Source organism: Tachyglossus aculeatus, chromosome 7, assembly GCF_015852505.1.
Source record: "Tachyglossus aculeatus isolate mTacAcu1 chromosome 7, mTacAcu1.pri, whole genome shotgun sequence".
Lineage (NCBI taxonomy): Eukaryota > Metazoa > Chordata > Mammalia > Monotremata > Tachyglossidae > Tachyglossus > Tachyglossus aculeatus.
The window spans coordinates 25485107-25546054 of NC_052072.1; the positions used below are offsets into that span (position 1 = coordinate 25485107).

The following is a 60948-nucleotide window of genomic DNA, read 5'->3' on the forward strand; positions in this document are numbered from 1 at the left end:
TTGGATCCCAGCTCTGCCAGCTGCTTGCTGTATAACCTTGGGCAAGTCACTTAACTGCTCTGTGCCTCAGTTTCCTCACCTGTAAAATGGGGATTCGATATCTGATCTACCCCCTACTTAGACTTTGAGCCCCATGTGAGCCAGTGACTGTGTCCAACCTAATAAACGTGTATCTACCCCAGCACTTAGAACTGTGCATGACACACAGTAAGGGCTTAACACACACTATAAACAAGATTTCTTCGATAAATGGAACTCTAAGGAGATACCACAGGATCTCAGGGATGTTCACATCATTACCATCTTTGGTAAGAAGGATGAAGGATCACACTGCAGCAACTACTAAAGTATCACACTACTTTCCCACTCCGATGAGATCCTAGCCAGAGTTATTCCAGGCAGGCTATTGAAGGATGTCATTGATTGCACACTCTTGGAATTGTAATGTGGCTTCAACCCACAGCTTGGCACGGCCAATGTGATCTTCGCAGTTTGTCTGGTACAGGAGAAAGATAAGGAACAATTCTGAGACTTTTCCACAAATTTCCACAGCCTTGCAAAATCAGATGACACCACCAAGAGACCCAAACTCTGAAAATGGCTTAGGAAATTTGGCTGCCCTGAGATACTCACTAAAAATCTGAGACTACTTCGAGACCCCATGCCTGGTCTTGTCAGAACTGAGGATTCCAAGTCTGAGTCATTCCCTATGAATTATGAGGTAAAACTGGGCTGTGTAGAAGGCTCTGTCCTGCTTGATTTATTCTAGGCAGCCGAGCTGGAAGATGCAACAGGGGACCTGGATGCTAGTGTTAGAATAGCCTTTTGATCCTACGAGAACTCTCCCAAGTCCTAAAGCTATGAATGACACCCCCAAAGAAGCACCCATCCAAGAAGGCATCCATTAATTGTAATTACTAGAGGGCATAGACCATGAATTCTATTTCTATTGTATGTTTCCAAGCGCCTAGTACATATCACTATAATAATAATAATAATAATGGCATTTGTTAAGCGCTTACTATGTGCCAAGCAAAGTAGGTGCTCAATAAATATTGGTGATGATGATGATAATGATACAAATGATTGTAGACTGTTTAACAGGGTCAGAGAGGAACTATGGATTGATGATTAGCTGGAAAAAACTGTCTCGTTGTGGGCAGGGACTGTGGTTACCAACTCTATTGTTCTGTACTCTCCCAAGCACTTAATACAGTGCTCTGCATGGAGTAAATGCTCAATAAATACCATTGATTGATTGATTGATCTACCTGAACCAGAGAAATAATAATAATGATAATAATACTGGTGGTATTTGTTAAGTACTTACTATGTGCCAAGCATTGTTTTAAGTACTGGTATTGGACAAGTCACTTAATTTCTCTGTGTCTCAGTTCCCTCAACTGTAAAATGGGGATTAAGACTGTGAGCCCCACGTGGGACAACCTTATCACCTTGTATCCTCCCCAGTGCTTAGAACAGTGCTTTGCACATAGTAAGTGCTTAACAAATGCCATTATTATTATTATTATTATTAAACATATATACTAGTAAGGTATTTTTTATGGTATATGTTTATGTGTCAGGCACTGTGCTAAGAGCTGGGGTAGATACAAGCTAATCATCATCATCATCAATCATATTTATTGAGCGCTTACTATGTGCAGAGCACTGTACTAAGCGCTTGGGAAGTACAAATTGGCAACATATAGAGACAGTCCCTACCCAACTGTGGGCTCACAGTCTAAAAGGGGGAGACAGAGAACAAAACCAAACATACTAACAAAATAAAATAAATAGAATATATATGTACAAATAAATTAAATAAATAAATAAATAGAGTAAAAAAAAAAATATGTACAAACATATATACATATCAGGTTGGATACAGTCCCAGTCCCACATGGGGCTCACAATCTTAATCCCCATTTTACAGATGAGAAAACTGAGACACATAGAATTTAAGTGACGTGTAAGGTCACCTAGCAGAGAATAATAATAATAATAATGATGATGATGACATTTATTAAGCGCTTACTATGTGCAAAGTACTGTTCTAAGCACTGGGGAGGTTACAAGGTGATCAGGTTGTCCCATGGGGGGCTCACAGTCTTAATCCCCATTTTAAAGATGAGGTAACTGAGGCAAAGAGAAGTTAAGTAGCTTGCCCAAGGTCACACAGCAGACAAGTGGTCAAGCTGGAATTAGAACCCATGACCTCGGACTCCCTGACCCATCTCTTTCCACTAAGCCACACTGCTTCTCATAAGAAGACCATCTCTACATGAGTGTGATGTGGTTGGAAATGAGTATTCTGCATTGGCTTTTTCAGCGTGGCGCAGTGGAAAGAGCCCAGGCTTGGGAGTCAGAGTTCATGGGTTCAAATCCTGGCTCCGCCACTTGTCAGCTGTGTGACTTTGGGCAAGTCACTCAACTTCTCTGTGCCTCAGTTCCCTCAACTGTAAAATGGGGATTAAGACTGTGAGCCCCCACGTGGAACAACCTGATCACCTTGTATCCTCCCCAGTGCCTAGAGCAGTGCTTTGCACATAGTAAGTGCTTAACAAATGCCATTATTATTATTATTATTATTAAACGTATACACTAGAATGGTATTTTTATGGTATATGTTAAGCACTTACTATGTGTCAGGCACTGTGCTGGTGGGGTAGATACAAACTAATCAGGTTGGATACAGTCCCAGTCCCACATGGGGCTCACAATCTTAATCCCCATATTACAGATGAGAAAATTGAGACATATAGAAGTTAAGTGACATGTGTAAGGTCACCTAGCAGAGAATAATAATAATAATGATGATGATGACATTTATTAAGCGCTTACTATGTGTAAAGCACTGTTCTAAGCACTGGGGAGGTTACAAGGTGATCAGGTTGTCCCACGGGGGGCTCACAGTCTTAATCCCCATTTTACAGATGAGGGAACTGAGGCACAGAGAAGTGAAGTGACTTGCCCAAAGTCACACAGCTGGCAAGTGGCAGAGCTGGGATTAGAACCCATAACCTCTGATTCCCGGGCCCATGCTCTTTCCATAGACCATGCTTCTTTTCAGTAGGTCATGCTGCTTCTCATGTAGCTTCTATTTCACCACCAGAACCACTGTTTTTTAGTGTGACCCACAGCTGGAGCTCTATAGCAAGAACCCTAACTGGTATTGTAACTGGTAGCAGAGTTATACGGGTGGATCAAGTATAATCCAGAAGGCACAGAAGACCCACTTCTTGTTTTCAAGGGCTGAGATGGTAAATGACAAGGTCAGCAGGAATTCCCTCTTGGGTCCTTCCTTAGAGGATGCAGTGTTAGTCATAGAGGCATTTGGAGCCTGCTGGGAAGGATGGCTGATGAAAGACTCTCCATTTTGCTCCAGGGGAAGATCCGCTCAAAGAAAACCATTTTTGCCCTCCCAAATGTCCTTCTCTTTCCCCTTTCCCTACCCTAGACTCTCTAGAGTTCCCTCAGTGAACTCAACCTTGGCCACTTTGGGCTTTGGGAAGAAGGGACATAGGGCAAGAGAAATAACCCCATCCAGGGTTGGGAAGCACCGTGGCCTAGTGGAACGAGCACAGGCCCGAAAGTCAGAAGGAACTGAGTTCTAATTCCCACTCGGCCACGCGTCTGCTCTGTGACCTGGAGTAAGTCACTTTACTTCTCTGTGCCCCAGTTCCCTCATCTGGGGATAGAGACTGTGAGCCATATGTGGGACACTGACTGTGTCCAACCTGATTAGCTTTTATGTACCCCACATAGTACAGTGCTTGGCACATAATAAGCAATTAAATACCATAAGAAAGATAAGTCAACTCCAACCTGTCACTAAGATGTGGAAAACATTAATGAATGAAAACATAGATTTTTGTTCAGGTTAGTAACAGCCCACCCTGCCACCACCCAAACACCCATTACCACCTCAACCTTAATTTGGGCTAAGGATTTTTAGCAGCATAAAATGAGACAGAGTTTTAGAAGCCTTGGTTCAAAGCCCAGTTTTGCTCCTGATTTACTGAGTGACTTTGAGTGAGTCATTGCTTCTCTATTGGGCTTCTGTTCCTCTATCTATAAATGGGGAAACTCCTCCTCCTCCTCTTCCTCCCCCCCATTCTGCCCCTAAAGGTCACCACAAACATCTACTAAATTTTGCTGATGAAGAGAGATGCTAGATAATGGAAAAGGGGTAGTATAAGCACTTTATGGGTAGAGATAATAATTATTATTATTATTATGGTGTTTACTAAGTGCTTACTATGTGCCAAGCATTGCTCTAAGCACTGGGGTAGATACAAGGTAATCAGGTTGTCCCATGTGGGGCTCACAGTCTATAAATCCCCATTTTACAGTTGAGGGAACTGAGGCACAGAGAAGTGAAGTGGCTTGCCCAGGGTCACACAGCAGATAAGTGGTGGAGCCAAGATCATGGGTATCAACTCTATTGAATCCTCTCAAGTGTTTAACAGAGAAGCAGTGTGGCTCAATGGAAAGAGCAGAGGCTTGGGAGTGGGAGTCAGAGGTCATGGGTTCAAATCCCAGCTCTGCCAACTGTCAGCTGTGTGACTTTGGGCAAGTCACTTAACTTCTCTGTGCCTCAGTTACCTCATCTGTAAAATGGGGATTAAGACTGTGAGCCCCACGTGGGACAACCTGATCACTTTATATCCTCTTCAGCACTTAGAACAGTGCTTTGCACATAGTAAGTGCTTAACAAATGCCATTATTATTATTCTCTGCACACAGTAAGTTCTCAGTAAATACCACTGATTAATTGTTTGATTGGTATGACCATAGCAACCTTGCAAATAGTCACAGACCCGCTGGCTTAAGGCGAGTAGCAACTGATTCTGGGTAAATGGTAAAGAAAGCTCCTTGGAGGGAGAAGTCTTGGCCAAGACTATTGGCAGGAAGATAAGTTCTTGCTACTTAGTTGAAATCAATCAATCATATTTATTGACCGCTCACTGTGTTCAGGGCACTATACTAAACGCTTGGGAGAGTACACTATAACAGAGTTGGTACACATGTTCCCTGCCCACAACAAGCTTACAATGTAGAGGAGGAGACAGACATTAATATAAATAAACTGTGGATATGTACCCAGTGATTTGGTGCTGAGGGAGGGGTGAACACAGGAAGCAAATCTAAGAACAAGGTTGCTGCAGAAAGAGAGTGGGAGAAGAGGAAATGAGAACTTAGTCAGGGAAGGCCTCTTGGAGATGTGCCTTCGATAAGGTTTTGAAGGTGGGGAGAGCGACTGTCCAAATTAAAGGGAGAGGGAGGAGAAAAGCTGAAGGGAAAGAAATGGAGTTGGGTCTCTGCCCTCCAGAACCGGTTGGTTTGGGGATGCATTCTGGGGGAATAGTTTTATGGAAATATTAACTGTGGTTCTGTCTTCTCTCTTTCTTGCTCTCCCCCTCCCCACCACCCAATCTTTTCTTCCTGCAGACCACATGTGACAGTTCTTGAATTGCTGTAGGGCATGCCCCAGTTCACCTTTGCCTGCTTCTGTGGACTTCATGGCTTCTGCAACATGAAGAAGAAGAAAGAGGAGGAACATAGAGAAGAACAGGAGACGGCAGTGTGAGCGGAAGCAGAGTTTGCCCTCCCAGCAAGCCCAGGGCACCTTCTTGGGTCATCCTGGAGCTGGCTGCCCTTCTTCACCCGCCAACTCCCCTTTGGTGCAAGGCACGAAGAACCTGGAACTAGGAGATTTGGCCTGTGGCCCACTCGGTTCCTCAGCTCACTGGTCTCTGGGGAATCTCCAAAAGAAGGGACTGGAGATCCTAGAGATGATATATCCTGAAAGGAGGCTGACTCCTAACCCCTTCCCCTCTAAGCCTCGGGAACTCTTTAGGCACGACTCTTGGGTGAATCCACTTCTGCACAGAGGCCCTGTGAGGGGAAGGCCTCATTCTACTCAAAGCCATGACCTGTTCTTGAGGGGAAACTAGATTTGAACAAATGGCAAAGGAAGGGCACTTGTGCTAGGGATGAACTGATCCCCAGACTGAGTCTAAGCTCACTGTAGCTTAATGGAGTTGGGTATTTAGGAGGGAATTCCTCAATTGCATACAATAGAGGTTCTCAGATTTTGGGCCTCAAACCTTGGGTAAGGGTCTCCTAAGTGAGAAGGGTAACAAGGGTGCCTAATCTTGACCCTCTTCCTTTCTCCTCCTGGGATAGGTGGCCCCTATCCCTCATGCCAGGATCTTTGTAGGAGACTAAAGCCGGGCCAGTGATGGAAAGTAGGAGTAAGATAGATCATGTAGAGACCTTTCTCTGGAGGTCTGCATATGATCACCCAGCCCAGTAACACCATTTCTTCCCCCTAGGAGACATCCTTGATGATTCTTCCTCAATCTTTGGTCTCCTGCAGAATTCTCAGCTTTTTTTTGCAGACAGCAAAAGGAGGTATTGTCTTTCCAGCCAATGTCAGCCTTAGATGGAGTCAGACAACCTAGACTTCCATATTTCTATGCTTCCTTGGAACAGGGTGGGGTCTGGAGTCCCAGCCTGGTAATGACTCATCCCACTGAACTCCTTTCCCCCTTGAACTCCTTCCCTTTCTAAGCCACGGGGAAGCACCCAGGGTGTTGTGCCTTTGGAGGAAACAGCAGCAGCAGAAGCCTCTGAGAACTCACACCCAGATCTAAGGCTCAACATACCAGAATGTAGAAGGCAAAGGAATATGAAGTTCCTCCCTTCTTTGTACTGTTTCATTGTGAAAAATATCCTCTGTCTGTCCTCGGTCCTCAGATCCCCTCAGACAGGTGTTAGAGAGAGGGTTTGATTGACCAATAGGCAAGGTATTGCTGTTTCACAGAGGGTGTTGGAGTCCATGCCAGAGAAACAGCCTCTGAAACAAGTCAATCAATCAATCAGGGCATTTAATGAACCCTTGCTACGTGCAGAGCACTTTACTAAATGCTTGGGAGAGTACAATCCAATAGAATTGGTAGACATGATCCCTGCCCTCAAGGAGCTTACAGTCTAGAGGACTACTCCAGGGATGATCCTGAGGAAAGAGCCATCCACCTAGGTCCTGAGCCAATCTTAGAATCTGAGGGCAGAGGCCAGTCTCCAACCCAGGTATCAGGAAAAGAAATTGACACCTCTCCTTTGGCCTGAGGTGAGCCCATCACCCCGAGTAAGGGGACCCAGCCTTGAACAAGAAGAGTGGCTAGTTCACAGGACATGGTTTCCTGTCCCTTGGATGTGGCATCCCAGTTGGCCAATTGCAAGGCCAAAGAGGCCTTTGTAGCATGAGTGAAAGGTGGGGAGAGGAACAGAAATCAAACTGTTAGCCTTCTGCAGCTACAAGTTCCCTCCCCCTGGGCCTCCAGCATTCTGTTTTGGCTCTCTGCCTGTTTGCAGGAGGCACAGGTTCCCTTGGTGAGGTTGGATGACTACCAATGCAGCTTTGACCTCCTTCCCTACCCCCACCCCCACCTCCACCCACCAATTCTTTTCCCTCAGAGCCAAAGAGTTAAGAAGGAGCTGATCCCCAAGGAAACGGCAAGGATAAGCAATAAAAACAGACCTCTGAGGTCATCTGGGGAGGGGATAGGAGTGGGAGAGAAACTTTAGTACTTCTGCTTGCGACGGGGAAAGGCTAAAGTCACTAGAGCAGATCTGCCTATTTGGGGGCTTGGATAAGTGTGTTGGGTTCTGTTGCAGGAAGGCCTGTCTGTCTAAACTGTGTGGGGGGGATGTGTGTGTGTGTGTGTGTGTGTGTGTGTGTATGCTTGCCCCTGTGTGTGTCTAGGTAAAGGGCAGCCCTGTCAACTTTGCTTACTGCAGCAATCTGAAAGGCTCCTACTCCAGAAATCCCTGCTGTGAACACAGCTTGAAATTGGATCCCAGGAGCCACAGAAGTGTTGGGTGTCAGTCATTGTCCTGCCAGGAATCAGCTGGGGGTAAAGGTCAAAGATTGGAGAGTGAAGAGCAGCCAGAGGGTAGTCTGGGGAGCATGAAAGGGCAAGAATCTTGATCCTACTTATTAGTTAAGGTGCAGCTAGGTCAAAGGGGAGCCGGGTTTTACCATTTCCGGTTACAGGAGACCCTGTGTAGTTCTGGAAAGATATGGAAAGTTTCTCAAATGACACAGGAAGAGGGGTTGAAGGGTTGGAGGGATTGTACCCAACAGACCTTTTGAGGGGAACCTCAGCCAGGTAGGGACAGATTAATCTGTTCCTTTTCCTGCAGGCCCTCAACTCTGTGACTCCCCACTGGGAGACCTTTGCCATCCCACCATATTGCTGTTGGACCTTGGCCTCTTTCTCTCTCTGCACCTCTCTTGGATCCTCTGGAAAGTAGGGAGTATTCAGCTTTGACCCCCCCACCCTCACAATGGAAGGAGGAGATCAAAACTGCAGCCAAGTGACCACCCCCAGGATTTCTGGAGAGCCCAGCTTTAAGGACTAAGGATCTCACTGACAGAAGTGGTTCAGGAGGGCTGACGGTCTCTGAGGAAGGAAGTGAGGGCCATAACTTCCTTAAACTAGTCCTAAGCGGGGTCCCATCCTAAGAGGAATTCCTTCCCATTTGTCCTTTTTCTGGGCAGGATCTTTGACTTTCTCACTACTTGAGGAGAGGGGAGGCAGAAATGGGATGGGGTCAGATTATTTTCCTTTACTAAGCTTTTGTCCTGAATTGTCACCCCTTGGGATGTAAGTGGTCCAGAGAAGCTGCTAAAGCTGCCTCCTGCATGCCTCCATGCTGAAGTCCAAGACTAGCTGGATCAGATTCAGATCCCCCCAGTCTGAATGCTCCCCTGTCTCTGGCTATGTGTCTCAGATCGTGGATTCCTTCCCCTTTGATCATGAACAACGGTTGAAGTGGGTAGCACCACGGGTGGACAGTGAAGCCTCCAGGATTCTTGTCTTTTCCTTCTGCTGTTAACTGGGGCCAGCCCCTTCAACCCTCTTTGCCTCAGTTTCTGCATCAGTAAAATGGGAGGACTCATTCCTGTCCTCAGAGACTGTTATCAGGAGCTTTGAGCTCCTTCTGTGTAAATGTTGTCCCCTTGTCCTGACCTGGGGTACTGAGAGAAAATGAGTTGGTACCAGACTCATTTCCCTCTCAGACTGTGATTGTTGTCTCACGTTTCGAATGTAGCTTTCTCTTTCCTTGATTTTCCAAAATAGGAATTTCTGAATGTAGACAAGGAAGGCAGAAGAAATGAATGTTTTATTTTCAGATGCTAATGCAATAATATGACCAAGCGCAAGCAAGCTATAAATGGGGCGGAGTCTAAGTGGCAGCTGAATTCAGGGTAGCCAGCTGAAGGGTTCCTGGGTCCCGGCCCCTCAAAAGGAGTTTGAGGGTAGCCCTGGCAGCTTTAAGGATTCAACCCCATGAATCCTTTCCACTGGGATGACCCACTGCTCCCTACCACCAAGCCGCAGGCCAGACGGGGAAAGGTGGGAGCCCAGGAATGAAATTTCCCAGGCACAATGTCTGTCTCCCTGGCCTTGCTTAAGGCACCACAAACATGCGCCCACATATATACTGCTTAGACGCTCACACTGTCATTTGCCCACAACCTCATTCATATGCACTCTCACTTTAAGACACACATATTCTCCCGTTCATAAACACAGTCACATCCATCCACAGAAACACACTCACACATCTCTGAACTTTCCAGATTGTTCTCTCAGAGACTGAATTTCTTAAGAAACAGGACCTGCAGTCCCAATTGGCTGATTGGTATATCCACTAAAATGGAGCTGCCTGCTGAATCTGGGAAATGAGTCATGGGGGAAGTGGCCAAAGTTTTAGCACCCAGCGTGCAAACCCTTAATCCCCAAAGCATCTCCCAGGGCCCAAACCTGAGTTAAAATGGACTTCCCATTAGGGTCCACATGAGAGCCAGAGCATCTTAGACCCTTTCCTAGAACTGAGTGAGGGACTCTGGGCCCAGGACTCCTTATTCTTGAGGTCAAACCGTTTCTACTGTTTGATGTGACTAAGAGAAAATCTTGCCCCTTCTTCCAGGCACACTCCTCCAAGTCCCCAAGGACAAAAAGCAGTGCCATTATTGGGTTGGGTTAGATCAATGGCCCAGCCAGCCAGGATTCTGTATCTAAGGTGGCAACTGGATACCTAGAGGAAGCATAAAACAGAAAGACCTGGAGATAACCAGGAGACCAAACCCTCAACTTCATGTCTGGGGTACTGTCCTACTCCTGAACTCAGCTCATGTCCATCCCTTTGTGATTCAATGCCCTCTGATTTCAGCCCCAGAAAAGAAACTCTTGGCTCTATTCTGAAGATGCTAATGAAAATCAGGAAAAAGTTGTCCTCCCCTTCCCCACAGCTGTGTGAGCAGCTGGGAAATCTCTGGAATCCCTGAGCATATCTGCCAGGGAGTCCCTCTCCTAAAATACCTGCATTCCCTTCTCCTTGTCTTCCAGAGATCTGTCCTGTTTACTAACTAAAAAATATGCATTTGCACAGCGAATCAGGACTATGCATGAAATTGCCCACAATATATTCTTGCTCAATTGTGTGGCTGGGCTCTTGGGTTTCAGGGCCAGTACTGTTACTGGAGACTGTGTGGCCTTGGGCAAATCTGGACCTCAGTTTCCCTACCTGTAAAATGAGGAGAATCATCCCTGCTCCCCACAACCTCATAGAGGGTTGCATTGGTGAGATCAGGTCTGAGAAGCTCTTTGAATTGTAGAAGAAGAAGGATTCCCTAATTATAACCCCTGCTAACGACCCCCTCACATATCTGCCTTGAGCGGCAGTAACGAACCCCAGACTGAAAGAATACCGGTTCCGCTGACATTATTCCTTGTGTTTTTCCTGGAGAGAGGTTGGCTGGTAAGAAAACATGGGCAGACAAGTTCCCTTTTGAGCCTATTTGCAAAAGTGTAATACGAAGTGTTGCTTTATGTTTTCAGATTGGTTATTTCTGTAGCAGGGTCCACACGCCTGCCCACGGGTGTGTGGTGACTGAGGGAATCTAGCCAAGCGGGGGAGTGTCCAGAGGCTCAGAGCTCCGGTGAGTCACCCAAGAGGAGGGCCCTCCCCCACCCCAAGCTCTCTGGGTTGGGTAATTGGGTCTGGGTGGCTCCTTTCCTTTCTTGGAGAAACCAGTTTACTGTCCAGGACTACCCAGCTCAAACCACGAGGGAGGGTCTCAGGTCTACCCCAATTGCAGCTCCTTCCCATTCTGAGGCTGGTTCTGATGCCTGAGAAGGGTGGGGTAAGGGGAGGTGAAAAGCAGAGTCCTAGAAGGATCCCAGGTTTGAGTTGTTGTGTGTGAGATAAACTGGAATCAAGGTCTCACTGTGACCATTTCCAAAGGATTTGGTTTGGTTCTGTCCAGCCAGGAAAGGGCCAGTGGCTGGAGTAAATGCTGTTTTCCTGAAAAGGAAAACCGTGACAGACTGTGATCTATGATCCCGTGGGACTCTCCTCATCCTGCAGAAATTTTTTCCTTGGTTTGCAAGTTTTCCTGGCCTTCCGGGAGCAAGACCCCAACTCAGCCCTCCCCTTCATGCCAGTCACAACAAGACTTCTTCCTTACCAGATGCCAACCGAGGGGAGGATGGGGCGAGGGGGTGGGGTGGGGGATAGCAGGACCCAGGCACGATCTCCAGGACTCGACTAGCCATGGTTGCCATGGCAACGCCGCTATTTTTAGCTCGTGGCTCACAGTGCCGGGAGGTAGCGACTTTCTCCATTCTGGAGCGTTAGAGAGGCCCAGCTGGCCTCCTGCCCCCACCCACCCTTGCCACGGCCAGATGCCCCCTTCAGAAGTACTGTACCTTTTCACCACAGCTCTGGGGGAGAGAAGGGGAGATGAGAGCTCCACTCCCCCCCTCCCCAACCAAATATACCCCGCTCACGATTTCCTTTTGACATTGAGAGGGAATATTTCTAGGGGCTTTTAGTCCATGTGCTTTAAAGCATTTGATTTTCTGGCTATCTTGGGACCCTAGATTGCATTTTTATAGACAATAAAAGATCTTACTCTCTTCCCAGCTGGTTCCTCCAGATAAAGAGATAGAGCTGTGGCCAGGGTTGTTCGCCTGAACCCTTTCCCACCTCAGAACACAGTTAGACCTGGCTTTCCAGCGGCCATGGTCCTCACGGGCCTCAGGCCTTTCAGGGAATCAAGAAATTAACGAGGGCAATTATTCCCAGGTGTGTTATGCTTGTAAACCCTTGTTTAAAGATGCCCAGAGCCAGAGTCAGATAGAGGAACCCAGCACATTACCATTTTGTGTTGGGCTTTTTCCTGCCCAAAGCTGGTATACTATGGTCACAGGTGCATTAGAGAAGCAGCGTGGCTTAATGGAAAGGGCCCAGGCTTTGGAGTCAGAGGTTGTGAATCCTAATCCCAACTCTGCCACTTGTCAGCTGGGTGACTTTGGGCATGTCACTTAACTTCACTGGGCCTCAGTTACCTCATTTGTAAAATGGGGATTTAGACTGTGAGCCCCATGTGGGACAACCTGATCACCTTGTATGTCCCCCAGTGCTTAGAACAGTGTTTGGCACATAGTAAGCACATAACAAATACAATTATTAGTAGTAGTAGTAGTAGTAGTAGTATTAGAGGTGATGGTGAACCCCCTCAATTCCCCCATCATGGCTCAGAAGCTGGACTAGCTGTGGCTGGCTTGTCCTAGATTTCCCCTTCTCTGCCATAGGTGAACAGAACAGGGAAGCCACATAGTCTAGTGGAAAGAGCACGGGTTTGGGAGTCAGAAGACCTGGGATCTGATCCTGACTCTGCCACTTGTCTGCTGAGTGACCTTGGGCATCACTTAACTTCTCTGGGCCTCAGTTACTTCATCTGTAAAATGGAGATTAAGACTGTGACCCCTATGTAGTACGGGGACTGTTTCCAACCCAATTATCTTGCATCTACCCCAGTGCTTAGTACAGTGCCTGGCAAATAGTAAGTGCTTAAAACTACCAAAAAACTCCCCCAAACCCCAAAATGCAGTACTTGGGTCACTGGAGGATGGGTTTCAAGGGACAATTTCCAGAGCTACTCATCTCCTCTCTTCTCCTTCCCAAGCTTTCTTCTGTCCCTCAACCCCAGCCTGAGTGTTAAAGAGATCTTGGGGTAACAATGGTGCTAACTGTCCGCCCCCCCACCCCCCCAACAACCTACAGGGTCAATTCCTCAAGAGCTCTAAGTGCCAGCTCCTGGGACAGGTCTGGTATTATAATGTAGCAACTGCTTCTACTAAACTGCCTCCTCTCTTGTTCATTTTCCCCATGGCTGGGACCCATTTTCTAAGCATATAATTGGCTTCATTTCTGCTCAAGTTGTCTGTTTCTCGAATCTATGCACCTGGAGTAAGCACTTTTCTTGTTCTTGCTGAAAAGCATGCCTGCAAAAGCCGCTCTGCTAATTGCTGTAATAAACAGACTTTATTATATCCCTTTGCAGTAAATGAATTACACTGTCAGTGTGGATGGGACCTCCGGGTTTACCGCCATTGGCGATTCACTGCAGCCAGTGAAGGAAAATATTTGTTTCTGCCAACGCTGCTTCAGGGACTGAAATAAAGGGAGCCGAAGAGGACCAGGAGAGCTGAGAGGGAAGAGCCTGAGGGTGGGAAGGAGCCAAGAGACTTAGGGTCTGATCCAACCTTGCTTCAGGGCCTGGGACTTCAAGGACCTCTGTTAGTCCAAACCCCTGATTACCTAATATATTGAAGTCTAGGGTTGATATCGCCTAATATTAAAGCTGCTATTACTCTATCCAGAAAGGAAAATAATAATAATAATTATGGTATTTGTTAAGCACTTAACAGAGAAGCAGTGTGGTTCAGTGGAAAGAGCCCGGGCTTGGGAGTCAGAGGTCATGGGATCTAACCCGGCTCTGCCACTTAGCTGTGTGACTTTGGGCAAGTCACTTAACTTCTCTGGGCCTCAGTTACCTCATCTGTAAAATGGGGATTAAGACTGTGAGCCTCATGTGGGACAACCTGATCACCTCGTATCCCCCCAGTGCTTAGAACAGTGTTTTGCACATAGTAAGCGCTTAACAAATACCATCATCATCATCATCACTTACTATGTGCCAAACACAGTCCTAAACACTGGGGTAGATACATGAAAATCAGGTTGTCCCACGTGGGGTTCACAGTCTTAATCCCCATTTTACAAATGAGGTAACTGAGGCACAGAGAAATTAAGTGACTTGCCCAAGGTCACACAGCAGACAAATGGCAGAGTTGGGATTAGAACCTATGTCCTCTCACTCCCAAGCCCATGTTGATTCTCTTTTGGTTCACTATAGCTCTTTTATTACTGAAGCGCTGTTGTATTAATTAGTTAATTTCAAACGTCACAACAGCCCTATTAGGTATGGACACAAGGTAGATATTATCCCCATTTTACAGATGGGGAAACTAGGGAAAATAATGGTCCTGGGTTAGGATATTTAAGGTTCTAAGGGTTTATAGAATCAATCAATGGTATTTATTGAGGGCTTACTATGTGCAGAGCACTGTAATAATAATTATGGTATTTGAGCACTTACTATATGCTAGGCACTGTTCTAAATGTTGGGGTAGAATGGTATGGTGGACACTGGTCTGGGTATTAGGAGATTTAGCTTCCAAATCTGGCTCTGCCCCTGCCATTCTGTATGACCCTCGGTAACTCAATTTGCTCTAGGCTTCTGTTTTTCTGTTTTTCTAAAAGGGGAAGAATCATCCCTGCCCTTCTCTGTCTCTCAGATTTAACAATAAAATGATAAAATAAGTCTTCCCCAGGGTGCCGCACAGACTGAAATCCTGTCACCCCCTCCCCCCCCCCCCCCCCCCCCCCACCCAATCCAAACACATTAACTCAGGGAATAGTCCCCAGGCTTTGGGGAGCAAACAATTTCCCATCTAGATTTCCCATCTCAATTTCCCATCAGAGAAGCAGCATGGCTCAGTGGAAAGAGCACAAGCTTTGGAGTCAGAGGTCACGGGTTCAAATCCCGGCTCCGCCAAGTCACTTAACTTCTCTGTGCCTCAGTTACCTCCTCTGTAAAATGGGGATTAAGACTGTGAGCCCCACGTGGGACAACCTAATCACTTTGTAGCCCCCCAGTGCTTAGAACGGTGCTATGCGCATAGTAAGTACTTAATAAATGCCATTATTATTAGTATTATTAGTATTATTAGTATGGATAAGAAGGGGAGACCAATGAATGCAGTTTGGTGAGTGTCCTGAAGATGGCAAACTCTACCACAGACTCAACCAAGTCCTAGTATTGGGAAAAGAGAAGAGGGGCGGGAGAGGGAGAGAGAGAAAGACTTGAAGGAAAAATAGTTCCCTTAGACCATTCACATATTTACATCTAAACCCTTAAATAATTATCTACCTTGAGCCCCACCTGCTGCCTCTAAATTTAAATAGACTAGCAGTAGCTCTTGGAGATGAGAAATCTCAAAGTCACTGCACATGTGGGCCCGCGTATGCGTACTGCGTGTGTATGTGTGTATATGTCGTCATCATCAGTCCGTACCCACAGTGTGCAGAAGCTCTTCACTAGACACTGAAGTGTAACAGAGGGAGAAATGGGGGTCTAAGCATGTGTACGTATAAATTGGTCTGTGTGCCTTTTGGGTGCGCCTATGTATGCATGTATTCCTGTGTGATACCTACATGTATCATGTTTATTTTTGTGTATATCGGCTGTTGGGTAGGGACCGTCTCTCTATGTTGCCAACTTGTACTTCCCAAGCGCTTAGTACAGTGCTCTGCATACAGAAAGCGCTCAATAAATATGATTGAATGAATGAATGAGTGTTGTGTAAGTGGGTGAATTTGTATGAGTGTAATGTGTGTGTGTGTGTGTGTGAGAGAGAGAGAGAGAGAGAGAGAGAGAGAGAGATGCGTCTCCTCACCAGGCAATCAATCAATTATATTGAGTGCTTACTGTCTGTAGAGCACTATACTAAGCACTTGGGAGAGAACAATACAACGGTATACCAGACTACCTAATTTCTAGAAAATCAGCAGGGAATTTGTCATTGTCTTTTCCATAAGGGTCTTGGAAAATGGAAGTCTTGCTCTCACTGTGTTAAGGATGGCCCAGGCTGGCAGTGATAACCAAAGACTATTAAAACATCTTTCAACTTTCAAGCAGGATTTCCCTACTCCCAGCTGAAAGTCAGCCACCCGCCTGTGATTTGAAAGACTGTCAAGAAAAGAGACTTCATGACCTTCTAGATCATACATCTAGTTAAGAAATTCTTTCTTTTAATCTAATTTCAACCTCTCCCACTCCAACTTAAGCCAATTTTATCTTCCTCTTAGTCTGAAAAAATACCCAAGAAGCAGCGTGGCCTAGTGGAAATAGCACAGGACTGGGAGTCGGGAGCTCAAGGTTATAATCCTGGCTCTGTCATTTTCCTACTATGTAATCCTGTGCAAGTCACTTAACTTCTCTGTCCCTCAGTTTCCCCATCTATAAAATGGGGATTAATTACCTGTTCTTTCTCTCCCCTTAGACTGTGAGTCCCATGTGGAACAGGGACTGTGTCCAATTGAATTGTACTGTATCTACCCTGGTTTTTGAGATATAGTAAACATTTAACAAATGCCACAATTATTATTATTATACTTATCCTGCAGCATCCTCACCTCTTTCCACCCCTATCGCCTGCCCAATTGTACTTATTGAGCACTTACTGTGTGCAAAGCACTGTACTAAGCACTTGGGAGACTACAATATAACCAGACAGACACATTCCCTGCCCTATCTTTTGCTCACCTCACCCCTTGCTCCATTCCACCCGTATAACTCTGCTACCAGTTACAATGCCAATAGGACACAAACTGGTTTTGCAGGTTGGGGACTACTTAACGGGTTGATAAAGATTTGTGGAGATCTGAACCTGTCTTTAAGGCTGAGTTAAGGATTGCAATATGGCTTGAAGGCTGGGGAACATGCAAGATGAAATCTGCAGGCCTTATCCGAGCTTAAGAACTCAATGATTTACCTTTTCAGAGGAGAGAGAGGTGGATGGCCTGACATTCACCATCCTCATCAACTTGCCTCTCTCAGTGCAATCTGGCTGGAGACAGAAGCCGGGCTGCCTGGTGCAATCAATATGTTTCACCGATTCCTGCTCAATCTTTACTCCATAATGAGCAATGTGTGGGAATGTCACCTCTGCTAATGAGGGAAGAGACAACTGTGCAAAGCCATAACCGCCTCTCTGTCTTCATTAAGCCGGCTCCAGGCCTCCCAGCCTTTCCTCCCACGCTGGGTAACAGATGATTTGGGCTGCAAAGTTGGGGCAGCTGCTATGTGTGACAGAATGAGACTGTCATATGACCCAGCAGGAAGGGAATGGGTGGAGGTGGGAGTCTGTCCTAGGCTGAAGACAATTTGCAGGAGGCTGTGGCAGAATCAATGGAAGCTGTATTCCCATGGTGCTGAATTCAAAAAATATTTTCTAAGCATCCTCTGTTTGGGATGTGGGGTAAAGGCACAAAAAGAGAACTGTGCCAAACTTTAATTGGCTGCCCATTAGCAAAGCCTCTTAGGTGTGACCTCTACAATATTCAAGAGATTCTTGTCTGTCTCACATTCCAACTATGTTCCATTTTCTTTCCACATTCCAACACACTATTCAGCTCTCACCAGACCTGCAGAGGGAGATAAAGCAGGAGAGAAGGAGATGGGAGAAAGGCAGGGAGTGAGGATGGGAAACAGGGGAGGGAGAGGAGAAAGAGATGTGGGGGAGAAGAGGGAAGAAGGGGGAGAGGGAAAAGAGCAAAAGACGGGGAGGAGAGCTAGTAAGGAGAAAGAAACTTGGCAGAAACAGAGAAGGAGGGGGAGGAGGAAGGGGAGGAAAAGAGAAAAGGAGAGGAGTAGAGGGAAAATGGGGGTTGGGAAAGAAGAGCTAGAAAGGAGAAAGAAGGGAGGGGGAGAGGGAGGAATGGCAAATGGAGGACTGTATGGAGAGGGAGAACGAGAACAGGTTGGAGGGAAAAAAGAAATTTAGACTGTGAGTCCATTTGGGGCAGGGGTTGTGTCTGATCTGATTATAAATGTTTTTACCCCATTGCACCTCATAAACCCTTAACAAGCAATATTGTTATTAGAAAGTTAAGGGATGAAGGGAAGATGGGAACAGCAAGGCTGTTAATGGAGACACTAAATTTCCAACTCACATCTTTCCCAGAGTTACGGTTCCTACCTCAAACACTTCTTTCTAAAAGAAAGCTAAGCCTTTTAATAAAGATAGGCAATGAACTCCACAGGATTCAAAGAATTCTAATTCCTTTTTCTGTTTAATTGAAGACACATTCTTAATGCAAGTATGTGAAAAAGCGCACCCAGCTGTTTTCTCCTTAAAGCTCCCTCCATTCTGATCATCCAAGCCTTCCATAAGACAGAAGTTTGAGGAGAGAAGCAACTTGATTTGCCTTAGTTTGTGGCAGAGAACTTATTAGTTTTCTAACTGAGAAATGGATCTGTCTGAGGGTGAAGGGCAGAGTTCCTTCCAGATCCCTGCTACTTTCTGTGCTGGGGAAGACTCATATGGCCTTCTTCCTTAAGATGCTCTGGGCAGGAGCAACAGCTGAAGAATCTCTGTAGGGAGGCTCATAGCTATATTTTTTGTTTTAAAAAGATGCAAAACAATAAGAAATGAAGTTAAATTGCGGGAGTTTAATTCGATATATAAAAGAAGGGATTTCTTGACTGTCAGTGTGACTGACAGGTGTCCACACAAGGTTGTACACTTTCCATCCTTAGATATATTTTAAAAGAGAGCAACTAACCACTGCCCTGGTAACAACAGTAGTAATAGTACTACTGTTAGTAGCATACTGTGTGCAAAGCTGTGTACTAAAAGCTGGGAAAGAATACATGGGTGAGAATTAGACAGGGTCCTGGGCCCTTGAGGGGCTTACAATCTAAGAAATCTGGCTTAACCGTATCCATATCTCCCCACTCCTCAAAAACTCCAATGGTTGCTCAACCTCCGTATCAAACAGCAGCTCCTTATCATTAATCTTAAGGCACTCAATCAGCTCTCTCCCTTCTATCTAACCTCACTGATCTCCTACTACAATCCAATCCGCACGCTCTGCTCATCTAATGCCAACCAACTCACTGTACCTCAGTCTCATCTATCCCACCACTGACATCTGGTCCATGTTCTCCCTCAGGTCTGGAACTTCATATCTGACAGACCACCACTCTTCCCCCTTTCAAAGCCTTATTAAAATCACATCTCCTTCAAGAGGCCTTCCCCAACTGAGCCCTCATTTCCCCTGTAACAATAATAATAATTACAGTATTTCTTAAGCGCTTACTATGTATTAAGTGCTGGGGTGAATACACGCAAATCAAATTGGACACAGTCCCTCTCCCCCATGGGGCTCAGTCTATTCCCTCTCCCTTCTGTGTCACCTATACACTTGGCTGTGTGTTCCTTAAGCACTTTGATACTCACTTGGCTCCACAATACTTAAACTCTACTATTTCTACTATCCTTAATCTATTTTAAATTCTGCCTCCCTGGGGTAGACTGTAAGCTCCTTGTGGGCAAGGATTGCATCTACCAGTTCTGTCAAGCACTTAGTACAGTACTCTGCATCTAGTAAGCACTCAATAAATACCATTGATTGATTTATTAACATGGGCATTTATGGCACTCCATTGCCTGGAGGTGGAGGGCTTGAAAGGAGAATCTCTTACAAAATCCATTTCAGCTCTAGGATTCTATATTTCCTCTCACCAGAAAAGCACTGCATTTTAAGAGATCAGATCCGGACCCCTGAATCACTTAAATCTTAGAAATCCTGTATGAGCATCATCAAAGGATTATTGTCCCTGTCTTTTAGGAGCTGAGGATCTAGGGTGTATGAAGAAGAAATCACAAACAACAAATAATTAGGCAGGAAGAAGATAATTTACATAGATTCAGCTCTGAACTCCCAAGGAAAGTAGGGGGGAGGGTTAATGTTGTTCTTTGCGGCCTTGTGCATCTCAGTTGCATGGATGCTGTTTCAGGCTTCTGCGCTCTTTTCCTACACCTACCTGCTGTACCACCAAATGAAGACAATTCCATCCTCCTGATCTCACTTGTGAGCTCCAAACCAAAGGGAATCTGCCCATCACAGCCCATCCTGCCCCTTTAAATTCAGGCACCACGAGATTATTCTCCTTTGGGCCTCTCCTCTCCTCTGAGTCTGAATTAGCTAGATGAGGTGTACCAATCCAATGAAAGGGGGGCGGTCTTCATTCATTCATTCAATCAATCATATTTAATTGGCGCTTACTGTGTGCAGTGTACACACTGTGCACTAAGCACTTGGAAAGTACAAATTGGCAACATATAGAGACGGTCCCTACCCAACAACTGGCTCACAGTCTAGAAGGGGGAGACAGACAACAAAGCAAAACAAATAGACAGGTGTCAATACCATCAGAATAGATAAATAGAATTATAGCTATATATATGGCTTCAATGTTGAAAAGTCATTAATTTAAAAATAAGGATTAAGGAAATGTATTCTATACTCCTCTAATTAGAGAAGGCCTGCAGGGAATGAGGCAAAGTCAAACACGAGCCTACCTAGAGTGATGTAGTAATATATAAGTTGGAGAAACAGCATGCCTGGAGAAGCAGCGTGGCTCAGTGGAAAGAGCCCAGGCTTGGGAGTCAGAGGTGGTGGGTTCTAATGCCAGCTCCACCGCTTGTCAGCTGTGTGACCTTGGGCAAGTCACTTAACTTCTCCGTGTCTCAGTTGCCTCATCTATAAAATGGGGATTAAGACTGTGATCCTCACATGGGACAATCTGAAGACCTTGTATCCCCCCCAGCGCTTAGAACAGTGCTTTGCATATAGTAAGCTCTTAACAAATACCATTATTATTATTATTATAAGTTAATTACGGTAAAGTGCTTCAGCCTGTGCTCCAGCCGGGTCACTTGATCTCACTAACGTGGAGGGGTGCGTGTTCATTCATTCATTCAGTCATATTTATTGAGCGCTTACTGTGTGCAGAGCACTGTACTAAGTGCTTGGGAAGTACAAATCGGCAACATATAGAGATGGTCCCTACCCAACAACAGGCTCACAGTCTAGAAGGGGGAGACAGACAACAAAACAAAACAAGTAGACAGGTGTCAATACGGAGAGCGACGATGGGGACCCTGAATTGGGAGTGAGGTGCTGTTCCTTCCCAAGATGGTCTGGCCCAGGGGTGCATGGTGGTTGGCTGTTAGCGGCTGAGACTGAGGCGTGAACTCTGGTAGTCAGAGTTCTCGTTATGTCAAGTCTGGTTGGCCTAATTTCTGTCAAAGTAGTAAAAGCAAAGGAATTTAATTGTTAAAAAAATCATTAAAATCAAAGAACAATAATCGATTCTAAAATTGATAAATCCCACCAGTCTGCAGCTCGAAATTTCTAGAGGTCGAAAGGACTCCCAAGGGTTCATCAAGCACAACCCTTCCCCCCCGCAGCAGCACCCAAATCGTCCCAGCTGGCTGCAGTTCTCAGAAATCTTCAGTTTCCCCAGGGTGCTTGTAATGCGAGTTCCTAATCTCTTTTGGAATGAAAAATTTAGATAACTAGCAGGAAAACCACACAGAAAGTCTAAGCTACATTTCCTTTGGTCACAATTTAAGACAATTACCTGAGGTACCGGTCTCTAGAAATGGAGAATAATCCCCAGCAAGAGTCATTTCCGCACTTGATGATTGGGTTCTTATCTGTGATCAGTAATTGAGAGGTGTTGAGAAGAAACTCCAGCAATCAAATACCTTCAGCTCCTTTTCAGGATTTGTTTGTGTCTGAAAATTATGTATATATGCTTCTGTTGCATATGTATTTTTATGTCCTATGCCTCGGTCGCTTCTGATTTTTGTCTTTTGATACTCTGCTGCCTTCTCTCCTTCATAAAATAGTTAGCTTGAGGGCAGGGACTGTAACTTAGTTTCTTCCATGTAATCTCACAGTAATCAATGTGATGCACCCAGAGGCCAAGTCTGAATTGGAGAAATATTTCTGGAGAGGGTTTTTCTTCCCTCATCTGTAAAATGAGGATTGAGACTGTGAGCCCCATCTGGGACAGGGACTGTGTAATCCCTATTTGAATGTGTCCATCCCAGCACTTAGTACAGTGCCTGGCACATAGCACTTAACAAATACTCCAATTATTATTATTATTGTGATCTGAATCTTTATGGGGCAAATCTCTCTTTCAAGTACTATGCAGAAAAAACATTTCCTAAATCCTACTTCAGAGCTTGTCCTGACATTGGCCATACTGCTTGACTGACAAACTGCATTTGGGGCTTTTCCAGTGCCTCATCTACCCTTCCCTGCCTCAGTCTAGGAAATGTCATGGTAAATCTCAGAGTTTAAGCAATCTGGATGGAGAATATGAGGAATTACACAGAACACTCAGCTCTTCAAGACAGCAGATGCTTGTTGGATGAATGGGGAGGCATGCCCTAGCATCAATTACCCACTTTTGAACCAGTCTCTTATTATTACAGTAACTTTAATTGTTTTCCTGTTTCCATCTGATTGAAGTGAAGAGGAAGCAGGACATGTTTGAAATGTTGCTTTGCCCTGTGAAGAGAGAGGTTGCTCAGTGGATATTGAATCAATCAATCATCGTATTTATTGAGCGCTTACTGTGTGCAGAGCACTGTACTAAGCGCTTGGGAAGTACAAGTTTGCAACATATAGAGACAGTCCCTACCCAACAGTGGGCTCACAGTCTAAAAGGGGGAGACGGAGAACAAAACCAAACATACTAACAAAATAAAATAAATAGAATAGATATGTACAAGTAAAATAAATAAATAAATAAATAAATAAATAAATAGAGTAATAAATATGTACAAACATATATGCATATATACAGGTGCTGTGGGGAAGGGAAGGAGGTAAGATGGGGGGGATGGAGAGGGGGAATAAAAGAATGGCACTGTCCTAGGTGCTATTTCCACTCAAGTAGTCATGAGAATTCCTCTGGACAAAACACATTATTATAATTACCAACAGCTTTTATGAGGCACTTAACTTTGTTCAGAACCCTAGGGATCGGGGAGAATTATGAAAGAAGAAAGGATACTTGACGAGTTTTCAATCTAATCAGGAAGTCAGGACAACAAAGATGAATCAACATAGAGAAGAAGTGGGGCTCAGTGGAAAGAGCACGCACAGGCTTTGGAGTCAGAGGTCATGGGTTCAAAACCCTTGCTCTGCCAATTGTCAGCTGTGTGACTTTGGACAAATCACTTAACTTCTCTGTGCCTCAGTTACCTCATCTGTAAAATGGGGATTAAGACTGTGAGCCCCATGTTGGATAACCTGATTACCTTGTATGCCCCCCATTGCTTAAAGCAGTGCTTGGCACATAGTAAGCACTTAATAAATACCATTATTATTATTATTATTATTATAAAATTATATTTTTTTAGTTCAAAGGGGAGAAGCAAGGGAGAAACTTGAACCTTATGAGTGTAAATATAAATACACCCACACCAGAATTACAACAGAAATAAGGGCTGACTTAGCTGTGATTAGTTTGACCAAGATCGACTTGTACTTCCCAAGCACTTAGCACAGTGCTCTGCACACAGTAAGCACTCAATAAATACGATTGAATGAATGAAAGATCAGGGCAGGGTTTGAAGAACAAGGAGGGTCTTGAGCTCCTCAGAAAGGTTATTAAAAATAATTGAAAAATCGATAAATTGTGCAATTGTGATCTGCTGGGGTTTCAATATCTTGTAGGGACCCAACCTAGGGGAAAGCAGGGCAGACAAAACTGTGTGCTTGGAAGTACAGTAGTCATCTCTTGGCGAAGAAAGATTTCATAACTTTATCTGTAAAATGGGAATCAAGACCACAACCTCATGTGGGACATGGATTGGGTCCAACCTGATTATCTTGTACACTTAGTACAGTGCCTGGCATATAGTGAGCCCTTAACAAATAATATCATTTTAAAAATAATTAAATTAGGCAATAAATGGGATATCACAGAAGAAGTAGTCTGCTACCAAGCAGTGTGGCTTAGTGGAAAGAGCACAGGTTTGGGAGCCAGAAGATGTGGATTCTAATCCCAGCTCTGCCACTTGTCTGCTGTGTGACCTTGGGCAAACCACTTAACATCTCTGTGCCTCAGTTCCCACATCTGTAAAATGGGGATTAAGACTGTGAGCTCCATGTGGTACAGGGACTGTGTCCAACCTGATTAGCTTGTTTCTATCCCAGCACTTCATAAAGTGCATGGTACATAGTAAGCAGTTAACAAATACCATAAAAACAGCACAGATCTCAGTGTAGTTCTTTTGTAAGGGACCATCACAGTTGAGGTATGAGATGGGGAAAGGAAAGAATGAGACTGCCCGTTTAGGCCCAGCATATGTACAAATGAAGAGGAGAGCTGAACAATTAGTGAAAAAATCAACAGTCTTTTTGTATTATTCGAACCACAGATACCCTTCTCCTCACTCGAAGATCTTTTTAAGAGAAGCAGGTTGGTTCAGTGAAAAGAGCATGAGCTTGGGAGCCAGAGGTCATGGGTTCTAATCCCTGCTCTGCCACTTGTCAGTTGTATGACTTTGGGCTAGTCACTTAACTTCTCTGCACCACAGTTACCACATCTGTAAAATGGGGATTAAGACTGTGAGCCCCACGCGGGACAACCTGATCACCTTGTATCCCCCCAGCACTTAGAACAGTGCTTTGCACATAGTAAGCGCTTAACAAATACCATTATTATTATTATTGTCTTTTTAAGATGAATTATCTAGGATTAGCAGAAGAGGTATTTGAGTAAATAAATCAATAAATACAATTGAATGAATGAATGAGTGCCCACTGGGTGCAGCGAACTTTACTAAGAACTTTGGAAGTGTCAAACAAGCAATTCATTCCTTGACCAGGAGGACCTTTTGCTCTAATGGAAGAGACAGACATAAAATTATTTACAAGTAGAATAATCAAAATCAATAATTCAATGTACAATTGGAAAAACAAATGCAAAAGTGCTATAAATGGGTATAAATGAGTACATAAGTGCTAGAGATGGTACTACAATAATCTGATGGGTTTATATGATGGGGTGATGGGAATTAATCAAAAAGAGATGTGTTGGAGTAGGTAGGATTTCAAGAAGGCTTTGGATATGGAGAAGATGAGAACTAGCCACTTCTCCCTGGCCCCACCCATGGAGAGAGGGAGGCAAAGAGTTGAGCACAGAATCATTTCAACTCAGAGTTGCCCAATTGACCCTGAATACTGATTTTTGCATCAGGCATCTAGGGAACCTTACTACCTATAAGAAAGTTTCCCTTGGGAAGGCTTCCTTTTGAAGAATCAGCATCTCCCACTGGGGGCAATGGGGGTTGATGACCTTGATAGAATGAAGGGAAGTATTTTTTTCCCCTTTGTGGATCAAATTTGGGGTTGCTTTGTGGTATACCATCAAACTACAGCTAAAATTACTGAGCACTCTTAGTTCCACATCATCTGAGGCAGATATGGGATTAAGAACCCCTAACATGACCCAATGGGTCAAGTTCTGTGTAGACCCCAGGGGCCATGATTGGACCAAACTCCCAAATCAGGCAAGATCGAAAATCAGGATTTAATTAATAACACAAATGGAAAAGAGTGTCACAGAGAATGCTAAAGACGTTGAGGCTTCCCAGATGAGGTTTGCCAGATGACATTCAGGAAACTGGCGGTCAGATTACCCAGCAATGCGGTTAGGCCAAATTCTATCATTCATTCATTAATTCATTCAACCGTATTTACTGAGCGCTTACTGTGTGCAGAGCACTGGACTAAGCGCTTGGGAAGTCCAAGTCGGCAACATATAGAGACGATCCCTACCCAACAACTGGCTCACAGTCTAGAAGGGGGAGACAGTCAGCAAAACAAAACAAGTGGACAGGTGTCAAGTCATCAGAACAAGTAGAATTAAGGCTAAATGCACATCATTAACAAAATAAATAGAATAGTAAGTATGTACAAGTAAAATAGAGTAATTAATCTGTACAAACATATATACAGATGCTGTGGGGAGGGGAAGGAGGTAGGGTGGGGGATGGGGAGGAGGAGAGGGAAAAGGGGGCTCAGTCTGGGAAGGCCTCTTGGAGGAGGTGAGCTCTCAGTAGGGCTTTGAAGGAACCTACTTCAGAAACCTACTTGTGAAAATTTGGAGGGAAGAACCTGGGTTCTAATCCTAGCTCTACCACTTCACTGCTGTGTGTCTCTGGGACAGTCACTTAATTTCTCTGTGATATCAGTTCCCCCATCTGCAAAGTGGGGATTCATTCTTAACTTCTCTGGGCCTCAGTTACCCATCTGTAAAATGGGGATTAAGACTGTGAGCCCCATGTGGATCAACCTGATCACCTTGCATCCCCACAGCGCTTAGAACAGTGCTTTGCACTTGGTAAGCGCTTAACAAATACCATCATTATTATTCATTCAATCATATTTACTGAGCACTTACTGTGTGCAGAGCACGGTACTATGCACTTGGGAAGTACAATTCAACAACAAATAGAGACAATCCTTGCCCACAACTGGCTCACAGTCTAGGAGAGGGGAGACAGACATCAAAACAAGTGAACAGGCATCAGTAGCATCATTATAAATAAATATAATTATAGATATATACACATCATTAATAAAAATAATTATAAATATGTACATATTACACAAGGGCTGTGGAGCAGGCATGGGGAGTAGAGTAAAGGGAGCTGGGGCACTGAGGAGGGGATGGGGAGCAGAGGAAAAAGGGGGCCTAGTCTGGGAAGGCCTCCTGGAGGAGGTGAGCTTTCAATAAGGCTTTGAAGGGACTGTGAGCCCCAGTGATGGATGCAACAGTTTAGAATGATAGTTGCTTTTTAGCAGGAGTGCTAAGCATATGCTCACTGCTATCTAGAAGTGTGCATTGTACAGAGATCAATGCACATCTGACCATATGATTATTGGTAAATACCACCATTATAATTAGAAGGGGTAAAAATGCCACATTAACCAAGTTTCAAATAATTATGCTGTCATTTCATTTTCCATATAACAGCAGAAGCTCTAATTTCATTGAGCCCCACCAGTCACAAAGGATGGGCAAAATGAGTCAGAGAGCTCATCTCCTCCAGGAGGCCTTCCCAGAATTAGCCCCCTCCTTCCTCTCCCCCTCCCCATCCCCCCTGCCCTAACTCCTTCCCCTCCCCACAGTACCTGTATATATGTTTGTACAGTTTTATTACTCTATTTCACTTGTACATATTTACTATTCTATTTATTTTGTTATGATGTGCGTCTAGCTTTACTTCTATTCATTCTGATGACTTGACGCCTGTCCACATGTTTTGTTTTGTTGTCTGCCTCCCCCTTCTAGACTGTGAGCCCGTTGTTGGGTAGGGACCATCTCTATATGTTGCCAACTTGTACTTCCCAAGTGCTTAGTACAGTGCTCTGCACACAGTAAGCACTCAATAAATATGATTGAATGAATGAATGAATGACTGCGTCCAACCTGATTAGCTTGTATCTAATCCAGTGCTTAGACCAGTGTCTGTCACATAGTAAGTGCTTAACAAATACAATAAAAATACTGAAAAACAGGGGTTAGACTAAAATAACCCAGAGATTACGCTTGTTACCAAATTAATCTACCCTTACTTTCTTTTGACTCCAAGGACAGTTTGGAAAGATACATTACCACGTGCACATCCTTCTGGCTGGATCTTAGGGGCAGAAGGCAGTTGGCAGCACAGTTCCAAGCCAATTCCAAACTGCAAAACTTCCAACTGAGCTCATCCTTGCCTTCAGTTGGTATGGAGCTTGTCAATTTATTGGCCTAAAGTCAGACCCCTCTCAGAACCTAGGCAGACCTGAGCAAGCCTAGAGTTTATATATCTGAAGTTTATAGCCCCCTACTGCTGTCTGAATTGAAATCCCAGACTTGCTCATCCCAGCCTCTAAGACCTGAGAGTTTCCAATCAGGGTTGACAAGATCCAAAATGGTGACTTTCTGGCTTGTTAGCTCTTTGAAGACTTTTCTCTGCCAGTCCCCCCACCCTCTAAAATCTCTACCCTCTACTTGCTCTAAACTCAAAATGAAAAGATGTGCGGCACCTATGCTTATAAATAGATGGCCACATGACTGGGGAAGTCCATAGCAAGAGGAAATTTTGCAGGGTGACATAGTAGAAACAGCATGAGTCTGGGAGTAAAAGGATCTGGATTCTAATCCCAATTCTGCCACTTCCCTCCTGTGTAAACTTGGGCACATTACATAACTTCTCTGTGCCTCAGTTTCCTCATCTGTAAAATGGGGATTCAATACATTTTCTCCCTCCGACTTAGACTGTGAGCCCCATATAGGACAGAGACTGTGACTGACCAGATGATGTCTTTACCCCAGAACTTAGTGCCGTGCTTGGCCCATAATAAGCACTTAACAAATGCCACAATTATTATTAAATGGTGCTTGATAAAGTGGATTCAACCTGATAGCTACTGAGCTTTAGTTCACTTGATTTCCCCCTTGCAAATGGTTATTGGCAGTTGAAACTGAAAATCTTGAGTCAGTTCCCTTTTGTAAATTTCATTTACATTTAAATTGTGCATTCTTCAAAAGGATGGGGTTGGTAAATAACTGAAGATTAAACTTTAGTAGTTGAAATTTTGTCTGATATCCAACCTGCAATGGAAGTGACATCTGGCTTTTACTATTTTGTAGTTAATTAGGTTTAATATTGCCATGTGTCATTAAGGGGAGTACATTTCTTTTATCTGCATTTTAATGAAAGAAAGAAGCTCTCAAGATTTGGATACCTTATCATGCTGAATGTCTGGTAGATTGGCAATTGAAATATTGCTTCCCTTTGGAAATGGGAATAAAACGCCTTGCAACCTCTAGAAAAGAAACAACAACTACCAAAAAAGCCCTAAACCATGTCAAATCAGCGAAAGCAAAGTGGAAGTTTGTGCAATTAGCTAGAAGTATGGGCAAGAATAGAGGCTAATCTAGATACACATTGTGTCAGGATCCAAACATATAAAGTTTTTAAGTGTAATCTCTTTGAATCAGAAAATTTTAGAGTTCAGAGGAAATTTAAGAAGTTAGGTAGATTCTCCTTCATTTCCAAAGAAAGCATTTTGAAAGTGCCCTATCAGCCCAGATGTTCTCATTTATCAGTGGTTTTCTACTGAAGCACTGCTTGCAATTGTTAGCTAAATGTTACGAGCAACCTAGCAGCCAGGGGAAACCCCAACACTTATTTGATTGAAATAAATGGGATCATTTTGGAAATATTTGCTGCTAAACCAAATGGTTGAGAGTTTAATATTCACACAAAACGTTGTTTAGAAAGTGTTAGTGCTTTATTTGCAGTCCTTTGGAACCACTCTGTATGGTCCTTGCTAATTATGAGCTTTTTAGACACATTCTTTAACCATTTGACAAAGCATGATGTTGGGCCAGTGGAAAAAGAGTCACTCTGAGGATCCAGTTTCTAGTCCCAGTTCTGCCTAAAAGTAGACTAATGTGGGTGAAGACCACCCAGACACTTTGCAATTTGCTGTACTCCTGCCAGCCTACTCATCTGTTGCACGTTATACTCCAGTGAGGGCATTTCTGGCAGGGACAAGAGTTGGTCAAATCACTAGCACTATAATCAATTCCTCTCTGCAGGTTCTCAGTCCTTGTCCCAAGGTGACTCTGTGGTACTCACCATCTCAAGGTCAAATGCTACCTCATGACCTCCTGAGCTAGCAGGCGGAACTCAGAAATGAGGGTGAGATAACACCCCCACAACCAAAACTGCCAGAGTGACAGCCCAAGCCGGGAATACAGAAGGTGTCCCTCGCCCCCGTGCCAATCAAATTATGTATGGAGGAGTGGGGAGGGCGGAGATTGGATAAACTGAAGCCAGAAGCTGGAATGGCCTAAGAGCACAAGTGATAAATACCTGCAGCCTCTAACCTTCTGTGCAGAGGATTGAGATGTGCAGCAGCTGGCAGCAGGTCACCTCTGTCCAGAGTGTGAGAAGCCCACTCTGCCTGCACCAAGTGAGGACCCATGGGATGGATCAATCAATCAATCAATCAATCGTATTTATTGAGCACTTACTATGTGCAGAGCACTGTACTAAGAGCTTGGGAAGTACAAGTTGGCAACATATAGAGATGGTCCCTACCCAACAGTGGGCTCACAGTCTAGATGGAGGAGACAGAGAACAAAACAAAACATATTAACAAAATAAAATAGAATAGATATGTACAAGTAAAATAAATAAATAGAGTAATAAATACATACAAACATATATACATATATACAGGTATATATATATGGATGGGGGACTGTCCCGTCCCACTAAACGCTCATGGGGCTGGAAGCCAGGCGCTTCGCCATGGGTATGTTACACATAAGTGGATTCCTCCCAAGTGGACACCTGTCCACATGTTTTGTTTTGTTGTCTGTCTCTCCCTTCTAGACTGTGAGCCTGTTGTTGGGTAGGGACCGTCTCTATATGTTGCCAACTTGGACTTCCCAAGTGCTTAGTACAGTGCTCTGTGCACAGTAAGTGCTCAATAAATATGATTGAATGAATGAATGAAAGTAGGAAGTACTCGTGGGTGGGAGCTAGGGGCTTCACCACGGGTGTGTAACACATAAATGGGTTCCTCCTGAGTGGGAAGTGCTTGTGGGTGAGAGCTAGCCGCCACACCTCATCAAAACAAACCATAAGTGAATTCTGCCTGGTGGGGCCTGGATGTTCTGCGACGCGTGAGTAGCATACAAGTATATTCCACCCATTAGAGAAGCTCTAATGTCATCAAATAATCATGTTCCTCCCAAAAGGAAAGTTCAATTTGCTGGGTCTAAATAATCAAATAATTCAATTCACCTCATGGAATAAATTTTGTATAAAAGTCAGGCTTTCTATCCCTGGTCTCTCTCTCTCTCTCTCTCTCTCTCTCTCTCTCTCTCTCTCTCTCTCTCTCTCTCTCTCTCTCTCTCTCTCTCTCTCTCTCTCTCTCTCTCTCTCTCTCTCTCTCTCTCTCTCTCTCTTTCTCTCTCTCTCTCTCTCTCTCTCTCTCTCTCTCTCTCTCTCTCTCTCTCTCTCTCTCTCTCTCTCTCTCTCTCTCTCTCTCTCTCTCTCTCCCCCCCCTCATAGAGGCGATTCCCAAACAAACCCATCCCCAGCTGCCGGGTGACAGTCCTAAAGCCTCAATGCTGAGGTTCATCCATCATTCCTGATGGGGACTCCCTCATTAATTATTTTGGTCCAGAGGAAGCATCTCATCCTCTGTAAGCATTTAAACTCAGGATTAATGCTCAGTTGCCTGCTTTGATTTTGGTATAATTTTGCCAGAAGATTGAAGTTTGGACTAGATGACCTCCTTTCTAGGTCCCTTCCAAACCTCAACCTCAACCAGTCCATCAGTCAATCTATAATATTCGTTGAGCATGTGTCGTGTACATCTTAGAGCTTGAGGTACAAAATAATTTATCTCTTATTACCCCTTTCTATTTTACCCCTCTATTCTATTCCCCACACACTTAAGTCCATACCCCCATGTACTTTTGTATTCATATTAATATGTATATATTATAGCAAATATGTATACATATAATATATATTATGTACTATGTAATCAGTGTCTGTAACCCCCTTTAGACTGTACGCTCGATTTGGGCAAGGAATGTTTTATTGTACTCTCCCAAGCATTTTGTAGAGTGCTCTGCACTTGGTATGTGCTCAATAAATATTCATTCATTCAATTCATTCAATCGTATTTATTGAGCGCTTACTGTGTGCAAAGCACTGTACTAAATGTTTGGAAAGTACAATTTGGCAACAAATAGGTACAATCCCTGCCCCAAAATGGGCTCACAGTCTAGAAGGGGGGAGACAGACAACAAAACGAAACAAGTAGACAGGCATCAATATAAATACATAGAATTATGGATATATACACATCATTAATAAAATTAATAGAATAATAAATATGAACTTATTTATACAAGTGCTGTGGGACAGAGAGGGGGGTAGAGCAGAGGGAGGGGTTGGGGGGGATGGGGAGGGGAGGAAGAGATATACTCAAGTACTCACCACACTTCCCCAACACTTTTGTACTTATTGATCAAAAGATGGATCTATTGAGTGCTTATTACGTGCACAGCACTGTACTAAGCGCTTGTGAGAGTACAATACAACAGAACTGGTAGACATTCCCTGCCCAAAAGGAGTTTACAGTCTAGGGCTTACAGTTTACAGACAATTTATCTTTATACTTGGTTGCTTCTCCTACCTGTAACTTTTTTTAGTGCCTGTCTCTCTTGCTAGATTAGTTCCTCTCCCAAATGCTTAATACAGCATACTTTGCTCAATAAATACAATTAAATGATTAACAGACATGATCCCTGTTCTCAAGGGGTTTGCAGTCTAGTGGGAAGATATTGAAATAATTTTCTAGTACTCTATACTTCATATTGTTCAGTTAACGGTACACAGGAATCAGCATTGCCTAGTAGACAGAGGTGGGCCTGGCAGTCAGAAAGTCCTGGTTTCTAACCCTGACTCTGCCACTCATCTACTGTGTGACCTTGGGTAAGTCACTTAACTTTTTGGTGCCTTAGTTACCTCATCTGTAAAATGAGGATTAATACTGTGAGTCCCATGTGGGACATGGACTGTGTCCAACCTGATTATCTTGTATCTGCCTCAGTGCTTAGTACAGTGCTTGGCACACAGTAAGCACTTAAATACCAAAAAGGGAAAAAAAAAACCAGTATTCCCAAATTCCCACATCCTATACCTGGTATCCAATATTTTGTACTGGTCAATTATGGGCACAGCAGGGTCTGCTTTTGCTGAGAGGGCAATCAGAGTTTTCCTGTTTCTTTGCCACAGTTCACAACTATTTTCAATCTATCAATGATATTTATTGAGCACTTATTGTATGCAGAACATTGTATTAAGCTCTTGGGAGAGTACAGTACAACAGAATTAGACACATTCTCTGCCAATTGCGAGCTTAAAGTCTAGGGGGGAGACAGACATTAATAAGAATATGTTATGTATAATATATAATTTAAAGATACATATATAAGTGCTGTGGGGTTGAGGGTGGGGCAAATATCAAATGTTCAAAGATCACAGATTTGAATGCATAGATGATGGCAGGGAGAAAGCAAGCCAGAGAAAAGAGGACTTAATCAGGGACGGCCTCTTGGAGAAGATGTGACCTTAACAATGCTCTGAAGGTCGAGAGAATGGTGGTCTGCCGTACATGGAGGGGGAGAGAGTTTCAGGCTATGGGGAGGACATGGGAAAGGAATAAACAGTGAGATAGATGTGAATAAACTGGCACTAGAGGAAGGAGTGTGTGGACTGGGCAGAAGTAGGAGGTTAGTGAGGTGAGGTACGATGGGGCAAGCTGAATGAGTGCTTCACCCTCACCGTACCTCGTTCTCGCCTGTCCCGTCATCGACCCCTGGCCCACATCATCCCCCGGGCCTGGAATGCCCTCCCTCTGCCCATCCGCCAAGCTTGCTCTCTTCCTCCCTTCAAGGCCCTTCTGAGAGCTCACCTCCTCCAGGAGGCCTTCCCAGACTGAGCCCCTTCCTTCCTCTCCCCCTCGTCTCCCTCTCCATCCCCCCATCTTACCTCCTTCCCTTCCCCACAGCACCTGTATATATGTATATATATTTGTACATATTTATTACTCTTTATTTATTTATTTATTTTACTTGTACATATCTATTCTATTTATTTTATTTTGTTAGTATGTTTGGTTTTGTTCTCTGTCTCCCCCTTTTAGACTGTGAGCCCACTGTTGGGTAGGGACTGTCTCTATATGTTGCCAATTTGTACTTCCCAAGCGCTTAGTACAGTGCTCTGCACATAGTAAGCGCTCAATAAATACGATTGAATGATTGATTGATTGATTGTTTTGGTACTTCGGTCTTGCAGCTCAATATTTTCTCTTTGCCCTCTTCCTTGACTCTCCTGACCATAATAGTATTTTTTTTTTGGTGAGGTTTTTGGCCTTTCACTCTCTTAAATAAGCATACGCAAAATGGAATTTCTACCAATAGATTAGTTCTGCATGTTTGAATTCAGAGAGAAGAAATTATTCAGTTTTCATATCAAACTGTTGCTATGGAGGTTACTGATGATGTCACACTTGGAGGATTATGACCATCCAAGGTTCTATTAGAACCAGCAGAGTGAAACCCTAACTCTACTTCCTGTAGTAATAAGCAAACATCATAGACCAGAGACAACCATGTAAAAGGGTGAGTAGATTATCCAAAGGGATCCTTTTTTGAAAGCTCCCCTTATATTCTTGGTTTTCCCTTTAACAATTTATGCTGTCACCTTAAATGGTTGGGGTCTGCCTGTGGTTGCTTTTAGGAAGTAGTTGTTAAATTGCTATGGGACAAATATCACCAGTAGTTACATGATCTTCAAGAGATAACTTCTTCAAAAAAACCTGGATTCTGGGAAGCATTTCTTGGTTTGGAAAATCAACACAAGTTCTTTTCCCCAAAGCTGTCTGCCAAAGAAGAAATCAACTGAAATTGGTATAAACAGAGGGAAAAGACAAGGAAGGGGCAATCGTGGCACTTAGTGGGCCAGGGTTTAAAAAATGAACTCAGGGTTAGGGTAGGTCTGTCATAAGCTGGATCATGGACAGGGTGGTGAGGGGGTGACTGTGGAGAGGGTTAGAAGCATGTTTGGGGTTCAGGGGAATCCGTGGAAGCCTAGATTTGAAAGAGCAGGGTGAAAGAGAGGGAAAAATGAATACAAAGGTTTACTTGAGCAGTAGGTGAGACTGTAAAAAGCTCATTTTTCTGATAATTTCAAGGTTGAAATGTCCCACGAAATTTTTGACAGTTCTGACCTTTAAGACTGGCAACATAAACCGTCACCCTAGCCTGCATAGGCAAAGTGAGCTCAGTGTTTAGATTGTGTACTCTCTGAGTGCAGTGATTTGGTCTTCTGCTTTCATTATACAATGTCCTGCACAAAGCAGGACGTCAGTTTGGAAAACTGAGCAATCATCTGACTGATTCCATTGGTAAAATTAATTGTGGTATTTGTTAAGGCTTTCTATGTGTCAAGCACTGTTCTATGCACCGGGGTAGATAGAAGTTGATGGGGCCGGACAGTATCCTTGTCCCACAGGGCTCACTTGCCCAAGGTCACACAGCAGACAAGTGGCAGAGCCAGGATTAGAACACAGGTCTTCTGACTTTTGGTCCCATGTTTTTTCCACTAGACTACGCTGCTTCTCTGCACAAAGTAGGGCCTCAGTAAATACCATTGATTGACTGTTGATCAATTATCCTGTCAATTCCTTTGATAGGAACTATTTAATTTGCTAATCTATGCCAAAAAACCCTCTTTTTCCTCTAGTTGATTATTGTTGATTTTCCCAAACTGTATCTGGATAATCGCCTCAACCCTCCTCTTTTGCCTAACTAGTACAAAGAAATCTTGTTTTCTGACTGTGGAGATATTTTTCTAACTGCAACAAATGAAACAGTGTTCTTTAGAGCCTTTTGGATGCTCACCATAATTTCTGCCTTTTTTACGGCCTTAACATTTTGGACTAGTTAGCAAAAGCCGTAAGTCAACTTGAAAAGTCTTCATAAAATGTGAATTTACATAGAGGCCAACTTTGAATATTGGGCCAAAAAGAAGGCAAGAGTTTTAAGAGTAAGCAAACGGGATGGGGCTTAAGAGCGATATCCAGGTTTTGGAGAGCAAACAAATCAGACCCAATTTGGGGTCCTTTCAGCCCCTTCGGAAACTCTTGACTCCCTTCAGTCTTGCTCAGAAGTTCTGGGGTCCTACTACACTAGAGAGGAGCGGTGTAAAAAGAATCACTCTGGCCCATAGCAACTCACATTCCAAATCTCCTTTATTCCACTCTTTCCGTAGAGATCTTAGCCCAAGTCCAAAAATCCCACACCCTTGAGCACATGCTGCTTGCAGAGCTGGATTTTAACAGTTTTTCTTTTTCTGTATTCTCACCCCCAACCACCCTGTTACCTCCCAGAGATGGTCTTGCTGGTGTGACTCCTTTGTGTCCCACCTTGGATTGTTGGGCTGATAGTTGGCACCTGCAGTGCTTCATAGGTGGGGGATGTCAGAGGTCACCGCTTATTGTTCTCTTCCTCCTCATGGGTCTCACCAGGATCCATCATCTTCATCCAGGGCCAGGGTTTGAGGTTCTGTGGGTGCGGAGACTGGACAGAGGCAAAGCACTGGGGCTGGACCTCCACCTGATTTCAGAGCACAAAGGGTCAGAGTCAGGACTCCAGCCATTATGGGGCTTAAGCGCTGAGTGGTACAGAAGGGTATTAGCATTATGGAAGGGGTGGAACCAATTACCAGAGTGGTGAGCACCTCAATTCCTGCTCTCACCCATCTCCCGGATCTCTGAGGGGCTGAAGCGACCCCACCACCCCCGCAAATGCTCCCAGGGCTGTGATCCTGGGGTCTGTTTGACGCTGCAGCCAGCATGGCTCAGTTGGCTGGGTGTTCATCGTTTCTCTCACAATTGGAGAGGGTGTTGTCGGAGAACCAGAATGAGAAAGACTGGAATTCCAGCACAACAAAGCTGTGAGAATGAAAATAATGACTTCATCCTCCTAGCTGGAAGCCCATGAAGTAAAACCCTACCACTCCCAAGGAGGTGGCCCCCTAAGCCTATTCAGAATTTGGATTATTCAAGCCTGCATTTGGAGCTGTTCATTGCTTGCGTGTACCTCCAGCAGAGAGGAATGCAGAGGCAGAAAGAGGAGGTGTGAATACCTCAGGGCTGGAGACTCTCACCCTTTCCAGAAAATCCATGCCCAGATTTTCCAGGAAGGGCCTTTCCACCCTTTGCTCCAGCCAGAGTGGGGAAAATCCCTCCAATCCCATGCTCTGTGGCAATTTTTCAGCCAGCCCTTTCTTTTCCTTACTCTTTCTCCCACTCCTGCCCACAGCCCTCCAATTTCCCCCTTCCAAGATGGCTCCAAGATGCTGCTGAGGCTGGGGGAAGCAGGGAGGCAGAGGCCATAACTCAAGCCCTGCCTTTATTGCAGCTTCTGCCAGCCCACATGGCCAATTTGGAGCCTGATTAGTGCCAGAAGGAGAAGCTCGAGCAGAGAGATTTGATAAGATTGGCTTTTGTCTTACCCTGCTACTGAGGCAGGGAATGGAGGGATGGGGAGGAAGGGGAGTGAAAACTGATCATCGGTCATTTCCTTCCTCCACCACCATAGCTGCCGACATTGATGCTTGGTCTGCTCCACATAGAGGCTGTTAATACTGCCCATGGCACGGGGGCAGAACTTGTTTCCTGCCCTCGTGCCTTCCTGTCCATTCTAAGAACATCCATGGTGGCTATCAGTTTATGTCATGCCCAGTGCCTACCGTGGGGACTGCGCTTAGCTCCTGTTGCATGGGAGGAGAGGGTAGTGAGCAGTTTCCTTCCCTGTTTGCTTGACTGTCTTGTCTCCACCCCACTACCATTTGTGGAGTGGTTGGTATGCTGTTGGGGGTTCAAGGTAGGGAATAATGAGAATGCTTGAGCTTAACCCCCATATTCTGGAAAGGCATGGAGATGCCATTTTGTCTCCCCCTCAGCCCCTTTCCCAATTCAGAGGGTGGCCCAGTTACTTCCAGTCCAGCTACCTGTACAGTTCTCTTCTGTAGAGGCCAACAATAATGGTAATTGCGGTATTTGTTAAGTGCTTACTATGCTCCAGGCACTGTTCTAAGCACTGGAGTAGATAGAAGATAATCAGGTTAGCCACAGTCCCTGTCCCACATGGGGTTCACTGTCTAAGTAAGAGGGAAAACAGGTATTGAATCCCCATTTTACAGATGAGGAAACTGAAACTAGCTTCGCCCTCTTGGTGCCAAGTCTGCGGGTAGGCACCTCAATAATAATATTAATAATGGCATTTGTTAAATGCTTACTATGTTCCAAAGCACTGTTCTAAGTGCCGAGGGGGCTACAAGGTGATCAATTTGTCCCACGTGGGCTTACAGTCTTAATCCCCATTTTACAGATGAGGTAACTGAGGCACAGAGAAGTTAAGTGGCTTGCCCAAGGTCACACACCTGACAAGTGGCAGACTGGGATTTGAACCCATGACCTCTGGTTCCCAAGCCCGTGTTCTTTCCACTGAGCCATGCTGCTTCTCTGAGCCATGCATCTTCTCGCTACCTCAAGAGCCACATTTGATTATGTGGCTCAGTGGAAAGAGCCAGGGCTTGGGAGTCTGAGGTCATGGGTTCTAATCCTGGCTCCATCACTTGTCAGCTGTGTGACTTTGGGCAAGTCACTTAACTTCTCTGAGCCTCAGGTACCTCATCTGTAAAATGGGGATTAAGACTGTGAGCCCCACGTGGGACAACCTGATCACCTTGTATCCCCCCAGCACTTAGAACAGTGTTTTGCACATAGTAAGCACCTAACAAATACCATAATTATTATTACAAAAAAGAGCCAGATGGGTATCCTAAGCCATTGGTTCCTGACTTAGGATTTCTACACAAGATGATGATTATTACTAATTTACTTATCACTGGGGTAATGAAACTCAGTTAAGATTCATTCCCTACATCCCTTGAATGTGTCTAGCACCTTCAAATTCCCTAGCTCATTCTGTTTCCTGGGAAGTAGAGAGGGGCAGGTTTTCTTCAGTTTCCAGATGGGGAACAAGATCCAGAGAGGTTAAAATGATGATGCAGTCCAGCAGAGCTTGGACTAGATCCAAAATCTCCTGACCGTCCCCAGATCTATGTACGCACCATTAGACCACTGAGAGGCTCGCAGTCTAAAACATTAAACAAAGATTTTGAAGGTATCACAGCCAAAAACTAGGTAAAATGCAATAATTATTCAATAGTAATATAGGATGTTTGCTTCCATTGTTTAGAGCGGCCTATTCTGTGTAACTATCTTGTGGAAATTTTCAGTGCAATAGTAAAAATCTTCAGCACATGATAGAAATGAGTTGGCTCTAACTTTCAAGATTAAAGTCTCTTTAAAGAGCTTGGCTGGTCACGGGCTTTTAGAGACTTGGTAAAAAGGTGAAAATATTTGTTTGCTTTGACACGGGGATGATGGGAGGAAAACTGAATTTGAGACTGAGCAGTTTGGGGAACTGTATCGTGACTCGTCTACATAAATCAATTTGTGTTCTTGGGAATGAATCACTGACTTTACTCAAATGTCAATTCAGCAATTACTAGCATGCTGGCGGTTAATTAAACATTACCATCTCATTATGTTCAGAGGCACATTACAAGTGTGAAAACTACTACTGTTTGCAATAACTGTTCTGTTCTCTTCATAAAGAAGGCAGGTATACAAAACTTTTATTTAGCTATCCGGAATGACACCACTTTCTCCTCTCTGCTTGACTTTTCATTTAGATTTTAGCACTAGGATTTTTCTTCAAGTTTCTTGCCCCATTTTTGAAATTTTAAGTTTTCCCAAAAGTTATAAACAGTCACGGAAGTGACTGGGTACTCGAAGTTTGCTGTTTCAGTGGCGATTTCACGCCCTACTTCATTTATCTGGAAAAAGCAAATAGTGTGACCTAGTGGATAGAGCACAGGCCTAGTCAGAAGGGCCTGTGGTCTAATCCGGGCTCTGCCGCTTGTCTGCTGTGAGACCTTGAGTAAGTCACTTAACTTCTCTTTGCCTCAGTTACCTTATCTGAAAAATGGGGACTAAGACTGTGAACCCCATATGGGACATGGACAGTGTCCAACCTGTTTCTACCCCAGCACTTAGAACAGTGTATGGTGTATAGTAAGCTCTTAACAAATACCATAAAGGAGTCATTATTTTAAGATGGAGGTGACACTTCCATAATCAAAGCTTAATATTTTGAATTAGTTTGATGAGGCTTTGCAAATAACCACTATAATCAATCAGTGACATTTATTGAATGTGAACTATGCGTAGGGCACTCTACTAAGCTCTTGGGAGAGTACAATATAACAGAATTGTTAGGCACAATCCCTGCCTACAATGAGGTTACAGTCTACTATAAGTAAACACTTATACTTGATTATCAGCCTCCTTGCTGACCTCCCTCCTCCTGTTTCTCCCCACTCCAGTCCATACTTCACTCTGCCGCCCTGATCATTTTTCTACAAAAATGTTCAGTCCATATTTCCCCACTCAAAAATCTCCAGTGGTGCCCATCCTCCTCCGCATCGAAAAGAAACTCCATACCATCGGCTTTAAAACATTCAGTCTGGCATCAATTTCAATCAATTAATTGTACTTATTGAGTGCCTATTACATGCGGAGCACTGTACTAAGTACTATAGTGGTTCTGACCAACTATATTACATGCACTAAGTATTGAGCGCATGTAATAGGCACTCAATACGTACAACAAATTGATTGAAGTAATTGATGCCAGGCAGGTTGTCAAAATCAAAATTTTTGATTTTCATCCTTTTTACTGTATAGCTACTCTCCAAGGGGAGAGTGGGCTGGTAGCAATTATTATATCTGGTATTGGACAAGCTTTGTGCATAGCTTCATACTGAGTCCTGGAGGAAATTAAAAGGATACCGAACCAGCTACTGACCCAGGCCCTAAAGGAGTGAGATTCTAAAAAGTGAAGGGGAGGGAAGACAACAGAAAAGAAATTAGAAAATTTTTCAAAACACTGGGAAAGAAAAAGGACAATTACCTGGACACTTTCAGTAAAAACAAAAACACTACAGTGATTGTTTTTGTACTAATTTGCAGTGCCATCTTAATGAATGTAATCTTTTACTATTTCAAGGGTCTGCTTTGGGAAAAAGAAGATAGAACTTGAAAAAACATGGTGGATGTTGAAAAACTAAGTGACTTTGAACTTCTGGAGCAACTTACCAAGCATGGACTCAAACCTGGTCCAATATTACGTATGCATACAACAAATGAAAATGGAGAATGAAATTAAAATGATGATGGGGGTTGCTTATTTCAACAAAAAAAAATTTAAGAATGGGGGTGGTTCTGACCAACTATATAAAAAACAACTAATATGACATTTTAAGCGTGATCCAGTAACATGAATTTAATATTTAGTCTTCTCAACTCTTTGCTGTAGCTTCCACAAGAAAAGTTTATGAGAAAAAACTCCTGCAGATATTGAACGTAAGACCATCAAAGCCAACCGTGAAGAAGGCAATTGGAGACCTTGAACATTTTCCTGAAAATGAGGAAGAAGGTACTATAATTTCTTTGAATCTCCAATAGTACCTGCCAAATATAGTAAATTCTAATTCTTTTAACATGCAAATCTCAGGCTTGACTCAGAACCTCAAACTGTCAATAGAGGAAAGAATTGTTGACCATTACTCAGGGGTCTATGTGGTTAGTCATCATCAACATCAACGCAGAACTAGGCACTTTAATGTCCAAGTTTTGTTTTCCTTTTCTTCCAAAAGACATTATCCATCACATTTCCTGTTGCTGGGTTCCTTGGCTTGGAAGTAGTGCCCAAGTTCAAACAGATCTGAGAGGGGGGATTCCCAGGCTCTGCTCAGTGGAGTTTTGGTGTTCCCCTTAAAAATGAATGGGTTAGGATTGCATGAAATTGGTGTACTTCTGCAATATGTCATAGACACCACCATCTTCCCTGTCTCACAAGCTCCTAACCTTTGCATTATCTTTTTTTATTTTAATAGTATCTGTTAAGCACTTACTATGTGCCCAGCACTGTGGTAGTTACAAGACAATCAGGTGGGACTGTGTCCCTGTCCCACATAGGGTTCACAGTGTTAATTCCCATTTTACAGATGAGGGAACTGAGGAACAGAGAAGTGATTTGCCCAAGGTCACGCAGCAGACTTCCCAACCTCCTGCCTTTCCCCACTTCTGTCCATACTTCACTCCACTGCCCGGATTATCATTCTACAGAAACGTTCAGGGCATGTTAGAGAAGCAGCGTGGCTCGGTAGAAAGAGCATGGGCTTTGGAGGTCATGGGTTCAAATCCCGGCTCTGCTAATTGTCAGCTGTGTGGCTTTGGGCAAATCACTTATCTTCCCTGTGCCTCAGTTACCTCATCTGTAAAATGGGGATGAAGACTGTGAGCCCCCTGTGGGACAACCTGATCACCTTGTAACCTCCCCAGTGCTAGAACAGTGCCTTGCACTTAGTAAGCACTTAATAAATGCCATTATTATTATTATTATTATTATTATTATGTCACCCCCACTCCTCAAATCTCCAGTAGTTGCCTATCAACCTCCATATCAAACAAAAACTCCTTACTATTGGCTTTAAAGATCTCTATCAATTGCCCCTTCTTACATCACCTCCCTTCTTTCCTTCTACAACCCAGCCGGCACACTCTGCTTTTCTGGTGCTAACCTCACTGTGCCTCGATCTTGCCCATCTGTCCTCCAACCCCTGGCCCACGTCCTACCTCTGGCCTGGAATGCCCTCCCTCCTCAAATCCACCAAACAATCACTATTCCCCCTTTCAAAGCCCTACTGAAGGTGCACCTCCTCCGGGAGGCCTTCCCAGACTAAGTCTCCTTTTCCTCTGTTCCTGCTCCCTTCCGCATCACCTCAACTCGCTCCCTTTTCTTTCCCCCCAACTCCCTGGCCTCAAAGCATAAATGTCTATAATTCTATTTATTTATGTTGATGCCTGCCTCCCTCCCTCTAGACTGTAAGCCCGCTCTAGGCAGGGATTATCTCTATTGCTGTATTGTACTTTTCAAGCGCTCAATACAGTGTTCTGCACACAGTAAGCACTCAATAAATGCGATTGAATGCAAGAATGAATAAATTGTGGAGCTGGGTTTAGAACCCAAGTCCTTTGAGTCCTAGGCCCGAGCTCTTTTCACTAGGCCATGTTGCTTCTCAACTCTTGACTCATCCTTGACTCATCTTTTTCAGTCAACCCACACACTAAATCAGGCACAAAATCTTGTTGGTTCTACCTTCACATCTCTAGAATCTGCCCTTCTCCAACCAAAGTGCCACCACGCTGATGACCCAAGTGCTCATTTCCTGCTTCGACTACTGTATCAGCCTCTTCACTGACCTCCTTGCATCCTGTCTCTCCCCTCTCTAATTGATACATCACTCTGCCACCTGGATTATTCTTTCTAAAAAAAGTTCAATTCATTTCTCCCCACTCCTCAAAAATCTCCAATTGTTGCTCATCTACCTCCACATTAGATAGAAGTTCCTTACCATCGGTTTTAGAGCATTCAATCAGCTCTCTCTCTCTCCTAATAATTGTGGTATTTGTTAAGCTCTTACCATGTGCCAAGCACTGTTCTGAGCACTGGAATAGATACAAGGTAAGAGGGTTGGACACAGTCCTTGTCCCTCATGGGGCTCAAAATCTTGATCTCCGTCTTACAGATGGGGTAACTGAGGCACAGAGAAGTTAAGTGATTTACCCAAGGTCACACAACAGTATGTGGCAGAGCTGGGATTAGAACCCACGACCTCTGACTCCCAAGCCTGTGCTCTTTCCATTAGGCCGTGCTGCTTCTCTAACTTCACTGACCTATTACAACCCAATACATATACTCAGATCCTCTAACACCAACCTACTTTCTGGACCTCCATGTCTTCTATCCCTCCACCAATTTCTTGCCCGTACTCTCCCTCCAGCCTCTAACTCCCTCCTTCTTAATATCCGTCAGACCACCACTCTTCCCACCTTCAAAACCCTCTTAAAATCATACCTCCTCCTCCTCCCCTAACTGCCCTCCCCTCAGCATCAGTTGCGAATTTGGCTATGTACCCTTTTAAACACCTTGATATCATCCCAGCCCCAGAATACTTATAAAAATATTCTTACACCCTAGTATTTCCCCTATCCCCTAATCTTTTTAAAAACAAATGTGCCAGACACTGTACTAAGCACTAGGGTAGATGTAAACCAATCAGGTTGGACAGAGTACATGGGCCAAATGGAGCTCACAATCCTAATCCCCATTTTTTACCCATGAGGTAACTGAGGCACAGAGGAGTGAAGTGACTTGGCCAAGTTCACACAACAGACAAGTGACAGAGCCTGGAGTAGAACTCAGGTCCTCTGACTCCTAGGCCTGTGTTCTATCCATTAGGCCATGCTGCTCCTCTAATCTATTTTAATGTCTGTCTGTCCCTGTATACCATAAACTCCTGGTGGGCAGGGATTACATCTATCAACTCTGTTGTACTGTACTTTCCCAAGTGCTTATACATGTGCTCTGCACAGAACCCCCGTCTCTTCTTTGTCACCCTGACTATCTCCCTTTTCTCTACACCCCTCTCCCTGCCCCATAGCACTTGTTTATATATGTACAAATCTATAATTTTATTTATTTATATTGAGATCGTTTACTTGTTTTGATGTGTATGTATCTATAATTCTATTTATTTATACTGATGTCTGTTGACTTGTTTTGATGTCTGTCTCCCCTCTTCTAGACTGTAAACCCAGTGTGGGCAGGGATTGTCTCTCTTTATTGCTGAACTGTACTTTCCAAGCACTCAATGAATACAATTGAATGAGTAAGCTCTCAGCAAATGCCACTGTTTGACTCACTGATTGCTTCACACGAAGTTGTGAGTAATGTCGGGTGAAGGCATGTATTAAATCAGTTTTGTGAACTCTGTCCAAATGGGAAGAGTCCCAATTTAAATGCTGGTTTGATTATCTTTAAACAAAGTTATTCTCAATCCTAGTGGAATGCTCTGCATAAGGAAGACCAGTCAAATAAAGGCTGTTGATGATGATGTTGTTTGATAACAATCCTGTTAAACTGAAAGGAAGGGTTTGTTGACAAAAGACCCACAGAGACTTACAAGGCTTTGAAAAAGACAGAAGAGTAATTGTAGTCAATGGCCATTTTTCTTATGATGCTTCTCAAATTCTGTTAGCCAATTTTCAATGTCTTTTTTCTAACATTCAGAGTATTTTTCCGATTCTGTTTTGGAACCTGGCAGTCTCGAAATGACATCAGAAAAAACCCAAGAAGAAGGAAAAGTATGTAACACCGTAGATGTGAATATTTTACTTATAGAGGTAAGAGTAGGAAATTTCAGGTTAATGTAAACTGTTACAGTTTGTAGTAGTGTTATGATTGCATCATAGACTCCCTTTCACTTCATCATAATTTCACTTTTTGGAATACACATTGTCTGAAGACAATGCCGCTCTGAAAATAACAATAGAAATTACCTGTTTGGATTTTAGGAATATTTTAAGTGAAGTAAGTTTCAGCTTTGATTTAAAGGCAGAATAAACCATAACTGCATTTGAAATCTACAGCAGATGGCAATATGAGATCTGAATTGTATGATAGTTGGAAAAGATATAAATCCAAGAAGCATTATTTACTGAAGATCCTCAAGACATCTGAACAATTTTTTCATTAAAAAGGTTGTTAATTTAACTTGAAGCTAAAAGTTGACAGATAACTCAGATTTGTGTTTCTTCAGATAGTCTTTAAATTAACTATGAATGCAGTAAAAATCCAGTTATTTAAAATCTGTAATCTGATCAGTTAACTCAATCAGTGGTATTTATTGAGCACTTTCTGTATGCGGAGCTCTGTACTAAGTGCTTGGGAGAGTACAATGCAGTGGATACGCATAATTCCTACCTTCTAAGAGCTTAAAGTCTAATGAAGGGACAGACATTAAAATAAATTACCCATAGGGGAAGCTGCAAAATATAAAGATATGTACCTAAGTGTACTGGGGATGGGGTACAGATGCAGAAAGGAGGGAGAATAAGGTGGAGTAACCTTTGCTGTTTCTTTCCAAGTGGCTTATACACTCAATCAGTCAATCATTTTTTCACTGAACAGTGTTCTTAGTGCTTGGGAACACATGGGATTGAAGATCTGATCCTTGCCTTCAGGGAGCTTACAAACTAATGTAAACTTAATGTAAGAGAGGAATAGGCAAACACTGAGAGTTTTAGGAGACTGAGGAGACATAAGCAGTAATAAAATAATCCAAGTAGTGGAGTACGGTATGGACTGAGGAGAAATGAGACTTAGAGACAAGGAGAAACCAGTGAAGACCATGGCATGGCCTAGTGGATAGGGCATGGGCCTGGAAATTAGAAGGTCATGGGTTCTAATCACAGTTCTGCCACTTGTCTGCTGTGTGATCTTGGGCAATTCATTTCTCTAGGCCTCAGTTCCCTCGTAATAATAATGATGATGGTATTTGTTAAGTGCTTACTATGTGTCAAGCACTGTTCTAGGTGCTGGGGTAGATACAAGGAAATCAGGCTGTCCCACATTAAGTCACTGTCTTAATCCCCATTATACAGATGAGGGAACTGAGGCACAGAGAAGTGAAGTGACTTGCCCAAGTACACACAACAGACAAGTGACAGAGCCCGGATTAGAGCCCATCATCTCTGACTCCCAAGCCCGGGATCTTTCCACTAAGCCATGCTGCTTCTCATCTGTAAAATGGAGATTAAGACTGTGAGCCCTATGTTGAACAGGGACTGTGTCCAACCCAGTTACCTTGTAAATACCCCAGTACTTAGAAGAGCGCCTGGAGCATAGTAAGCACTTAACAAATACCATGATAATTATGGTGATGATGATATAGTAGGCTAGTCAAGTTATGATGAGCACCATGACAGGCTGTTAACCTTTTGGATGGAGAGGGTAATTAGATAACATGCCTAATTTACCCAACTGTAACAATCTATCAATTGTACTTATTGAGCACTTACTGTGTACAGAACACTGTACAAAGCACTTGGGAGAGTACAGTATTACAGAGTTGGAAGACATGTTCCCTGCCCACAAGGAGTTTTACAGCCTAGAGGGGGAGACAGATATTAATATAAACAAATAAATAACACATATGTACATAGCAGTGTGGTTTAGGGGATAAAGCACTGTCTTGGGAAGCAGAAGGACCTGGGTTCTAATCCCAGCTCCACCACAAGTCCGCTGTGTAACCTTGAATCCATCACTTCACTTCTCTGGGCCTCAGTTATCTCATCTGTAAATTGGGGATTAAAAGTAGAGCCTCATGTGGGACAGGGACTGTGTCCAACAGGATTAACTTCTGTTGATTGTCGTATTGTACTCTCCCAGGTGCTTAGTACAGTGCTCTGCACACAGTAAGCCCTCAATAAATATTGAACGAATGAATGTTACCTACCCCAGAGCTTAGAACAGCTTGGCACATAGTAAGAGCTTCGCAAGTACTATAAGTGCTGTGGGACTGAGGGTGGTGTGAATGAAGGGCGCGAATCCAAGTGCGGTACTGTGTGAATTGATGAGCACAATTCTGTGCATATCAATTTGCATACTTTTTAAATTTAAGCACTTAATGATTTACATATTCATTTGACTCTTCTCCTATCTGCAAAGTATTTTATGTCAGTCTCCCGCTAGAGTACCCTACCTAAAACCAGGGATTGGGGCTTCCACTGTATTCTCCTCTTACTACAGAGCACTGCTCATCACACTAGATTGTAAACTCCTTGGAGCAGGGATCGCATTTGCCAACTGTATTGTTTTGTAGTCTCCCAAGTGCTTAGCATAGTGTGCTGCTACCACTGACTGCACATAGTAAGCACTTAATAAATGCCATCATTATTATTATTATTTGATAATAGGAGCTCAATGAATACTATCGACTGACTGATGGATTGAGACAGATTAAGGAATCAATTAATAATCCTCAGAGTGTCATGCACGTAGAAGTGGATGCTGAAGCCACTAGGGTGTGTGAACTCCCTGAGGAAGTGAATATAAAGTCAGAATAATAGGCGATTCAGAACAGAGTCTTGGGAGAGTCTCACAGGGGCTAAAGGTGGAAAAGGAGCAAGTGAAAGAAACTGAAATGGCAGCTAGAGAAGGACTAGGAGAATCAGGAGAGAAACAGTGTGGCTTAGTGGATAGAGAATGTGCCTGGGAGTCAGAGGGACCAGAGTTCAAATATTGGCTCCACAACTTGTCCTCTTTGTGACCTTGGGCAAGTCAATTAAATTCTCTGGGCCTCAGTTACCTCATCTATAAAATGTGGATTAAGACTGTGAGCCCCATGTGGGACAGGGACCGTGTCCAACCTGAATGACTTGTATCTACCCTAGAGAGTAGAACAGCACTTGGCACATAGTAAGCACTTAATAAGTATAATAATAATAATAATTATTATTATTAAGTATGTCATTAAGGGTAGTGTTTCCAGGAGAAGGAGTAGTCCACAGTGCCAAAGCCATCCAAGAGGTCAAGGAGGATTAGGATAGAAAAAAGTCCATTAGATTTGGCAAGGAAGAGGTCATTAGTGATCTTTAAAAAGTGCATTCTCAGTCAGGTACAGGAACCAGATTTCAGTGGGTCAAGAAGGGAGTTGGAGAAGAGGAAATGGAGGCAACTGGTGTAGAAAACAGGAAGGCTTTTTTAGTGTAATGGAGATGTGAGCATATTGGAAGATAGAAGGGAAAGGAACCATCAGAGAGTGAGAAGTTGAAGATGGAAGCTTTGGAGGGAAGAAAGGTGATAGCAAGAATTTGTAGATATTCAGGGGTCAGAGGCTCAGGTGGCAGGAGTAGATTTTAATAGGAGGAGGAGGAGAGGTCCTCTTGAGAAGCAGCATGGCCCAGTGGAAAGAGCATGGGCCTGGGGATCAGAAAGACCCGGGTTTTAATCCCAGCTCCGCCACTTGCCTACTGTGTGACCTTGGGCAAGTCACTTAACTTCTTTCTGCCGTAATTACCTCATCTGGAAAATGGGGATTAAGACTGGGAGCCCTAGGTAGGACATGAACTATGTCCAACCTGATTAATTTGTATCTTCCTCAGCACTTAGTACAGTGCCTGGCAAATAGTAAGTGCTTAACAAATACCATTACAAAAACAGAAGGCTCAAAGAATGAGAGAATGGATGTGGGGTGGGAGGGAGTTGGCAAGGAGATAGGAGACCTCAGGGAGTTCCTGCCTGATGATTTCAATTTCGTCAACAAAGTAGTTGGCAAGGTCCTCAGGGGTAGGAGAAGAGGAAGAAGGGGACACTGGGGACTTCAGGAGGTAGCTAAAGATCTGGAATAATTGGTAGAGGCAATGGACATGGGAGTTGATGCAAAAGAAACAATTAATGCTGAAGGAAAGAAAGGGCAGAGTTATAATAAGTGATATAATAAGTGGCAGAATTCAGCCCGCTGTCTGGATTTCTGCCAACAGCGCTATGCAGCAGGAGCAAAGGTGCACAGGAAGTTTATGGTGGAGAGGGCCAGATTCAGAAGGTTAAGTGAGGTAAGCAGGCCCTCCACAGTGGCAGGTGGCAGATTCATTCAGTCATATTTATTGAGTGCTTATTGTGTGCAGAGCACTGTACTGAGCACTTGGGAAGTACAAGTCGGCAACATATAGAGATGATCCCTACCCAACAACGGGATGGCAGGGTCAGCTGCGCACATTCTAACCCTTCCAATCTGGGCACCGTTTGTGACATTCCCGAGAGGGTGGCCACACATGTGCAGGATCAGAGAAGGCAGGTGGTGCACTGGAGTTGACGTGTACATGTTGAGTACCCCCTAATCAAGGTGCTCCCACCCCCCAGCATCGTGTGCCTGCAGTCATTTTGCAAAGGTTCAGTTCTTCAGTTCACCACTCCCCATTCCCTCTCTTAAAAACCTTCTTCCCCACTGCCCACTGGAAATAAAAACATGAAAAGGTGCTTCTGAAAGTGTTCATTTATTTGTTATTTACTTACCTAAATTCCAGGAAGACCTGGGAGCTCCAATTTCTTTTCCCGAGTTTCCCTCCCACCTTCCCGGGCTCCAGAAACTGTGAGCAGCTGGGTGTAGGATGGAATACGGCAGAGCTAGGGGATTATGTGGGGCCGGGGGGGGGCAAAGAAAGAGTGGGGCAGCAATGGTGAGTAGCAATGGCTGGGAACTGGAAGATGAATTGGGCCTACAAAGCTCTGATTGGGAAACCGCAGCTGTTTTCTTCCAGCCCAGATTGCAGGCCCAGGCCGAGGGGAGCGGGAGCTGAGAAAGGGACAACTGAGGAGATTCATTCATTCATTCATTTATTGAGCATTTACTGTGTGCAGAGCACTGTGCTTGGCAGGTACAATTTAGCAATAAAGAGAGACAATCCCTGTTCACACCAGGCTTACAGTCTAGAGGGGGGAGACAGACGTAAAAACAAGTAAACAGGCATCAATATAAATAACTAGAATGATAGATGTATACGTAAGTGCTGGGGGGGAGAGCAAAGGAAGTGTCAAAGTGAAGGGAGGGGGAGCTGAGGAAAAGGGGGGCTTAATCTGGGAAGGCCTCTTGGACGAGATTCATCTTCAGTAGTGCTTTGAAGGGGGGAAGAGTGATTATTTGGTGGATATGAGGAGGGAGGGAGTTCCAGGCCAGAGGTAGAATGGGGGCCAGGGGTCGATGGCGGGACAGGAGAGGTCGAGGCACAGCAAGAAGTTTAGCACCAGAAGAGTGGAGTGTATGGGCTGAGATGTAGAAGGAGAGAAGGGAGATGAAGTAAGAAGGGGCAAGGTGATGGAGAGCTTTGAAGCCAATAGTGAGGAGTTTTTGTTTGATACAGAGGTTGGGGAGGGATGGAGGGAGGCTTCGTCCCCTTTAGCAGGAGACTGTGAGGATTTTCTTGAAATGTGATGGCTGCCTTCTCCCCTCCGAGAGGGAGAGAACTTTGCCTACTGCTCAGCAACTGATGGGTGTGCCATTAGTCAGGGAGTTGGGGCACATTATGTTGGGGAAGATCATCAACAGAGCTCCCCGGGTACTGCCACCACAGTGCCCTAGGGAGTCTGCCCTTCCCCCTGACCCCTCACTCCTCACGCCCTCTGTCTTGCACCCAGCCCACCTTTCCAGGATGCAGAGGATGGGACGAGAGCAAATAGCCCACCTGGGCTACTAGCAGGGCAAACAGGGCAGAATTCTCCAAACCACAGGGCTTTGGCCAGTTCTGCAGCCCTGGGAGGGGGTGGCCAAAGAATACTTCCTGCTCAGCTGGCAGACTTTGGAAATCTCTATGTTGCCATGTGGGCTTAGATCCTAGAACGTCTGTCTTTTGGTGTCTGTAGTTTCAGGAGAATTGAAATCACCCTGAACCTGTGGTTTTGCTGGATACAACGGAAATGAAGCAGTTATAGATAAATTCAAGTCCAAAAGTATAGATTTAGTGGTAAGAAATGGAAGTTAGAGGCCTGAATTACTCAGATTGTTTTTTTTTTTTTGGTTGATTAGCACTTACAATAATAATAATAGCAATAATAATAATAATAATAATCCCTCACTGTGTGTCAAGCACTGGGGTTGGTATGAGATAACCAGTTCAAACACAATCCCTGGGCTCACAGTTCAAGGGGAAAGGAGAACAACTATTCCATACCCATTTTACTGATGCAGGAACTGAGGCACAGAGAAGTTAAGTGATTTGCCCAAGGTCACAAAGCAGCCAAGAAGCAGAGTTAGAATTAGAGCCCAGATCCCCTAATTCCCAGGCCTGTGCTCTTTCCACTAGGCCACACTACTCACTGACTGTGAGCCTGTTGTTGGGTAGGGACCGTCTGTATGTGTTGCCAACTTGTACTTCCCAAGCACTTAGTTCAGTGCTCTGCACACAATAAGTGTTCAATTAATACGATTGAATGAATGATTGTGCTCCTCGAATAACTGTTCATCTTTCTACCCGACTTAACCCATACAAGCAACTAATCAGCAACAAATATTTATTGATACATACTTGAGAATGAGTTTTTTGATTTCCTTAATTTATTATTTAGCATTTATGGAGCACTTTGTAATTGATAAGTAATTTACATTTTATTATTCTCCATATTTTATGACAATCCAACCAACTTCCAATTTCACTATACATTTAGCTAAAATCACAAAGCTAGAGGCAGGAATAGATTTTGAGGGCAAGGATGAGGGAATAGTCCTAAGTAGTGAATTTGTCCATTAGGCAGTGATTTTTTTTAATGACTTTTGAATTAATTTAGGAGATAATTCTAATGGAGAACATATTAATGGAGGTTGATTAATGAGAATCTTGGAGAAGATGTGGTCTTTGGGGTGACCCAAACAGTTTTAAAAGCCTAATTAATGCAAAATTCAGCTATTCAGAATTCATATTCATGATCTTCATTTTATACTTGCATCCTTTTTCATTTTAATTTCAAATTCCTATTTTTTTGTTCATTTTCTCTGAACCTAAACTATAACTGAGAATACTAAAACCCAAGGTGATTCAGTAGAGAAATACTTTTAGTTCTTTTTATGACAATATCTATTATCATTGATTAGGTATATTATAAATCTATTAATTAGTATTAGCAGAGTCAATCCCATATATTCTCTCAAGATTGAGTTCATAAGGTTTTTAAATGGCCAACGTTGTTTTTTTCCTTTTGGAGTCAAATGACCTAAATTAGCTAGGGAATAGACACTGTCAGATTTTCAATTACAACTGTGCTCTGTGCAACATATCAGATTTTAGGAGGCATGATGTTAAACATCTTAAAGTATTTTTCTTAATTAGTTGAAAAACACTTTTAATTCCCAGTAGAAGTTATGTATTCCAATTGTGTCAAAGAGGAGTAAATTAAATATTCTGAAATTACTTTATTCTTACTTCTGGCATGTTCTAATAAGTTCTAAATGTCATCTCTACAAAACTCATAACTCAAAACTCTTCATGTGAAAATATTGACTTCCAAGGCAGTGGTGCTTAATGGCACATATTGAATTCATCTTATTGGTTTCCATTGATTTTGTTTTTCATAATAGAGCCAAGTCAATTTAAATTCAAAGAACAGCACAGAGCAAATTTGAAGTTAGGTTTTCATTATGCCTTTCCAAGAGAAGTAAAGGGATTTTAAAATTTCTTAGTAATATTTTTTGAATGATCAGTGCCAACTTTCTGTTGGGATTCATTTAGGGGGTTCAAATCCATTCTCTCTTTTAAATGGAGGTTACTGTATCATGGAGTTCAACTGACATCTAATTTGCTAGTCTCAGGGTAGTGCGAAAATGAAGGTAAACAAAGCACCAGAATAATAAAATGAATAATTCACATAACCAAATGGCTCCCTCCAGTGTTCCTTTTTGTGTGAATCTGAAAATGACTTTTTTTATAGAAAAGCCTTTAGCTTTAAAGAAAATAAAAATTATACAAGTACAATGTAATGTTAAAATTGATCACACTTCATCCTAATCATCATTAAAACTAATTAACTTTTGTTAGGACTTATTACTAGCATTATTCTAGGCAAATCGTGTTGTTTTTGAGATATAGCACTCACAACCTAGTTAATTTTAACATTTCACTGGCCCTTGGATAACAAGAACAACAAATATTGTGTGAAGATGACATTTTGCATCTACTGGTGGATATTTATTAGCAAAGATAGGTATTTTTGGAAGAAAATATTTATTTTGTTCTTAAAACATTCCATTTGGGGGCATCTTAAAATCTGCCTTTCCACTTTGAAATATTTTTGCAATGTAAATGTTGCTGCCCACGACAAATATTTTATTTTGGGTGTTTTCAAAAATGTCTCCAGTCATTTCTTTCAATGAATATAGCATCCTTTAGTGAATAACATTTTCAAGCTAACCATTTTGACAGTGAAGATGTTTCCAAGATTTGGGAAAACTTTCTGCTAATGCAGCACATAGAAAATTAAAATACAGTAATCTAGTCTCAAAAATCTTTGACCCCACCCCTACCCAAGACATGGCTCGTGTATCCTGAATTCCAAGATGGCTCTATAGAATTTTCCTTCTTTCATGAATATCTATTTTTGGATTCTAGGTGGACGCTAAGCTTACTCAACCAGAAATTCATGGACAAGATGAAATGAAAGGAAACGTTAGTCCTAAAGGAAAAATGAAACACCAGTTTCTTCATAACAAGGTAACTGATGATGGTGGATTATTTTTTGAAATGTTTTTGGAGCAGGAATAGGTAATAACTTCAAGGCTTGACCTGGGTTAGAGGGAGAGAGAAACCGTTTTAGCTAAATGTGATTCCAACTGTGATTAGAGAAGCAGCATGGCTTAATGGAAAGAGTTCAGACTTGGGAGTCAGAGGTCGTGAGTTCTAATCCCGACTCCACCACTTGTCTGCTGTGTGACTTTGGGCAAGTCACTTCTCTGTGCCTCAGTTCCCTCATCTGGAAAATGGGGATTAAGACTGTGAGCCCCACGTGGGACAACCTGATCACCTTGTATCTCCCCCAGCACTTAGAACAGTGCTTGGCACATAGTAAGTGCTTAACAAATGCCATAAAAAAACCCCACCAAACAACTGCAGTTTAAGAATGTGGGAAATTTCATAACTGTACTCTGTCAATGGTCTATCTATTCCAATATTGTCTCCAACAGTTGGAAACAAGATGATTAGAGGGAAAGTGATGGTTACCCTCTCTGTAATCTATCCTAAAGGGTAGTGATATAAAATTTTCTATTTTTTCATTTTCCCCTTACATCCTTAACATTCTTCTTATAATCCATCCTGGACCTCTTACCCAAAAATGTATCCAAATCCCTCTTGAACTTGCTGATATTTTCTACCTGTTGAACTTGCTAGAATACTGAATTCCAGGTGCCTATAAGCCATGTGTGTAATTCCAATGGTCCCCATTAATAATAGTAATAAAAATAATTGTGGTATTTGTTGACTATGCTATGTGCCAGGCACTGCGCTAAGGCCCTGGGATAGATTTGAGATAATCAGGTTATCCCTGTCCCACACTGGAGTCATCATCATCATCAATCGTATTTATTGAGTGCTTACTATGTGCAGAGCACTGTACTAAGCACTTGGGAAGTACAAATTGGCAACATATAGAGACAGTCCCTACCCAACAGTGGGCTCACAGTCTAAAATGGGGAGACAGAGAACAAAACCAAACATACTAACAAAATAAAATAAATAGAATAGATATGTACAAATAAATTAAATAAATAAATAAATAAAGTCACAATCTAAGGAGGGAGAAAAGGTATTTTAGGCTTAGTTTATGCTAAGCCTCACTGACCCCAGTGTGACTAAGGAGAGAGCTGTTGATTTGAATAGTGGCTGTTGGCTTTAATGGCCCTCTCTGTCACCTGTTTCTTGTAGAATAATAATAATAAAACAAAAAAATAACTGGTATTTGTTAAGCACTTACTATGTGCCAAGCATTGTTCTAAGTGCTGGTGTAGATACAAGGTAATCAGGGTGGACACAGACCCTGTTCCACATGGGACTCACAGTCTTGATCCCCATTTTACAGATGAGGCAACTGAGATCCAGAGAAGTTAGGTGATTTGCCCAAGGTCACACAGCAGACATGTAGTGGAGTCGGGATTAGAACCCAGTTCCTTCTGAATCCTAGACCCGTGCTCTATCCACGATGCCACAGCTACTTCTATCCTCTTAGGAATGCTCCCCTTCCCATCTCAAGTGCACCCTCTCATCCTGCTCCTCTTCAGTGCCCCCAGGTCCACTCCACCTCTGGGAGCTGTACCAACCTCACAATACCTTGAAATAGCCATGTTCAATACCCTAGAGCAACAATTTCCAGAGTCACCACCAAAAATTGGGATCAACCTCTGATCCGGCTCATCTAGCTTGTCAAAAATAATGGAACTCTTTAAAGGATAGTACTATGAAAATGTGTGCAGTGAATATTTCAATACAGTGAGAATTCATAAAATTCCCAAAAAAGTGTTATAATGACATCCAGACATAGGCATAAAACTAGCTATTACAATAATGCATTTACCTCTTCTTGCTATAATGAGAATCGCTAGACTATGTGATTTATATTGAGCGTTCATCAGGAAAATATCTTGGAATAATAATCATAATAATGTTGGCATTTATTAAGCACTTACTATGTGCAGAGCACTGTTCTAAGTGCTGGGGAGGTTACAAGGTAATCAAGTTGTCCCACGTGGGGCTCACAGTCTTAATCCCCATTTTACAGATGAGGTAACTGAGGCACAGAGAAGTTAAGTGGCTTTCCCAAAGTTACACAGCTGACAATTGGCAGAGCCAGGATTTGAACACATGACCTCTGACTCCAAAGCCCGTGCTCTTTCCACTGAGCCACGCCACCGCCATCCAAAATTATGATACTGGTTATTCCCTAGGGAACTCCCAGACTGTGGAGGCTACATGCGGGTTTAGCCATATGTTAGTAGGGCTAAACACTTAATACAGTGCTCTGCACAAAGTAAGCACTCAATACATACCATTGGCTGATGATTGGTCAAACTGTGGCAATTGGTGAGGCATCTCATTATTCTCAGTTCCTGGCAAAAATCTCAGCCAGACTACTTCTGGATTGGGTTCTAAAGAATATTGTCAACCTCATGCTCTCAGAATCATAATGTGGCTTTCTGCCTCCCTCCAGTAATTGCCCCATCTCCCTCCTACCCCATCTCCCTCCTACCACTCATTCCCAAACTCCTTACACCCACTGTCTCCACTTCCTCTCCTCCAATTCTCTCCTTAATCCCTTCGAGTCTGGTTTCTGGTCCCATTCACTCCACGGAAAATACCCTCTCTGAGATCACCAATGATCTTCTTCCCAGGCCTTCCCAGACTGAGCCCCTTCCTTCCTCTCCCCATCGTCCCCCTCTCCATCCCCCCATCTTACCTCCTTCCCTTCCCCACAGCACCTGTATATATGTATATATGTTTGTACATATTTTTTACTCTATTTATTTATTTATTTATTTATTTTATTTGTACATATCTATTCTATTTATTTTATTTTGTTAGTATGTTTGGTTTTGTTCTCTGTCTCCCCCTTTTAGACTGTGAGCCCACTGTTGGGTAGGGACTGTCTCTATATGTTGCCAATTTGTACTTCCCAAGCGCTTAGTACAGTGTTCTGCACATAGTAAGCGCTCAATAAATACGATTGATGATGATGATGATGATCTTCTTGCCAAATCTGATGGCCTCTACTCCACTCTAATCTTCCTTAGCTTCTCAGCTGCATTCGACAGTTATCCGTTGGATTTGAGGAGGGAGGGTGTTCCAGGCCAGAGACAGGATGCAGTCAAGGGGTTGGTAACAAGATAGATGAGATCAAAACACAATGAGGAGGTTAGCACTAGCCAAGTGTGTGGGCTGGGTTGTATTAGAGAGTTAGCAAGGTGAGGTAGGAGGGAAGGTGATTGAATGCTTTAAAGCCAATGGTGAGGACTTTGTGTTCGTTGCGGAGGTGGATGGGCCACCATTTTTTTTTTTTGAGGAGTGGGGAAACATGGCCTGAATATTTCTGTAGAAAAACGATCTGGGAATAGGAGGAGAATGTGCACCAGCAGTATACCCAAGCAACTGCTGTACGGTGGGCTGAAATTAGGAAACTGAAAGCAAGGATGGCAGAAGAAACATTTTAGGATTGTGATTGTGGTTTAAGTTACCCATGACCTCTCTGAACTCCTGAGTGCCTCATACGCTGAATATGCCAGCACATGCTTTGGGTATAAACAGGTGTTAATTTATTTAAGGATACGAATGGGAACAGAATTTGAGCAATAGATCATAAGCCAAATTCAGGAATAACTGCATAAACGAAATATATAACATTCCTAACTTCAACCCACGTACTTCCCTTAACAGATCTTCTGTGAGTGTGCAACCTACAGGATCTTCCTTGATTGTTCACTTTGCTGATCACAGCCTAGTCAATCAATCACTAACACTTATTGAGCATTTACTTTGTGCAGAGAGCTGTAGTAAGTGCCTTCAATCAATGAGTGGTATTTTGAATGCTCGCTGTGCGCAAGGCACTGTACTAAATCCTTAGGAGAGTATCACAGAACATGTAGACCCCTGCCCTCAAGCAAGCTTGCAGTATAGCCAGGGAGACAGATATTAAAATAAATTCATTCATTCAATCGTATTTATTAAGTGCTTACTGTGTACAGAGCACTGTTCTAAGTGCTTGGAAAGTACAATTCGGTAACAAATAGACAATCCCTACCCAACAATGGGCTTGCAGCATGGCCTAGTGAATAGACCATGGGAGTCAGAAGGACCTGGGTTCTAATCCTGGCTCCATGACTTGTCTGCTGTGTGACTGTGGGCACATCACTTAACTTCTCTGTGCCTCAGTTATCTCCTCTGCAAAATGAAGATTAAGACTGTGAGTCCCATTTGGGACATGGACTGTGTCCAACCTGATTAGCTTGTTTCTACACCATCACTTAGTACAGTGTCTGGCATATAATAAGTGCTTATCAAGCACCATGCAAAAAAAAAGTATTAAGATATGTACATAAGTGCTGAGGGCATGAGGGGTGAGTTCCTAAATGCTTAGGGAGTACAGACATAAATGCAGGAGTGACCTGAAGCCAGGTCTGCTTATTCTAGGGCCTGGTTGGTAGAGCCCGGTATGATCCTGACAGTTTGAGAAAAAATAACAAACTTCGGAACTGGGAATACCTCTCACCAAGCCCCAGTGGCCCTTGTTTGTGTTAAAACCTTGAAATGACTTTCACGTGCAGACCGGAGAATACTCAGTACAAGCTCAGGGTAGGTAGGTATATTCCAGAATTCTGGGGAATTTTCTTCTTCCTTGCCCTCCACTTAACTGCTGCCCAGAGAGAAGGAAAGCTAACAATGGTAATATAAGCACTGGGGTGGATACAAGCAAATCAGGTTGGACATAGTTCTATTCCAGTGGGGTTCACACTCTTAAATCCCCATTTTACAGATGAGGTAATGGAGGCACAGGGAAGTTAAGTTTCCCAAGTCACACAGCAGGCAAAAGGCGAAGCTGGAATTAGAATTCAGGTCCTTCTGACTTCCAAGCCTGTGCTCTATCTGCTAGACCACATTACTTCTCTATCTTGAAATGGTATCTTGGTATACAGATTTTCAACATAACTGATGCGGTCAGCCTAGAAATAGAATATAACATCTCACAAATTCTTTCTGTTTATTAGACACCTGAGTCTACTTTTGTGGGGGAATATGAACTGATAATCTACACTCCTGACCCTCGCTCACCGTTTGGAGTAAGGTAATGCTTTCTTAACCTATGAAGAGCCTTATGTGGGACAGGAACTGTGTCCAACCTGATCATTTGGTTGTTTGTACACTTAGTACAGTGCATAGTACACCGAAGTGCTAAACCAGTACTATTATTATAATAATTATTATGGACTACTATGAAGAGGTTGATTTAATTGTATTATAAATGAGGAGCCCTTGTTTGATCCTCTTGAAATTAATCAATTCTTTGATGAGCTTGAGTGCGAGGGGAAAACCTCTGAAAAACATGGTATTCATTCTACTACCTTGGAACATGGGAGGAAGGAAACTTTCAATAGAAAGGCCAGGTTATCAATCAATTGTATTTGGGTGCTACTGTGTGCAAAGCACTGTACTAAGCACTAAGGAAGAGTTTTATAGAAGTAAAAGTCACAATTCCTGCTGTTAATTGTTTACAGTGTAATGGAGGAAACTGACATAAAAATTCTTGCACAGAAGAGAAAGAATAGAAAGATGGACTGGTGGATGAAACAGTGTAGCCTGGAGGAAAGAGCAGAGGCTTAGAAGTTAGAGGACCTGGATTCTAATATTAGCTCTGCCATTTGCCTACTGGTGATCTTGGGCAATTCATTCAATCATATTTATTGAGCGCTTACTGTGTGCAGAGCACTGTACTAAGCGACTGGGAAGTACAAGTTGGCAACATACAGAGACGGTCCCTACCCAACAACGGGCTTACAGTCTAGAAGGGCAATTCACTTAACTTCTCTGTGCCTCAGTTAAGGAAACTAAAAATAGGGATTAAATACATGTTCTCCCTCCCAATTATACTGTGACCCCCATGTGGGTCAAGGATGGTGTCAATACCTGGTTATCTTGTGTGTACCCCAGCGCTTAGTACAGTGCTTGGCACATAGTAAGCACTTAACAGATACCACAATTATTATTATAGGTGCCCTATGAATATGATCAATGTACTGCAAGTCTTCTTGGTTTGCAGACTTCTGAATAAAAATCGTTCATTTGTATAATCTAACTAAGGACTGGTCCTGACTTTTTCCATCATTTCCCAAGGCCTTCCAAGAAGAAGTTGATAAAAGAAGAGGTCCCACCAGCCCAACCAGAGGAGCCCAAAACGGAGGTGGTCACACCCCCTCCGCAGATGGAGACAGAGGTAGCCAATGAGGAGGTTGTTGAAGAGCCAGAAATGCTGATTCCCAAAATTGAACCAGATGAAGGGCTTCCTTTGGCCTTTCGAGCTGCTGTGTTTGGCATTTTTGTTTTCGTACTTCTTGTCTATATAACCATGGAAACCAATCCTGAAAACCCCTTCACTAAATTCCTCAGGAAGATAGGATAATCATTGAAGGCAGTATGGTTAAATAACGCACCTTTCCTCCTTCAGCTCCTGAACAAGTAGAATGGTTACTGAATAAAAAACCTGAAGGAGAAACAAAACCCAGTGACTAGAATCTTTCTTTTCTTCGGGTTGCACACTTAAAACTTAGAAATTAAGCCAGCAAATGGAGGCCAGTAATTGTTGAGAAGTTCCTCTCCATTTTTTTTCAACTTCCACAGAAAATAGTTACTAACCAACCTCTAGACTATAAGCTCATTTTGGGCAGGGAACATCTGCCAACTCCTGAGTGCTTACTGCAGTGCTCTGTACTTAGTAAGTGATTAATAAGTGCCATTGTTGATGATGATGATGATGATGATGATGATGCTAACTGACTGGTGGCCTAAGCAGTAAGCAGTTTTGGGGTTTTTTTTCCCCTGCTGCTTTGATTTTTGAATGAGAACAATGGGCCTGTGGCTAGATAGTTAATCAATCACTCAATCAATGGTATTTAGTGAGCACTTACTACATGCAGAGCACTGTAATAATAATGATGGCATTTGTTAAGCACTTACTATGTGCAAAGCACTATTCTAAGCGCTGGAAGA

General features: G+C 43.3%; 1 protein-coding gene across 1 annotated transcript; it reads left to right on the top strand.

The window, feature by feature from the left end:
- The first annotated feature begins 34231 nt into the window (after positions 1 to 34231).
- LEMD1 (LEM domain containing 1) lies at positions 34232 to 60459 on the top strand. The gene is made up of 7 exons (XM_038749638.1): positions 34232 to 34300; positions 40823 to 40943; positions 41132 to 41251; positions 44951 to 45063; positions 53815 to 53916; positions 58953 to 59029; positions 60076 to 60459. Exons 2-7 carry the CDS (start codon positions 40862 to 40864, stop codon positions 60359 to 60361), a joined length of 780 nt encoding a protein of 259 aa, XP_038605566.1. The 5' UTR covers positions 34232 to 34300; positions 40823 to 40861; the 3' UTR covers positions 60362 to 60459.
- Positions 60460 to 60948: the final 489 nt, after the last annotated feature.

What these genes read in the sequence shown, in the direction of transcription:
- LEMD1 (XM_038749638.1), top strand. Translation starts at nt 40,862, where the DNA reads ATGGTGGATGTTGAAAAACTAAGTGACTTTGAACTTCTGGAGCAACTT. An exon ending in ACCAGTTTCTTCATAACAAG is followed by an intron (nt 53,917 to 58,952) that starts GTAACTGATGAT and finishes TCTGTTTATTAG; the next exon opens with ACACCTGAGTCTACTTTTGT. An exon ending in CGCTCACCGTTTGGAGTAAG is followed by an intron (nt 59,030 to 60,075) that starts GTAATGCTTTCT and finishes TCATTTCCCAAG; the next exon opens with GCCTTCCAAGAAGAAGTTGA.